At 39.8% G+C, this 72,089-nt stretch overlaps 2 protein-coding genes, 1 long non-coding RNA gene and 1 pseudogene across 4 annotated transcripts; 3 read left to right on the top strand and 1 right to left on the bottom strand.

Annotated features, from left to right (window-relative positions):
- Positions 1–18,791: 18,791 nt before the first annotated feature.
- LOC149023997 (thaumatin-like protein) lies at positions 18,792–19,513 on the top strand (annotated as a pseudogene).
- Positions 19,514–32,519: 13,006 nt separating this feature from the next.
- LOC149023996 (uncharacterized) lies at positions 32,520–50,314 on the top strand. Of its 2 annotated transcripts, XR_016171596.1 has the most exons (3): positions 32,520–32,749; positions 36,123–36,330; positions 47,746–50,314. It is a non-coding gene; the product is annotated as an uncharacterized LOC149023996 (long non-coding RNA). The 2 variants fall into 2 exon arrangements; XR_016171597.1 differs by lacking the exon at positions 36,123–36,330.
- Positions 50,315–53,679: 3,365 nt separating this feature from the next.
- LOC149023995 (uncharacterized) lies at positions 53,680–58,222 on the top strand. The gene is made up of 6 exons (XM_089143394.1): positions 53,680–54,321; positions 54,627–55,574; positions 55,686–56,709; positions 56,804–56,922; positions 57,024–57,356; positions 57,776–58,222. The coding sequence occupies exons 1-6, from the start codon at positions 53,680–53,682 to the stop codon at positions 58,220–58,222; spliced, it is 3,513 nt and encodes a 1,170-aa protein (XP_088999520.1).
- Positions 58,223–58,954: 732 nt separating this feature from the next.
- On the bottom strand, positions 58,955–61,096 carry LOC149023994 (neuronal PAS domain protein). Its single transcript, XM_089144407.1, has 2 exons — positions 60,217–61,096; positions 58,955–59,921 (listed from the first exon to the last, which is right to left on the bottom strand). Exons 1-2 carry the CDS (start codon positions 61,065–61,067, stop codon positions 59,288–59,290), a joined length of 1,485 nt encoding a protein of 494 aa, XP_089000533.1. The 5' UTR covers positions 61,068–61,096; the 3' UTR covers positions 58,955–59,287.
- Between the last annotated feature and the right edge of the window lie 10,993 nt (positions 61,097–72,089).

The following is a 72,089-nucleotide window of genomic DNA, read 5'->3' as shown; positions in this document are numbered from 1 at the left end:
CGCTTCGAGCGAGATCAGATCTGAACCGTCTATTTTGATCAACGGCAGATCTAGGGCGATGGAAGTAGATCCATAAATGTCATCTTGATGGTTCAATCTGGACCGTTAGATCGTGCGGCCGAACGATCCAACGGCTCAGATCTGAACGTTGGCATTTGTATCCCTACAGAGAGGTGCACCCATACGAACAGAGTCATGACTGCTGCGGAGAGGCACCTCAATGCCTATATATAGGTCTAGCTTCACAACAGCGAGAATAAGAGAAGAACCCGAAGTCTTCTCTGTTCTTAAGTTTTGCGAGTGCTCAGCAAAACTCAAGAGATTCAACTCGAAGTTGGGCTTCTTTGTATCCTGGGAGACGGTTCGCAATACCTCATAGCACCTTGGTGTGAGGGCGAATTACGTCTTAAGGAAAGCGACGGGGACACAAGAAAGGGGCGGGGGGGGGGGGGGCTAAAGGAGGTGGAGTGGGGAAAATCTACGAAGGATATTTACTTCCCCGCAAAGTCTTTACCTGAGGTAAAAGTGGGAAGCTCACCCTCTTCGGCATGGAGGAGAATTGTATCAACCCCCGTAATTCTAACCCGGGATCCATATTGCTAGTCTGAGTATCCAAAGATCCAGCCGAAATAAGTTGTTGACTATTCGGATTGAAGTCCATGATCCATACCTTGGGCCCATGGATCTAGATTCTGCTGATGAAGAACCCGCCATACTAGGAACCCAAAGGAGATCCAGTAGAAAACCTGATGGACTGGGAAAGTGTGTGTCTAGCTAGAGTCATGTTGAGATTGAAGATGTCCGAGATCAAGGTAAGAACACTCCCACATGTTGGCTAGGGTTAGGCTAGTGTTGGGGATCAATCGGATGAGCAAAGCACCCAAGTACTAAAAAGTACTAGGGGCATTTCAGTACTTGGGTGCGGTTGCTTAAGGCAGTTGATTGTCCCAACCAATCACCCCAAGCAACCAACCAGGTCTACTTATGAGAATTAAACCCTATTTTGCTCTAGCCCTATATAAATAACCAACCACGAGTTATTTTTGTATTATTATATTTGTGGAGGTTGTTGTAGACGGTTGGGAGGCAGAGAACACGTGTCCAAAGGTGAAGAACTCTTGGTTCGTGGAGAAGCTTTGATTCTTTATTCGTTTAACAAATTGGTTAGAAGTAAGATGATTTCACATTCTTTCTATGTACTTCTCCTCTTTAGTAGTGTGAATTCTTTCTTCCATAAATTTGTAGATGGTGAATTGTGATGGTTAATATCGTTCCATCAATGATCTCGATTAGATCCTACCAAAAAACGGATCCTCATATCTGAGTCAATGGTTGATTTAATTGAAGGAGATGATGTGATTATTAAACCTTTAGTCTTCATGGTTTTGATTTGTGATTGACTTTTAATCATGTTAAGAACGAAACTCAGATTTAGATCATCCCAAAATCAGATTGAAGATGGGTGATCAAAAGTCAGAATTTCGAACTTGAGAATTTGTCTGTAAGAGGGGCGGTCGCTCAGGGCAATTGATTGGCCCAACCAACTACCATAAGCGACCGGCTGGGTCACAGAAGCCCTGTTAGTCTAGGTTTTGCTCTATTTTGACTTATGTTCTTAATGTATCTTTATAATCCTATTATAAGTGATCTTTGAGGTTTTGTAGAATTGTTAGTTGTGAGGTTTGATTGCAATGTCTTTTACACTTCTATAGGTAAAGTTACATTCTTGCATATATGTATTGACATGATCTATGATGAGTTGTTGATAACTTTATATGCATTACTACTTTTATAACTTGTTGTAACAGTAGTTTATTTGATTCATTGATAGTTATATGCTATGAATGGTGATTAGATGTACTTCAATTAAGATGTTGAATGACTGGTTATGTGATAGTGAATGATGATGTGATGTAACTATGATTGAGGTATATATCCTTATTGGGTATCCATAGCTTGGGATATCAGGGACTGTGGTATGGGACATTATTCTCTGATGCCCCCAGCACTATTATGGTTTTTGGATGACATACCTAGGAGGTCTAGATTGCATGGCTAGGTACCCATGCATACTACTACCCTTTCGGCAGGGGTATTGAAGCCGAATGACCCGTGATAACTATGATATGACTTTGTTTCATCCTATGACGGTAGCCAGTCCGTGCATAGATTCAACGGTCCACTGTTGATCATGCATTGATAGGGTTGCATATGTTAGGGTTGGGCTCATGGGCATCTAAGGAGCGGCTGGGATTCGAGAGGGGACATGAGAGCATCTGCAGCAACAATATGTGGATGACCATAGGGTTAGGGAATGGAGTCCAATAGAGGTAGCTAGTCCATGAGGATTCCCATTCCTAAGTGGAGAAGGATACTAAATCAAGTTGGTTGGTGCCATAGGGGAAGTATCTGGACCACATGTAGTATGTCACTATATGACCTTGCATTGGATTAGAATCCCCGACATACGCCAATACTCATACCAATGGTCATGGTGAGAGAGTGTGGACCTAAACCCCAACCATGGCTGTTGACAAGAACTGTACCCCTTGCCCGAGATCCCAATAGAGGATAACCAGTCCGTGATGGATCAGAGTGACTAGACCTACTCAGAAGAGGGTGGTGTTATATCTTAAAGCATGTCTGCCATATTAGAGACTTGCATAGTTAGTTATGAGATGCATCCATCTTATGCATATCATCTTGTACATATGTTACTTATCTTGACATGATGTTGATATGTATATGATATATGTTTCCTGGCAGGAGTTCGCAGAACTCATTCCTTTTGTGGATTATTGTTAAACTAAGCAAATGGAGATTCGGGTCGGGAGAACTTCCGCAGGACTGGGATAATTCCTGTGAAGAAACTTTGGAAACGCCAGTGGGAGGTGGCGATGTATACCATGAAGCCACCTGCAGGAGCTTGGAGTGTGCTTACAGCTCCCATTGACGGCAGGAGGATTTAAGTGGTTCGCCATTTTGAAAAATCGATGAAGGAAGGTTGGATGACCCCTTTCATTGAGAAGCTAGAAGAAAAGACTACCGCCTATGAAAGAGAATAGAGAAACAACCAAACTTAATATTTATTTGCTTCCGCTAAAACTCCATTTTTGAACACAATTATTTTATTCTTTTCTTTTGATTATTCATTTTTGAAACATTGGACTTATGTAATTCCCTTTTATTTAATTATTTGGATTATTCTTGCTCTTGATTTGTTATTATGTATATTTATTGTCATTGATGGGTAAACCGTGGATCTTGTGACTGTAGATCGCACCCACAGGTTGTCAGGCGGGACCGATACAACCGGGTGGGGTCTAACAAGAATTCATGAAGGGAGTGAAGTATTGAAAAATGGATTAATGTGGCATATTGGTGATGGAAGCAAAATTTTAATATGGGGGGGGGGAACTATGGATAGCTTCGTTGAAGAGAAATAAACTTTTTAAAACATTACAGAAATTTAGAACATTACAGAGGGAGAAGAATGCAGAGATTTAGAACATTACAGAGGAAGAAGAAAAAGTAAGGGAAACATCACTCTAGGGTTGAAGAAGAAGAGAACTTTTGAAGCAACTTCTCTCCAAATTCGACCTCTATAGCAATGCTCCTCTCAAATTTGTCCCAAACAACCTTTTCCACCAAAAAAATGTTTTTGGCTAGAGTCTCTTCCCTTTTTATTAGCTAGTCTCTTAGATTGGTAGGTCTCTTTGACTCAATCTAATATATTCTAGAACTTTCCTAAACCATAATCAAATACAACTCACAAGCGTACTCACTTTCTAATTACAATCTGACAAAAAAAGGAACTAAAATCCTAAAGCCTTTAGATCTCCTCCTTTCTACATTTCTACTTGGGGAGTCTTCTTGAGAGTTTGAGTGTATCCCAACTTCATGCACAAACTTTCCTTTTTTGAGTGCAATATGATCTAGCCAAATTTTCATGATGCTCTTGCAAGATTTGTTTGGTGATTTCCTTCAAGCACAAGTAATAGATCTTAATTAAGATTTGCTAAGAAATACATAAATTACGAAAATTATAGAAATTAAAAAGCAAGGGAGCCAAATACTAATTTTCATACAATATTAGGGTAAATTGATATAAAACAATTGTAAACACAAACAAATGAAGACAATTAATTAACCAAAGTAATATGCGTAAAATGAACTTATCAAGAGGAAAGAATTTGGAAGGAAGAACTTATAAAAAGATACTTCTACGAACATAAAGTTGCTACCATATTAAAAATTCCTCTTGTTTTGTTCCCTAGGGAGGATGCAATGAAATGGGGAGAAGGTAATGGCAACTTTTTTGTTAAGGCAGCATATCAAATTTTGGAGGAGGAGGACGAAGAGAAAAACAAGGACAAACCTTCATCTTCATTAGATCATGGCTGGGAAGCCATTGAACCAACACAATGGAAGGATTTATGGAAATTAAATACTCTGCCCAAACTCAAATCATTTCGCTAGAGAGCAAGGAATAATTTATTAGCCACAGTAGAGTGTCTTCAAAGGACATGTGTGAATCTGGACAATAAGTGTGGAGCATGCAGAGAAGGAGAAGAATTGGTTATGCACATTCTCTTCCACTGCCAAATTGCAAGTGTTGCGTGGTTTGGTAGCCAGATATCATGGAGAGTTTCTTTATGCTCAAAATTGATTTTTGGAGATTGGTTCAAAGTCTAGAATGCAATGAGGGAACAAGGTTGGAAGGATGCAGAATGGCTACGAAGTTTTTCAACCTTCATTATGTGGACACTTTGGAAAGCCTGCAAAGATAGGATTAAAAGGAGAAAGGTTTGGCATATGGATTGAGGAAATAATTTCTCAAGCACAGATGTTGCATGAAGAATATTGGACGGATGGCCATCAATAGAACCCTAAAAAAATGGTGTCTTAGAGTAGAATCATGGCGGCTGAGGCAAAGAGTTGGTCACTTTCACCACCCCCCCCCCCCCTGTTCGCTTGAGCAAAGATGCGGCATGGTAGGTGAAGACGGGGAAGGGAGGACACTCTTGGCTACCAAAGATAGGGATGGGAAATCGTTGAAGGTTGTTTCAACCCCTCTGCAATTCACATCAATTTTAGAAGGACAAGCTTTGGCGGTGAGAACGGGTCTTCCGTACACCATAGGGGAAGGTTATGATTTCGTGAAGGCAGAGTCAGATAATATGCAATTAGTTCACACCATTAATGGTTTCATGGAGTCTTCATTTCAATCCTCCCCATTATACAGAACATCGAACTCAACTCCTCTAAATTTTTTCAGTTTTAAATGATGTATGTCCCTAGACGGTCTGATGTAATAGGAGATCGTTTAGCCAGGTTGGGCCGTTCCTTATCAAAAGTAAAGGATTGGTCGGTTACCACTGCATGACTATTAGTGCTTTGCTCAGCCTTGCCGTCTTCACTAGTTGAATGAACATGGTTATCACCTCCCCCCCCCCCCAAAAAAAAAAAAAATCATGTATGTAAGCTAATAATGCATATGAAACATCTAGATAGAGTACATCAGAATGAGGGAAAATTACTTGATTAGCCACAACTACCTTTATGCTGACAACAATAGCGACCCATTGTTTCATTTGACAAAATTAGTGAGTTATAGGTTTGAACTTACATAACTAGCCAAAACAATAACCATATATCATCCATTTCTTGCAGTTTCATCCCCTTCTCTTTTCTTCCCATGTTATGGCTCCTCGTCTTCCTTCGCCTGAAATAGGGGCTGAAATGCCTAACCCTCTTCATCTATTGCTAATCATTATACTTTTCACAGCGGTAATTTGTTTCGCATGAAGAAGGCGCCTTCGTGGGCGGCAAACATTGCGTTACCCGTATTGTATTTTTTTATGATCCTTCCGCCACTCTGCGAACCCCATTTCATTGCTCAAATTCTTCCAAATTCAGTCAAAGTCGAGGAAAATCAATTGGGAATTGGCCTGACCCTATTGGCTGATTCCCTAAAATGCTGATGATTTGGAAAATTATCAAATTTTGATGCCTAGATTTTGGATTGATATCCATTACTAGTCGGTGATTTTCATTTCAAGGTTTAGACTCTGATGAATGAGGCACCCAAAACTAAAGTTGAATGGGACAATGATGGTGTAGTACTGGAGTAAGTAGTTTATTCATTGGAATTCAAAGAAGACGAAAAGGTTCATCTACACCAACCACAGTTTTCTCATCGATTGCATCAGTATGTGGTTCCATTAATCTACCCAATCTACAAAACCCTGTTAGTTTTGAGATTCTGACGCCAGTTGAGATTCTGGTTGAGGTTGCTATGAGGGTGGATGAGTCTAAACCAACACCTAGTTTTGGTCTTTGTTTGTCATGCTACCATGACATAGATGAGTTAGGGTTGCAACGCCTGTTTCAACCAGGAAAAAGAGGAGCTAAACCATACGAAGAAAAGAGAAGGGGGCAAAACTGTCAAAAATGAATAATGGTTACTATTTTGGCTAGTTTTGTAAGAGTAAACCCAACACTTTCTATTTTTATTAATAGAACATGAATCCATTACATAAATTTGAAAAAAGGGTCTCTCCTGGAATTTTTATCAGTTATCCCTATGGGCAAAAAGATTATCACATCTTTGATCTTTTGTCCAAGAAGAAAATAATTAATCGTGGTGCTATTTTTCATGAAAATATTTTTTTTCTTATTCTTTCCTATCTTCCACATCTCCTGTTGGTTCCCCTGTATTACCCTTACCAATCTCAGACACTACATCAGAAACCAACAATATTGTCAACACTACACCAATGGCACCTATTCACCCCACACATCCTCCTTCCCCACCACCCATTGTTCCCATTGATTGTCCGAAGTGATCACAACGACCCCTAAGGTATTTACAAGATTAAGATTGTGCCTTACACCTATCCCAATCATTTTCATCTGATCCTGGTTTTGGTACACTGCACCCTTGGTTAATTGTTTAAATTATTTCCATTTTCCCCCACCTCATGTTGCATTTCTAACCTCACTTTCAGATGTTGTTGAACCTACAACATTGCTGAAGCAATGAAAAAGCAATGAAAAGCCAAGAATGGCGTGTGCTATGCAATTTGAAATTGTAGCCCTAACGAATAACAACACTTGGTCACTTGTTCCCTTACCACCTGGCAAAAAGCCCATTAGCTCAAATGAGTTTATTGCATTAGGTGGAATTCAAATGGGTCCATTGAGCGTTATAAAGCTTGTTTGGTGGTTAAAGGATACAATCAAATTGAAGGTGTGGATTATCATGTCACATTTGCCCATGTGGCAAAACTTGTAACTATACGTGTCATTCTTGGTCTTGCTACTGCACGTGGTTGTTGCATTTACAACAAATGGATGTTCACAATGTGTTCCACTAAAGAGATATCAATGGGGAAGTTTACATGGTTCCACCACCAGGTTATCATCGAAAGGGGGAGAACCTAGTGTGTCACCTACATAGGTCATTCTATGAGCTCAAATAGGCCTCTAAACAATGGTTTGCTAAGTTCTCCATTGCATTACATGAATGTGGATTATTTCACTCCCAAGCAGACCATTCTTTGCTCACACTAAGAGATTGAAAGGATATTGTGCATGTTCTCTTATATGTGGATGACATTGCTATCATTGGTTCTAGCAATATTTTAATTCAATCTGTCTAAGACATGCTTCACCAATGTTTTCACATTAAGGATCTTGGTATGCTCAAGTATTTTTTGGGTGTTGGTGTTACCGTTGTACCAAGGGCTATATTTTTGTCAACGAAAGTATGTCTGAGACATCTTATCTCATTGTGGGTTTACCAGCTCTCATCTTGCCAATACATCATTGGGGCAAAACCTTTGATTGACAAATTCAATGGGTGACATTCTCACTGACCCTAGCACTTATGGACACTTGGTTGTTCAATTAATATATCTAACTATTACTTGGCCTGACATTGTGTATGTCGTGAACATTCGCAGTTAGTTTATGCACCAGCCACATCAACCTCGTTTAGATGCTACTCATCGACTTCCACGTTATCATAAGGCTACCCACGGTCAAGGCTTGTTCTTTTCTACTGATTCACCACTTCACCCTCAAGCATATTGTGATTCAAATTGAGCCACTTGTCCAATGACTCATCAATCCACAATTGGCTATTGTATCTTCCTTAGATCGAGCCTTGTTTTGTGGAAGACAAAAAAGCAACATACAATATCATGTTCTTCGGCTGAGGATTAATATCAGGCAATGGTTGTCGCCATATGTGAACTCACTTGGTTGTCTCAACTATTACATGACATTAGATTGCCTATTATCCGTCCAATTCCTTTACTTTGTGACAATCAAGCAGATCTCCAAATCGCTACAAGCCCTATCTTCCATGAGCATACAAAGCACATCGAGATCTACTGTCATGTTGTATGAGAGAAGCTCCAACAGGGTCTTATTAAGCCGGTCAAAATTGCCACGACTAAATAAATCTCTTATATTTTTACTAAATCACTTGAGCGTGGACACTTTGATTAACTTATATTCAAGATGGGCGTTCAAAATCTCCACGCTCCAACTTGAGGGGAGTTTTAGCATGACAATTCACATCATTAATCTACTTTATTTGCGCCCTTCAATCTAGTTAGCTAATTTGTTGATAGTCAAAAGATCATTTATGTTAGCTAGCTAATTGATTGATTCTACATCTCTCTAAATTGATTGTAAATACCTTCTTTGTACATTTCATTTTTAAATAGACATGATCTGTTGTGTATCTTGTATGTATATCTCTTAAGATATTGCAATAAAGCATGCCAATTTACAACCCAATATGCACGTTTAACATCTATATAGATCATCCAAACAATAGTAGAGTAGGAGACAATTTTTTTAACCAGATCAACTTGACCCCTTTGTTCTACTACACAAGTCATCTAAAGAACATTTTTGGCCTCGGACTAGATCTGGAAGTAGAGGAATTGACCCATTTCCACTCTGACTCCTAAAAATTTACATTTAGGTTCAAAAATATTATGTGTATTTTATCAATAAAATTTTATTTACCAATAGTTAAAAAAGAAAAAAAAAATCTCACCCCTCTATGTGGGGCTGACCATGACCAAGAGGGTTAGGTGTCAAGATTAAAAAAGAATCTTTGTGAAGAGTCATCTTTATTACAGGAGGGCTGCTTAATTTGCTTTGGTCCAATCATAATTCCACAAAAGCCCATCTATTGAATGCTAAGTAAGTCCCATTTCAAATGAAGTTTCAAGAAAAATTCATTGTCTCACCCCCTTTCAGTTATTTATAGCGTTTTATGATCACCAATTTCAAAAAATAATAATAATAATAATAATAATAATAATAATAATAATAATAATAATAATAATAATAATAATAATAATAATAATAATAATAATAATAATAATAATAATAATAATAATAATATTATTATTATTATTATTATTATTATTATTATTATTATTATTATTATTATTATTATTATTATTATTATTATTATTATTATTATTATTATTATTATTCTTGGCTTTTTATAATAATAATAATAATAATAAATCATTTGTTGTGCACATCTCTTTGCTGTGCATAGTAGCACAATTTTATACCAAATAGAAGGTTGTAATTAAAAGTTTGATTTTAAACTAAAAAAATCTTCAACAATCTTTTAGTTCTTTTTTTTTGTTTTCTCAGCCAGTTATTTGGTATATTAGTGCATTGTGCACAACAGAGAGAGGTGCATATCAGAGAATGTTTTCGAACCCTTTTTCTGCTCTTCTACAATTCCACGGAAAAAGGGGAAGGGTAAGGAAACAATATCTCTTTCAATTTTTTTTTTTATTTTTTTAGGGGGGTGTAAAATGTGAATTAATACAAAAGACAAGAAAAGCTTAAAGCTGAGACAAAGTACCCAATAGGGAATGCAGCCAAGAAGTGGATATATAGGAGTCAAAGCATCATTCTTGTCAACAATAGTGCCCTCCAGGTTAGGGAGGCTTGCCCTTTGAACATATATAATAGGACACCTACCGAATTGTTGTTTTAATATACATTTATCAACCATCACATTCTGAATAAAAGGAGGGACAGGGATCTCACCAGCAGTTTAGTCTACTAAGGACCAATAATCAATTGCAAGATCACATTCCTGAGAGCCAATATTTTGGTGCCTTGCAATTCGGGCTTGAGAGCTATACATGCTTTTTAGGTTAAAGATCAGTTATATTATAAAAGGAGGGGGTAAAAAAAAATTCATAATGAGATAATCACAAAGGGCACCCACCCTTCATTAGGTGTTGGTTAATCCTACTCAAACCTAGATCTATATATAGCATCACTTTCCATTTGGTTTTTTTTTTTTTTTTTGGTAAACAGTACTTCATTCAGAGAACTAAAAAAAGTACAAACACAACTGCATGAGTACACAAAGTTCGAACCGAACCAATGAGCGGCAAATCACCAGACTGTCGTACATGCAATAGACAGGGCCAGCCAGGATAAGATGCATGTGACATCCAATTGTGTCAAATTCTAGAATAAAGAAATTTAAAAAGAACTAGGTCAATAGAGCTGGTATATATTGGATGAAACATCCTCACCCTAGATGTGAGTTATTATCCAAAAATAAGCTATAGAATCTCATTACCAACAAAAAAAAGTTGAGAAAATAAAAATTTAAGAACTCTAAACCGATAGCTATGTGTATGCAGCATGAAAATTGTTTCTTTTGGTGTTAAATATACAGAAGGTTGTTAAAGAATCTATAATAACCATTATACACAAATTGAGAGTCTCATATTTATACTTCGAAATATAAGCGATGAAACCCAACATTCTAATTGATTTCCTTTCAACTCTAAAGGATTTATGTAATGGTGTCGTTGAAGGGATCAATGCTCATAAACTTCAATGAAAACGATGAATAACCAGCAGCGTTTGGTGAGTTGATATCCATGGGAAGCATCAACTCGCCTGTAAAGAAGAAACTAATTTCAGCCATCGGCACCGTCCTTGAGACTAAGTTGTCCATTCCAAAGTCAAAATTCTTCCTTGAAGTCTTGGACGCAACAGCCACGCATTTTAACTCCAATATTTGAACTTCCACGCTTTCTTTTTCCTGCATGAGATCTATAAGTTCATATTTTTTTCATGTTTTTATTTTATCTTATTTTTTGAGTTTGAACTAGAGATCTGTCCCCGCCTACGCTTTCACTAGTAATTTTCGATATCAAAACCTAATCATCAACCCGAAATTTGGACTTTGGGTTGGTGTTTTCTTGGACAAACTAACCTAATGGCACTTTTATCAGTTTGGTTTTGTTTTTTAAATCGTATTTATATTTATGGGTCACTGTTCTCGGTGCCGTGGCCAAAAAAGAAGAAAAAAAAGAAAGAAAAAAATTTTCTGTCTGCTACAGACACATGAGGTTAACATTCAGGCCAGAGCATTGAGTATTTTCATTGAATCTGATCATATCAAATGAGATTTGAGTATTTAAATGAATTGATCTCCCGGGTGTGGGGATAATGTCTCACATATGTTATTTTGGGCGTCAGTCTGATGCGGAATCATATTTATGGGTAGAGTCAAGAATTAACATTGGAAGGGTATAAATATCGATATTTTACATAAAACATTATAAATTTTTTATTTATGATCTTTATTGTTAAAAAAAAAAAATCAATTGGGCGCCCAAGAATTGAAGTTTCAAACATGCAAAGAGGGTTAAAGGAGAAATTCCAAATTTCGAGAAAGCAATGAAAGAAATTTCAAAAACTTGAGAGATTGAGGCAAATACTGATATTTCACACATAAAAAGAGGAATATAAAGAAATTTTCAAAAAAATGGAAAAAAAAATCTAGGACAGTGCAAACAGATTTATTTTATACCAGTATTCTACTGGATATCAAATGATACAAGTTACAATATTAATTTGGTAGAATAATGGTGCAATATATTTCATTTGTATCATTTTGCCCATATCACTAACATTTGTCTTTTCTTTTTTTTTGGGTAAACAACATACTATTTTGTCAAACAATACAACTATGTCATATTGATACTGTATCATATGTATTAATATGATATGATTAACTCTACCAAAATATATATATATATAACTAACATATGAAGTGACTCCCTTATATATTACACACACTTGGGGGCCGGGGTGACACAAGGGGCAAAATAGTTATTTGAATATTCAAATGCCATATGAATTATGAAAGCCGGAGGTTGGTGGAATTTTTTTGGGAAATTACGAGATTAGCCAGTTTTGGCTTTAAATTTACGAAAATAGCCACCACAACTTTCATTCAACGAAAATGGTTGATATTGGGTTCCGTATTACCAAAATGGGCAAAACAATGTCATACCTCCGTCTTCGACAGTGTACATAGGCGTTCTTCCCAGATCGACCAAGAAAACACTGAAATCCTGGATTGAAGCTACATATCACACTATTTTTTTTTTTTTTTTTTTCTGAAATCGTGGATTGAGCTGCAAGCTTAAATCTTCCAATATTCTACCGAAATCACTAGAGAAGTGGCAGGAGAAGATGCTGGTGTTTTAACTTTGGTTGCCATAACAAGAAGCAATTTGGTCGATATTCAAGCATGGTGGATTGAGGTAAGCATTTTGGCTTTCTAGGTTTTTTTGTTTCGTTGGTTAACTTGTTCTAATCATTTCTTCGTTTCTCCTTTCTTGCTTCTTTGCTCTCACTCCATCCAAAACAAGAATAGTGCTGCAAATCAGGTATGTACCTGTTCCTTCGAACCCCTTATACATAACTGCTGCTGTCCACTCTTCTTCTTCCTATTTTTACATTTTCTACTTCACACAGCTATGGACTTCTCTTCTTCCCATTTAAATTTAGTGTATTGAACGTTACTTGTACGTACATTGTTAGATTGCCTTTGTTGTTCATTCTCCTCACAATCAACTCTTTTTGTTGTTGAATAATAATACAAAAATTAAATAGATACATTTGAATGTGATCTAATGTTGTTGGTTAGTAACTTGCAAAAGAGGTGTTTAACCCCTTGGGTATACTTGACTATTGCAAATTTCCAACTGCTGAACCCATCCTCATATGACAAACTTAAAAAATACAAGGGATTCTAACTATTGAAACTTCAGAAAAAGAAAAACTGTAATCTGAAATATTGTTTCTTGATCATTATTGAGAGGGATTTTTTTTCTAATCTAAATTTGAGATATCTTTCATTTTGTATTATAGTGGAATGGTTGGTCTTGATATAGTTTTATTGTCCTAATTTCTTATGTCCAAAGTAATTATGGATGTCTTACACAAAATAGTTGTGAGGAAATATTAATGTTTAAATGATTCTATAGGACTCCTATTTAGCATGAAAAAAAAATTATATTTATTTGTATTCCTAAATCTAGAAATTGAATGAAAATTTTGTTAGAAAATTCTATACATGACTTCTTTTATTTGAAAAACCAGGGGTATAATAGTTTGAGAACTATGATGAGCAATCTAGCCATTTGCAAAGATTCTTTAGAATGAGGATAATCAATATTTACAATACAATAGTTTAACTTTTGTTGTCAAAACTAATTTTTAATACGTAATAAGATAGAAATGAAAATTTTATAGCTAACTAAAGAAGTAGAAAGAAAACATTAGACAACAAAATATGGAAATGTTTTCTTGAGCAAGCAACATAGGATGTAACCAATGCAATGATGCAAAATTGTATACGTTCGATGCTAGCATAGTCCTTTAATGTGTGGAAATCCTATCATCTCAAGAACATTTTCCCACAAAATAAATATCTTTTATCTTGTTCAAGTTTAATATCTATATATGAAGTATCAGTCCATTCCTTATGATTTAATAAGATACAGTACAAAATTCGGTATTCATTTTATAGTTCAAGGTTTTTTTATAAAAAAAATTATGAATAAATTATCATTACCAAAAACCTTAAAAGGCATAGAAAGAAGGGTGATAGCATAATTAGTGAATAAAATTATAGTAATATACTAAAGAAGAGTTCTTGTGGATCTTGTACCTTTTTCTTAATAACATGTTTATGTTCTCTCTATTGTTTAAATTAAAGTTACAGTTAACTAATTTTGTTTGGTATGTTAAGTTCATAATGTCGGTGGATCCTCTACAATCGGATATTATATGAAGAATCTCAGAAAAAGGAACTACATCTAGTGGGACTCAATCACCTTCTAGGTCATGGACATATATGAATATGTTTGGAAATGAGGTACCTCACTATGAGTATACCGCGGTAGAGAAGATGTTGGTCGGGTAGATCTGTTTGGTAATGTTATGCATGATACAATATCGTTAGCTGGAACATGTATTGATAAAGACCCATCAAGTGCCGATATTGTTCTTTATGATCAATCTAATCACATTTCGGAGTTGATTTGGAAGGGTGAGGTAATACTTGATGTATAAAAGTGTGAAATAAGATGTTTGTTTTTGTTTTACAAGATATGCCCACTTATGTTTTGTTTTAAATTTCAGAAGAGACGTGTGCTACGGAGTAATGAACATAGTCGAACGTCCACCGAGTGGAAGCTTAGTAAAGAACAAAAGTGAATGGTGGAAATTGTTGGATTCAGGTATTTAGGTCATATAGGGCATTTCCAAATGGATCGGTGTCTATTGACTGCATTAGTAGATAGGTGGCATAGTGAAACCAATACATTTCACATGCCACGATTTGAAATGACCATAACTTTGGAAGATGTTGCATATATTTTGGGTCTTAGAGTAATTGGGAAGGCAGTTACTGAGAAATTGTACAAGGAGGCGGAGGATCTACTTGATACCTTCCTTGGACAACATCCGACAGATCCGACGAACACAAAGGCTTTACAGTGTGGTTGTGTGAAGCTAACATGGTTAAGAAACCAATTTTCCTAGCTGGGATGTAATGCCTCTAAAATGGATGTTATTTATGCTACTAGGGCATATCTGTTGCATCTTTTGGGAACTACCATATTTGCTAACACATCCTGAAACATGATTAATGTATCGTATCTTCTGTTGCTTGCTGATTTTGTTGAATGTGCTGAATATGCATGGGGCGCTGCTGCTCTTGCTTTCTTATATAGGTCATTGATGCGTGCCTCTAAGAAGAACACCGTTAATATTGGAGGTTCAATGGCCTTATTTATAGCAAGTCTATTCTTTTGATTTAGGTAGTGTATGCTTTGGTCCACAAATTTGAGGATGCAGTCTGTTATACTTCCTTCATTTGGCTGGTGTTTATTGGAATTTCATTCATGACATGTTTTCGTGGATTAAAATTTGACTTTTAGGTCTGGGCATATGAGCGCTCGGGTGTTGGTAGACCAGAAATTGTTCGCGAGTCTAAACCATTTTCTCGAGATATAAGGTGGAAATGTCGATGTAGAGCTGACAACATCCATAATTGTTATAGACCATACAGGCAAGAGCTCGATCAACTTAAGAACAATGAGGTTAGTAAAATATTATTTTAGTTATTACATATTTTGTTTTGGGTGGTATACATTTGGGGAGCACTAATTTTTATGAGGAAAACATAAAAATCAATATTAATGCTTCATGCACTACCATCAACTTATAGATTGTTGGCCAGCTGAGAAGTCAAAAAGAGACATTCATTAGTTAGAGATGTCTTAGGACTCTCCTTGCTTTCACGTAGAAGACTTCGTAGAGAACTCTCCGTATGGCTGCACTCTACCTATTTAGTACTCCATGTGGAAGAATGAAGATAGATTGGAGATAAGTAATCTTATTTGAATTATGAGCTATTGAAGCTACTACTTGTTTTCTTCTCTAAGAGAGTGAACATCGGGACTTTAACTCCATTGAAACCTTGTCTAGGACCTTTACACTCTTGGAGGTGTTCCATTTAGATGACTAAGCAAGTATTCCTTGGAGGGGTTTCCTAGCCTAGGCAAGAAACATAAAATCTTGGACCTTCTTCCCTTTTTCTAGTTTTATTTTTAGGTTTAGGATAATTATGTGCAAACTTCCAACTTTTCTGCAGATTTCCTACAAGCAAGATGTTTTTTGAGAGTTATCTTGGTAACCAGCATATTTGATTATTTTGTAGAAAATTGTCCTATCATGAATTCCTATAATAGAAATTTATTACCACCTCATTTATAGTCAACTATCCCAAATTTTATTTTATTTTTAATATCTTATGATTTCATTGTAGGTCAAATGGCAGCCATATGCAACACTTGCAAATGCCCATGTTGTTGCTCTTATAGGTTCATATGTGGGTTTGGCTCACACTTGGCTTATTCATTTCAATGTGGCTGAGATGCATCTACCAGATCGATGCCTCCGTCAATTTGGACTGGAGCAAAGTGTGCCTCAAACTATCTATAGATGACAGCATCAAACAGTGGCTAGATTGGGAGTAGATTATAATGATTTGTTTCATCAAGAGGTGAGTGAGTGGACAACCTTCAATGATGCATTTCAAATAGTTGATGCTACTCAAGAGTTGAACTCAAAAATTACACAATCATATTATCTTCAATGGTATTTACATGTGAGTCATGTTATGATTCATCCACCCCATGAAGTTGATGACCAACGCCCTAATGAGTATAGATTGAAAGGTTATGGAGATAGTGAAGCACTGGATTTGGTAAGTTCTCACTTTTGATCTATCATAAAACTTTTTGATTGCCTTTAATTCTTTTTTATAATGTTGAATTATCTCATCGAAATTTCCTTTGTTTATTTTACTATGTTAAGCGTCATCTCATCCATCGTGTTACTACGAAACTCCGACCTCTATTGGAGCCACTTTGGGTTGATAATTCTACTACGGAGGTTTGTGAATTATTCGAAACGTTAACAAGGGAAGGAAATGATGATTCTTGTGCTAGCACATATATAGAACGGAATGACAACTATCCTCTCACAATGATGGAAGGCATTGAAGCAACATATGAATGTGATGAATTAAATGGATCTAATAAATCACTCTCTAATAGTGACAGCAGTACAGATTATGTTAATAATCCTCAATCACATCAACCACTGATTCAAGAAAGTGTGGCAGCCTCTATTGGAAATGATTGTTACTTTGAAGATTCCATTATGCATCATACCGATATTGTCCCAATGCAAATTCCATTTGGTGAAATTTCTAGTTCTATGTTTGCTGATGCTTACAGGGACATTGAGTTGGGAAACATAGAATCAAGCAACAGTCAAAAGATTCCAATTGGTATGGTGCCTGGAAGTTTGCCCTTGTTGAACTCTACTATGGGATGTGAAAATACAACATAAGTTGCCCCTCCATTGGATCAACATATGTTGACTTCATTGCCTGTGACTTCAACAGCCAACAACCACTCAGTGGCACAAAATGTCTCTACAAAAGCCATGATGGATGTGGTTAAGCAATCAAAGAGCACGCAAGCTGTGGCAAAACGGATGGTTGTCCGTAAAAACCTTCCATGGCACTACTAGTTGAGTGAAAAAGGGTTAAGGCTTTATGGTCCTCACCTTTTATCTATCAATTGGTAAATGCTTAAAAAAAACATGGAAATATTTTTGAGAATATGTTATTAGTGAAATATTCATAACCTATTTCTAACATTTTTTTAGTGCTACTTCATGACTTTAACTTACCCTTGTATGTAATGCTTCATTTGTTTTTATGTGATGTGGGTACTTGGTAGTCATTTCTCTTTTGGGAATGTAAATGGTATGATCTGATTAAATTATGTATTTATTTCTTGGAGTTGTCAAGGGAATTGATACATAACTTGATCTGGACCTTTTAATGTAATTAATTAGCATATATTAATTATAGGATATGTAATTTGAAATTATCATGGTGCAAGATATGTACTTCAAAGTTATTTTGTCATTGGCTATAAAATTGTTTATGTTGGACATGTAGGTTGGACATGATAAGCCTAATATGGCTTTTATTTGTATGTGTTTAACAAGGTGGTTTTCATAATATGAACTTCTTTTGATTGGTCTAACATATGTTTTGTAGGTGAATCCTTAGCTCAAATGGAAGAGCACCTAGATTTTTTCTAGGGAATGATGGTTCAATCCCATCAGGATTCATTGCTAATAGTAATGTTGAATTCCGTGGAATACAGAGAGTTCCTTCTTGCCTTCATTTGTCTACTTCGGCTAAAATAATGAGGACATAGATTTAGTCCTTGGTTTTGTTTTCTGATTCTTCACTCATATTTTCGAGTATGGTTTTGAGGTTAGTAGCTTGTTTTCAGTTTTGTTTTGAACAGAGGTTAGTTGTTGAATGAATCAGTTAATGCGCTTTGCCTAACATTTGAATTAAGTAGTTTTGTTACTATTTTTTCCATATTCTGAGTTTGTAGTTCTTTGCTACAATTCCTATTTTTGTTGTATTTAGGAGGTTTTGAGTCTGTAGTTCTTGGCTACAACTCCTATATTTGCTGAATTTGGGAGGTTTGGGGTAAGACTAATAGGGATCTTATCATTTATAATTGGCTTTTTAAGTTGTTTCTTGGCCCGTAGGGGGCTTGTACCACGACTTCTACTGTCAGTTTTTATTTTCAGATTATTATTCATAAAAATTTATTAAATCATGTTCTGCAAACTTTATCTGTCATTCAATTAACACGGGCATGTGGCGTGTTATATTGGTATTGTTTGGGTGTGAAGTGGCCTTTGTGTCTGCTATTACATCTCCTGTACATATGACTTTGCCCCCATGAGATAATATATCCTCTCACTTTTATCACTCTAATTTGATCATCCCTGCTCAATAATCTTACGTGACCATGAGACCTCTTCTTTCTCTGTTCTTCCTTACTGCTTTCTTAGCTTACATTACAGGTAAGTACTGGGTACCCTCTTCCTCTCCCTTTAGCATGTTTACACATGCAAATGTGGCTAATGATAGTGTTTGTTTCAGTGTAGTTGAGGTCTCAACAACTACAATAGTTTGTTTACATCAAATGCTTGCACCCAGTGTGGCCAGGTATCCAACGTGGTACAGGCAAACCCATTCTTTATGCTTAAACCCAAATGAGCTTAATCCGTTAGAGTACCTGCAGGCTAGTCGGGCCACATCTGGGGTTCCTATGAGTGTTACTTTGATGCTTTAGGTTAAGTTCTCTATGCAATCGGTGACTGGGTTGGCTCCCTCTATTGCAATGGCCTTGATGGGTACAACTTGGGTATTGCCATCACCCCATTTAGAGGAAAGGGTAAACACAATCCTGCATGTTGTGTTGGTCTTATGAACCGGATGTGCCCAGTTGGATTGCAGGTGAGGTAACATAACAATCAGGTTGTGGCTTGTAAGAGTGCTTGCTTTGCTTTCAACTCCCCAAGGTATTGTTGCATTGTTCGGAACCCACAAACTTGCAAGCCTGCTGCATATTCTAGGATCTTCAAGGCAACATGTCCAAGAGCCTATTCTTATGCATACGATGATTCCACTACCATTGCTACTTGCAGTGGTAGAAACTACTTGGTCGCATTCTGTCCTCACCATTAAAAGAGAAGGGAAAAGTCAAAAGCCAACCTATAAGTTTGTTTTGGTTTATATAATAGAGCTACCCTCTTTTTATTTGTGCCTAAATGAGCGTTGAGCCTTAACTAGTTGTCACATCCACCCAGCCAATACCCCATTTGGAATACCCGGGAATGTGATCCACAATCCAAGGATCAAGATTCGTAGGTCAATGCCTCCCACATACACAATGACATAATCATGAACAAAGATAATCAAAGTAAAAACAATTAATACTAAGTATCATGAATAAGGTAAGATTAAATAAATCAGAGTGCGGAAGACAGATAATATCAAAGTGTGAACATAATTATAAAGGTGAGGGAAAGTATGATAACCACCCTCTCAGAGCAGCGGAAAAGAAGTGTGATAACGTTAATTACATGTCCAAGTATCTATAAGATAAATCCAACAAGTTAGTTACATGACCAAAGGTTCCATAAATACACCAGAGAAATGGGGCACTAAGCTAGGGTTTCCTCTACTCTAATAACAGCCTCCTCAATGGTACGGATGAAGTAAACCCAGCTTTGCCGCTCCCTCACAACCGTGGGGCTAACCTTGGTGCGGATAGTAATCCTCCTCGGCACCAACACTCGGATCTTCACAGATGCCATTACCCGAAGGGTAGTATGCGGAATCATAGTCTGTCTCGAAGGGGGTGCCATCGTAGTCTTCGGTACCTGTAGGATAATCTAAAAACATTTGTACAAAAGGAATAAGTTCGAAGAACTCAGCAAGGTAGTTATTCCATATTGAGAAATCATACACATACAGAACATACATAATGCAATGTGATATGGAACATATGATGCAGTATAATTCTAACTCTATGAATGCTAGTCTCTAGGGTAGACATGCTTTAAGTCATAGCACCATACTTCTTTGGGTGGTCAGTCACTCCCCCTCAATCATACAAGATATCTTGGGTTTGCCAGGGAAGTTCGATAAAGTCATCTCAAAAACCATAGTAAGGGAATAGGTCACCACCTCTCACATCACCATTTGGTATAAGTATTGGCGCATGTCACAGTAAAGCCTAGCCCAATGCAAGTCATCTACTCAGTCGGTCAAGTCAGATCCAGATATGTCCATTCCTCGCCCCCGGCGATCCTTTTTGGTATCCTTCACACTAGAGTCAGTGAAATCCCGGATTTCGGACTCATCAACCCTATTGGTCATCCACAAATAGTAAACGGGAAGCTCTCACGTCCTCTCACAGATTGGTTACCGGTCTTAAGCGCCCGTGAGCCCAAGTCTAGCCATTTGCAACCCTACCAATAAATGGCCCCTTTCGGGTATCCGTAGCATGGTTTATGTCCCCTACCGGATTGGTTATCGACCTAGAGCGCCCATCCAACCATACACTACCACGGGTTGTTTGGTCTCAATGCCCTTCCGATTTGGGTCTGACACGACAAGGATAAACCTAGCCAGCCAACTAGACAGTCCTATGTATGTCAATCAATAACCCAGGAAAGTGTCTATAGGCACCATCGGAGAACATCCCATACTATTCCCTCCGATGCCTAAGGACAGAAGTGTCAATAGAACACTCCCCAATCCCAAGTCATATGTAAGCAATCACATATTCAAGTTCATCATCTTTCATGCATCCAATGCATCTTATCATAAAATTTAAATCATGATATTGAAATGAATCATCATATACATAAGTAAACAAGAATAGTAAGGTAACATGACAAAAGTATGAAGATGTCAATACTACTGTTCTAACACATATATAACAGTCTTATAAAGATTTAAAAGTAATCAAAATGTTCTATTCATAAACAAGAACATAAATCATAAGTTGGTGATCTATATGTTTATGGAGATAACCATCCTTACCTTGGGTTGAATTGATGATGAAGTCAGAGTACCAAGAAATAGTCCAAAATAATTGTTAAGGCCCTAAGCAAACATCAATAATAAGTTAGAGAAGAAATTAGGAAGATTGGATATTAATTGGATCAAAACTGGCCAAGGTTGCTGTCAGCAACAACTTTGGTCGATGGTATCGACCAAAAGGATCGACCAAAATTTCCTTCAGGACAGAATGATGGATTTTGGGTGTTTTCATCCGAAATTGGTTTTCCGGTGTTCGGATCAATCTGAAACTTGAAGGAACACTTAACAACAGTAGTAGGACACTATAAGTCAAGAAATTTACCCAATCCAATGATCCAAACAAAAAGCCCCAAATTGAGCTAACAAGTTCAAGTGACAAACATCATGGCATGAGTTGGGATTGATTGCATTGTCATGGAAATGGCATGTAATAGTTAGGGGAACTAATAGAATTTCGATTGGAATCATATAGAAGTGATAAACATGAACATAGCATGTCCTACAACTCAGTTTGGTACAAAATGACATGATGTTAATAGAAAAATTGAGGAATACATATGCTAGGCATGAGGTGGAGGCATAGCATCAATGGATGGCTAAGAAAATCATAGGTTAATCATGTGTAGACACTTGGAGTGGTGGTTGCAAGGTTGCAGCACCATTTCCAATGTCTCACCAGCAAGAAAGGAATAGAAGAGAATAGAAAATTGTAGGATAGAGAGTGGAATGGTGATTCATACCTTGGTGTGGAAGATGTAGACAAGAATCAATAGTAAACAATGAGTTTTGATGAGGTGCCCTTCACATTAGCCAAGGAGATGCCTTGGGAAGCTCTCCCCACGATTTCAGGTGAGAAAATGATTGCACAAGGGCTCAAGGTTCGAGGTCATAATAAATAGAATAGGAATATTCCATGGAATCTTTAACTTGGCAGACTGGGAAACTTTGGTCGATGGTTTTGGTCGATGGCATCGACCAAAATGTTTCTCAGCAGAAAAACAGGTTTAGTTCAGCAACTTCAAGTAGGGATTTGAAAGGCTATACAAGGTCAATTAGAGTGAGGTTTTCTTCCACAATTCAATCAAGAAGTCTAGTTTTGGGGAATACCTTTGGATTGTGCACAGGAGGTCATTAGGTACATCAACTAGATTAATCTTCTCCGATGCGCAGACTTTCCTTAAACACTGATAATGCATTTAAGCAAGGGGTATCATCATCAATGTCCATATCTCCGAATCATGATCATCAATCAGAATGGTCCATAGGTCTCTTCTAACACCACTTCGGGTCTTCGGACCTAAATACAACAGTGGATCCGGGTTAGGGTCAGGGTTAGAATACGGCTGGATATTACACTAGTAGTTTTTTTTTTTTTTCCTTCAAGATTGATGTATTGTAGTTGTGATAGAAGTCAGTGTGGTTTCCTGTGCTTACAAATGACTCTAAGTGTGGGAATTTGGAGAAATAGACTAATTCTAAGAAATCAATGAACCCTAGTTCCCTCCTACTCAAAGGGTGAAAAGTGTTGTGCCACTCCGTGCTTACTACTACTCGAAGGATGAGAAATTGTTGGTTTGTGATTACATCTCAGATGGCAGATAGTATGCACTACTGCATGGTATGTCCTATTTGATCTTTAACAAACTTTTCAAGTTTTTCCCTTCCCTTGCTGATAACGTCATGCTATTATCTGACCATTTTTGTTCTCAATATGTTATTTCCATATACCACATTTCCTTCAACATAAAAGATGGTTTCTGCTTTTGGCTTTATGGAAACATTCAGGAAAAATGTTGGACCATTTCTAAAATAGGGATCAAGGAACTTGATTTATGGCATTAAGATTCTTAGACTATCATAACATGGCTGAAGTAGCAGCAAAGAAGTGTGTGTATATATATAGAGTGTGAGTCAGAAAATGAATCATACAGGAAAATGCAGTGAGATCTCACTATCTCTTGTTTATACTTAAATGTTTTATCACTCTTGTTGACCAAATCAACTCAGCTCTCCATCCACAAGAAAGGTGGTACTTGAAAAGAGGAAGGGGGGGGGGCTCTCCATACGTGAGGGGAAATTTTATTTGGTACCGCAACTTTTTCCTTTGTTCCAATACCTATCAAAAGGAATGACAGCAACCTCCCAATAAAGGAGCTTAGCATCCATCTTAGATAATGTTTGAAAGGGGTCTATTAACAAAAATGAAGGTTAAAAAAAGACAGATAGAAATACCTGCTTCTCAAGTAAGCTTGGTGCCTCTTGAATGAACCTCACTCTATGTGGGAAAAAATCCTAAAAACCACATATTTTCCAAACAATTCTTGGTTTGTTCCAACTAATCTAACTGTTGACCAACTTGCTGAGAAGATAAGTGCAATAGGGCTAAAGGGACAATTTCAAATAACCTTTGTCTTCCAATACCTACAAATGGCGCAAGTGATGTGTGGCATTGCATTTAGAAATTTGAGAAAGAAATCATTTTTTTAGTAGTTTCTAGATTGCATTACTCCTATGTAAATTTATTTAAACTTTATGTAGCTAAATACTGTAACTGGAAAAAATTGTTTGTAGTAACTTGTTACTGAGAAGCTTCAAACCTATTGAGCGACTGTAATCCCATTTAAGTTTATCATTTTGATATGTACTTCACTTTTATGCCTATCTAAAACTTTGTTATGTGAAAAACTGTACTGAACTTGGTTTTGTTGATTAACTCTAGTTGGTATATTACAGGTACTCAAGCTTTGTGCTAAAACAAGGGAAGCCATAAGCTCCTATTACCCCTATACCCCCATAGCAAGTCCTTCCAACAAACTAAATACTTGTACGTATCTAATCCCAAATTTGAGACTACTGTCTGAAAACACTCTTATGTTTGCAGGGAATTACTAGAGACAATGCAATACCAAGCAAATGAGGGTTATGATTCGTGAACAATGGTTAGGATGTCATTGTAAGGAGAGGGAACAAAACCTATAAGCAACAAGTGGATAATATTTACAGTTGCCCTTTACCGAGGGTTATAGACTACTAGACTTGGGAATTCCTAGTCCAATGCATTATCTCGGATTTCTTGTTCAGGGAAGAATTTAATATCAAGCAAACCAAATCTGGGCCAATTCACTTAGTTGCTCTATTACTATCTACTAACACAACGTTCAAACTAATGTTGGCTACCTGTCATTTTGCTCTAGTCTTCTTTATAGTGATTTTCTTATTTAAAATAAGACAACCTAAGATTACACTATTTTGTAAGTTTCTCCTTCAATTTAATGGATTTTTTCTTTCAACGAAAAAAATAATTTGCTTCTCTCCTATCATTCTCATTCAGCAGTTGGAAATTTGCAATAGTCAAGTATACCCAAGGGGTCGAGCACCTCTTTTGCAAGCTACTAACCAACAACACTAGATCACATTCAAATGTATCTATTTAATTTTTGTATTATTATTCAACAACAAAAAGAGTTGATTGTGAGGAGAATGAACAACAAAGGCAATCTAATAATGTACGTATAAGTAATGTTCAATACACTAAATTTAAATGGGAAGAAGAAGAGTCCATAGCTGTGTGAACTAGAAAAGATAAAAATAGGAAGAAGAAGAGTGGACAACAGCAGTTATGTGTAAGGGGTTCAAAGGAACAGGTACATACCCGATTTGCAGCACTATTCCAGTTCTGGATGGAGTGAGAGCAAAGAAGTAGGAAAGGAGAAAAGAAGAAAGGATTAGAACAAGATTAACCAACGAAACGAAAAACCTAGAAAGCCAAAATGCTTACCTCAATCCACCATACTTTAATATCGACCAGATTGCTTCTTGTTATGGAAACCAAAGTTAAAACACCAGTGTCTTCTCCCACCATTTATCCGGCGATTTCGGTAGAATATTAAACAATTTAAGCTTGCAATTCAATCCATGATTTTGGAAGAAAAAAAAATAGAGTGATCTGCAGCTTCAATCCACGATTTCGGTGTTTTCTTGGTCGATCTGGGAAGAACACCTATGTATATTGTCGAAGACGGAGGTATGACACTGTTTTGCCCATTTTGGTAATACGACACCCAGTATCAACCATTTTCGTTGAATGAAAGTTGTGGCTATTTTCGTAAATTTAAAAGCCAAAACTGGCTAATCTCGTAATTTTCCCTATTTTTTTTTCCTTCTTCTGGGGTAAAGGACATTTTGGTATTCAATGGGACATCAAATGTTAACTAAAAGATCCTTCATTGATGTCTATCATGTCATTTTCAGAGAAACGAATAAAGTCGAGAGTCTACCTAGGATGGCCTTGTCTGATACAAGTAGGATAGTTTGGCGATGCGTGACTTTTTGACATTTTTAATTAGATGTCTCATGCTCGTCTTGCTTTTCTTTTGACTAGGGGTATAAATGGATTGGATTCGAATTACATAATGGTAATATCATATCCACATCCTATTATATTCGGATAGATTTGGATTATATCCTATTGGTTTACGAACGGATTTAGTCTGATTCAGATGATAGTTAGATTGTTATTTTCTTAATTATATTATTCTAAATGGGTATGAATACAAATTGAGTACAAGTTTTCAACTATTTGTAGACATCTTTACCATTTAATTTACAAGGGTATGTTTAAATTTAAGAATTTAGCAACAAGAGTAGTTATTTTAGTAGAAAATCTAAAAAAATAGTCACATATCTCAAGTAAATAAATTTATAAAAATTAAAAAAATCCAAACAGTGTGGAAGTGGAAGTAGTAGTAGAGTAAGTGTGTTGAATCAAGAACAGACAGTAAGTGTCTTTTTTATGGACGCTTTATTCTGTCTCAGCTTATGAAAGGTCAAGCCGATACGATAGGCATCGCAATGCGAAGGGCTTTACTTGGAGAAATAGAAGGAACATGTATAACACGTGCAAAATCTGAGAAGATACCACATGAATATTCTACCATAGTAGGTATTGAAGAATCAGTACATGAAATTTTAATGAATTTAAAAGAAATCGTATTGAGAAGTAATCTGTATGGAACTCGCAACGGGTCTATTTGCGTCAGGGGTCCTGGATACATAACTTCTCAAGACATCATCTCACCGCCTTCTGTGGTTTCGATCCTGGGACCTGTGGGTTATGGGCCCACCACGCTTCCGCTGCGCCACTCTGATACCACTTCTGTCACACCCCACCCAGCTGGATCCGGTCATACCCGAATGCCCGTGGGGGTGATACACCACAAGATCTAGGTTCAGTGACAAATCCATACAAAACATGATATAGCATAATTAAACGGACAAGAATAAATCAAGTTCAAGTAATAAATTATCAAAATCGAAATAATGGTTGTACTTCAAAATAAAATGTATAACATCAGAGTTTTGAAAAGAAAAGAGGATAGTTTTATTTGCAGCGGAAAAATATACTAAACTAGTTCTCTAATGGAATTCACACTGACATTAAGCTCCAAGTGCGTCCACTTCTTCTTCAGTCACTCCTTCAAGAAGATGTGTCGGCAACGAATCCTCCATTTGGTAAAAGTCCTCATAACCTGCAGTATAATCTAATAGAAAAAGACATATAAAATAAATGAGTTCAACAAAACTCAGTGAGGTCAACTCAACATCATATCATGCATTCATTCACAAGATTCCATACCACACATACAACATGAATATCGATAATGTAATTAATGACAATGATATGATATATGAATGATTATGCTCCTAACTCTATCATGAAGTCTCTATGGTAGACACGCATTAAGTCATACACCAGTCTTCTTTGGGCTGTCTCATCACTCTTCCCTCACGGCACTAAAGCACGTCTGTTGGGTTCTCCGCGGTTGTTGGGTAAAGTCCTGTCAAGCCATGGTCGGGGATTAGGTCACCACTCTCTCACATCACCATTGGTATAAGATCTGGCGCGTGTCAAGGATAATCCTAGGCCCAATGCAAAGTCATACGGTCTCGTACTACATGTGGTATAGATACTTCCCCTATGGCACCAACCAACTCGGTTCAGTATCCAATATCTCCCCTCATGCCTAGTGCCCTATTGGTTCGATACTTTCCCACCTATGAATGGAATCCTCAACGGGAGGCATCTGTTGGATCCCATCCCTTAACCCAGTGGTCATCCACATATAATAGACAGGATGATCTCTATGTCCTCTCACGGGTCATTTCACCGGTCTTGAGTGCCCATGAGCCCTTATCTATTATATGCAACCCTACCTCTCTATGATGATAGTGGGTTTGCTTGACACACAAGACCCAGCCACTAACATCACGAGTTAACCGGCTTCAATACCCCTGCCGAAAGGGTAGTAGTACTCATGAGGTCACCTAACCAAACACTTCTAGACATGCCCTAAATATGTAAATCAGTAATCGGGAAAGAGCCAAGGACACCATAGGAATGCGTCCCATACCGCCTCTTCTGGTATCCTATGGCAGAAATGCCAAAAGGGCATTCCCCATTCCCAACCACAGTATAAGCAATCATATAGTGTCACTAGGGCAATGGGTGAACCCACAACACTAGTAGAAAATACACGGTAGATGAAATAATAATATTTCTCCTCTCATACAATCACATTCCATTTCATAACAACAATAATAGATTTCAAAGCAAGGAGCAACATCAGAAGTAATAATAAACATAAATTATAACAACTCATATTTAAAAAAAGACATAAAATAACCACAAGATAATACTAAAGCAATACAAGATATCAATAATGAAAAGTAACTAACATCATTACACATGTAATATAAAGTTAAGTATATTCCTCAACTTTTACTTTGTTCTTTTCTCCAATGATCAGTAATTCTTTCTCACAAATTAGTGACTAAAGATATATTAACCTATTCATGCAAAAGAAATAATTATCACAAATTAGAGCCAATTTGGGTTTCAAAAGATATCCTAAAATCTTCCCACGAAAACCCAAATCTGAAAAACTAGGTTAAAAAGGGTAGTTCTCAACCTCACTAGTGAATGGTCACTAATTTGCCACCAATTCAAAGTTTATAATGAAGCAAAACTTTGGGAAAGTCTAATTGGAAACAAAAGGATCCTACGGGTACCTTCAATTTTATTAAATCTGACTCATCTCAAAAAGCCCCAAATTTGGCTCTCATAAATCACTCGTGGGTGACCTAGAGAGTCAAAATGTGTAAACCTTAGCATGGAATCTTACCATTACTCCCATACTCAAGGGAAACATTAATATAAGAAAAGATAAGCATCTAGGGTACCTATCATTATTCCCTTTCATAGATCCCTCAAAAGAAGAGAAGAGAAATTACTCTCATAAACTAGGATGTGACATTCATACAAGAAGGGAAAGCATCCAAGATACCTAACAACCTTTCCTTTCAATATCTCCACCAAAGAAGAGAAGATAAACTCTCACCAAATAAGATTAAAGAGAAGGGTTAAAGAAAACTAACCTTTCATAGTGATTTTGAGAAGATTCCGATCACAGACACCTTTGGAAGAATGGAAATCGCTCTTCTCTTTTGTGTCTCCTTTTCTCCAAAGCCTCCGCCTCTTTCTAGCCTCCAAAAATGCGTTTACGGATGAGATAAACATAAATAGGGTTTAAAAATCCGAATTTCCAATTTTGCCCCTAAACAGAAAATGGGATGGGGGTTGGTTCACCCAAACGGCCCAAATTTTTGGTCCATGGTTGGACCCCCAAACGAACTCCAATTTTAATGATTTTTGGCTCATTGGAAAGATCTTTTGACGATCTTCGATTAGATACCTTACTCGTGTGAATCAGATTCTCCATCGTCGACCTATGGACAATTCAAGGTCACCCTTTTTACTCCATCGGGATTAATCTTCTCTCTTCACTTAAACTCTAAGAGAATTTTTGAGTCATTATAAGGGTCATCTACCAACATTTGGTTCAATTTTCAATCCTTTGGGCTTGACTTGAATGGTTCACGATTGTCGCCGAATCAAGGCCCAGGTTCTCGATCTTAAAACCATGGGTTAAAGGGGTAGAAATCTAGGGGATTTCACATTCCTCCCCCCTTAAAAGAAATTTCGTCCTCGAAATTGAGGTACCTGAGGTGCCAAAGAGGATAGGATACTTCACTTGCATTTCATCTTCTGTCTCCCACGAGGCTTCTTCTACTCTGTGATTCTTCCACCTACCCTTCACCAAAGGAATGGTTCGATTTCGGAAATGCTTGTCCTTTCGATCCAATATCTCAGCAACCTCTTCTTCATTAGATAAATCCACGCTCAATCCTTCTTATTCTTGTGGTAATGGTGTTCCGGGTTCTCTATACCTTGACAAAGCATAGAAACATGGAGTACATTAAGTACACCTGCCAAAGATGTCGGAAGTGCCAATGCATATCCAACCAGTCTCACTTTCTCTATAATTTCAAAAGGACCAACATAACTTGGGCTAAGCTTCCCCTTGATGTTGAACCTCATCACACCTCTCATGGCGAGACCTTCAGAAATGCCCTTTCACCTACCCAAAAATCAAAGTTTGTCCTTCTTTTATCTACACAAGACTTCTACCTAGACTAAGCTACCATGAGTCTTTCTCTAATCAAGTCAACCATAGCTCCAGTGGCTTCATAATATCCAGATGCAAATGGATGCATGACATGATCGACAAAACTACGCTCTGATACCACTTCTGTCACACCCCACCCAGCCGGATCAGGCCATACCCGAATACCCGTGGGGGTGATACACCGCAAAATCTAGGTTCAGGGACAATTCCATACAATACATGATAAAGTAAATTTAAATGGACCAAAGATAAATCAGTTCAAGTATTTAATAATCAAGAATGAAAAGAAAGGATTACAATATTCAAAACCCTTTCAAAACTAAACATCAGAGTTATACGAAAAGAAAGAATGCATAACGTTGCAGCGGAAATAATCTAAAGAATTCTAAGGAAAAGACTCTCCATAAGAGCAGTCTTGGCAGGAACAGGAAGCGTCATGTGCCTCCACTTCGTCTCCAATTTCACCGTCTTGATTACTACCTGATAAGGGATCCTCAACAAAAAAAGGGTCCTCATGACCTATAGAACAGTCTAAAGAAACAACAAAATAAAGGAATGAGTTCATAGAACTCAGTGAGGTAACACAATCACATCATATCTTCATACAATTTCCATGTCAACATTCATAAGACAAACATGTATTTAATAATATAAATAAACAAACGCAAAGTGATGATATGAGGTTCCTAACTCTATAATGTAGTCTCTAAAGTAGACACGCATTAAGTCATACACCAATCTTCTTTGGGCAGTCTCATCACTCTTCCCTCACGGCACTTAAGCACGTCTGTTGGGTTCTCCGCGACTGTTGGGTAAAGTCTCATCGAGCCATGGTTGGGGATTAAGTCACCACTCTCTCACATCACCATTGGCATAAGATCTGGCGCGTGTCAGGGACAAACTTAAGCCTAGTGCAGGGTCATACAGTCTCGTACTACAATGGTCCGGATATCTCCCCTCACGCCTAGTGCTCTGTTGGTTCAATACCTTCCCACCTATGAATGTAATCCTCAACGGGAGGCATCTGTTGGATTACATCCCTTAACCCAGTGGTCATCCACATATAATAGACAGGATGATCTCCATGTCCTCTCACGGGTCGTTTCACCGGTCTTGAGTGCCCATGAGCCCTTATCTATTATATGCAACCCTACCTCTCTATGATGATAGTGGGCCTGCTCGACACGAGGACCCGACCACTACCATCACGGGTTAACCGGCTTCAATACCCCTGCCAGAAGAGTAGTAGTACTCAAGAGGTCACCTAGCCCAACACTTCTAAACATGCCCTAAATATGTCAACCAGTAATTAGGGAAAGCGCCAAGGGCACCATAAAAATACGTCCCATACCGCCTCCTTTGGTATCCTATGGCAGAAATGCCAAAAGGGAGAAGGCATTCTCCATTCCCCAACCACAACTAAGCATTCACATAACTAGGGCGATGGGCGAACCCACAACCCAAGCAGATAATACAAGGTAGAAGAAATAATAATATTTATCTTCTCCCTTCACATACATTCACATTCCATATCATAACAACATTAATAGATTTCAAAGCAAGGAGCAACATCACAAGTAATAATGATAAACATAAATTATGGCAATTCATATTTAACAAAAGATATAAAATAACAACAATCAATTCAATGTAATGGGTTGGTTATTCCTCACCTTTTACTTTGATATTTTCTCCACAGATCAATACTCTCTTCCCACAAGGAAATAACCTTTGGGTAATTTACCCTAATCATGCAAAAGGATTAACAAAATAAAAATAGGAGTTACTTTGAGTTTAGTAAAATATCTAAAAATATTACCGTAACAACCCCAAATAGAACTCTAGGTTCTAACTCACCATTTTAACCTAAATTGGCTAAAAGTTATAATTTCGTCTTTAATTGAAGTCGAAAAGAACTAAAATTGTGGGGAAAATTAATTGGCAATAAAGAGATCACAAGGGTGTCCGCAATTTGATTAAATTTGACCTAAATCAAAATGCCCCAAATTGGCTCTCATAAATCACCCGTGGGTGGTGACCTAGAGAGTCAAAATGAATAACCCTTATCATGGGATTGCACCAATAACTCATATACTAGAAAGGGACATTAAAATGAAAATTGAGAAATAAGCCATCAACCAAACATGCTTCCCTCTCAAGATTTCTCAAAAGGAAAGAGAGAAAATACTCACAAAATTGTGAGTAAGAAAAGGATTAAAGAAAACTAACATTTCTTGAAGTTTTCTTGAAGATTCGAATTACAAGATGCCTTCCGGAAGAATGGAAATCACCCCCTCTTTCGTTTCTCCTCTTCCCACAGTCTCCAAGTCGTTCTTGTAAAATAAAATGCGGCTACGAATGAGTTAAAACATAAAATAGGGTTTAAAAATCCAAAATTCTGTTTTTGTCTTAAATAGAAAATAGGATGGGGGTTGGTTCACCCAACCGGCCCAACTTCCAACGGACTCGGAATTCTAGCTCGTTGGAAAGGTTTTTTAACATCTTCGATTTGATATATTATTTGGGTCAATCGGATTCTCCACCACTGATACAGATATTCTAAAATTACCCTTATTACACTATCAATCTTCTCTCTTCACTTCAACTCTATGAAGATGAATGCTCAAATATGAAACGCACTCCCAGAATGTGGAATGTAAGGGCAAGGTGGGTAGCTAGCAGAATGGGAAGAACTGCAGGATTTGCTGCGAACTACCACAGTGAGTAAATATCTATGCCGTGCCTGAACTTGTCGACAAATGTAGGGTTTGATGGGGTGAACACCTCTTCCATCCTATCCGAAGCTACCAAGAGCGTTGCTAGGATCATTGGGAAGCCAGAGGCTGTAAGTTTGTTTTCCTTCTCCTTCTGTTTATCCTTTCTTCTCTGTTCCTCTTTCGCTCTATCTCATTCTTTTGGGAATTTCATCTTCATATGCTCTAGTTCTGAAATTTGGTTCCTCGTCCAGTTTGATGCAATTCCCCTCCTCCAGGAAGACAAATTTTCTTTCTTTCTGGAAGTATGTTCATGTCAATATAGCCATTCTCTTCGGTTAATGGCAAATTTTTAATCTAAAAAGGCCGCATTGATTTAGATAAACTAGGTGTCATGCTTCTCCAATCCGGTAGTAGCTTTTATTCCTGTGGGTGAAGCACATACCTAGAGCCAATGCGCCTTTCAGTAAATCTTCCCGTCCGTAGTATTATTGTGCAGATTTAGATGCTTATGCAGGCCGAGAGGCAATTAACACAGTAGTTGGGCACAATCGTTGACCATCTGATTTTGCTCATTCATACCCCTGAAAAACTGCAGAAGAATAATTTATGTGAACTGGTTCTTGACTCAGAGCAGATTGATTCGAGTATTAAATACCTGATGAGGTTTTTTTGAACATAAATCAACCTTATTGCAGCTAATAGGAGAAAACTTTGAAGATACTAGATCAGATCCTTTCAAGAGTCACTGGGACTGATCATTCGAGAGTAAGAGGAATCACCTACCAAAACTAACAGACCCGAATCGTAAGGCACCCTCTTCAGCCATTTAAGTAACAAACTGTCAGAGTTAGCGGACCAAATGGGGTTCGATACCCGCTTCTGTTCGAAAAACACATTCCCAGGAGTTTTAAGACCCCTTGAGGAGTTGCACAGTAATTGATCTCCACATGGCTGCAAATTTCTCTGATGACATCTAAATGGACTGGGTTTTATTACTAAAAGTCCAATAATTTATTTCCCTCCAAATGTGTGATGTGGTGTTATAGAATGTAATCTTGTTGATTATTGATGACAACCAATATTGTCTCCTTCAAAGTTTCTGCCTATGCACAAAGCATCCATCTTTATGCACATCTCCCTGGACTCTTGGAAAGGAAATAGAGCTTAATAATGTTGCCCCACAATCTCATGAGAAGGGGAACTCAAAGAAGTTGTGTCTCTGTTCTCAAGACTTACTCAACAGAGGACCCAAAAGCCAAAGCTGGATGGTTTGCTTTGGAGCATGTCTTTTGTAGGGAGGTCCCTCAAACATCTCCAAGTTGTGAATGCTTAGCATGGGTTATGCATCAAAACCCAAATGCACAAGTCCCAAACCCCACGAGGATGGGGCTCCTTAGAATATCCCTAGTCGATCTAGAAATGAACTGCCCAGATAGTAGATGATCCACTTGATGGGTCTAGCATATATGGTCTGAGCCTTATAATGTTGTCTACTGGCTCCACATGATGAAAATCTTCCAATGACCATTAACAAGGATAGACTGACCCAAGCAAATCCGACTGATCCTGCATCATAACAAATATCATCTCCATATTTGAGCATGTGAATACTGTTTGAATCATAAGGATCCTATCACAATTTCATAGAGCACCCATCACCAATGCAATACTTTGTAAGTGCCTGTGTATGATTCCTAAGTTGGAGACCTTATCCCTTACTCGAGCAATTCTGAGAGGGCTTTACTCTTCAGGTAGACTCTACTTCGGGTACCTGGAGTTCATCCATTTTACCCATAGTCTTAATGGATGCAACCCACAAAGCTGCTTCAGGATGTAGCATTGTTCATATCCTTAATGTGCTTTCTTAATCCACCATCCTCCTTAGGCAACTAAGACATTTTTTCTCTCCGGAAAAGGGACTTACCAGAGAAATAGAAGATGGGACTTTGTTGTTACACTTCCAAGTAAAACAAAAAGCTCAGTCCAATAAACCTTTGAATCACCAACAGAATAGCTGGAGCCTAAAAACTATTGATGGAGGGCCAGTTAAGAGAAACAAAGTCTGGAAAGGAATCAGTGTTGCTAGGATGAGGAGGAAAAAGGGGGAGAATAGCTCACATAAGAAGCAAAGGGTTTGCTTCGGAGTTGGGGGGGGTTTGGGTCATGGGGTATGGGTAAGTGACACAATAGACACACAGGCTTCCAACCATTACTCATTTCTGTCTGCAATTATGGGGCATTATATCATATATAAAGAGGAATATTAGACTTCTAACTTTAGTTAGAAACTACAAACCTTGGAAATCCAAATATCCTTTCTAGTGAACTTCTAAAACAATCTAAAGACATCATCTCCCCAGATAGCATAAATAATTGAAATCCTAGCAGATCAGAACTCAAATGTGGGCTGGTTCATCTTTGTTTGGATACCCAGATGAGTTTGGTTTGGTCCAAGGCGATGCACCTGCATCCCCATATGACTGAAAGCTTGATTTTCCTCCTACCTATCATTTTCTATCAAGTATGATCAAGGGAGCACAGTCATCTGCCTTGCTTTTCTGAAATCATCGAGACTCCAAGGTATCTCACTGGAAGCTGCGCCAGAGAAACTAGACAATGCCCAGAGCATATCATGAACCTGAGGCTTTAACGAACCAATAATAAGAGATGACTTTCTTTGGATGAAATAAGAGATGACTTGACCTATTTCAAGGTGCTCTAGATAGAGATGAGAAAGAGTATAAAGCTCCCATAATTTCAGACATTAGGGGGTTTTGGCCTTCAAAAATATTGTATGATAATATGAAAAAAAATTCACTAAGATAACTTAAGTTGAGAGGCCTGCATCGAGGAATAGGCTTGACGCTTCGATTTTCAACTAGCTTGCTCAAAAGGGAAGTTAAAACTTTTCATGACATAAGTAAACAAATATGGATTTCATCCCCAAAAAAAAAAAAAAGTAAACAAATATGGGGCATGGGATCTACTTGTCTAATACCCTTTCTTCCAGCAAAGTAACCAGCCGAGCTGCAATTGATTAAGATAGAGAACATGCCAGATTGAAAGCAATGCTTTAGTCTTTACCCATCCAATGACCTCCCTGGGGATCTCATGCAGGATATGATTTTGAGATGATAATCCCAACTCAAAGAATCTTAGGCTTTATGAAAATCAATTTTTGTGTAGCGGTGGAGAGCCATGCTTTTTTTGTAATCCCTCTAACTACATCATGGCGTCCATAATAGTCCAACTTGGTTCTTTGACCATCCAAACCTAACAAATTAATATCATGAACTGAGGAGTTGATGTTGAAAATCTAGGTGCTTGAACTCTCAAGCCAACCTCTGAATCTCATACGGGGAAAAGATTAGGGATCAGAGTTGAAATATGTCCATGGAATTATTGGTTTGTATTTTATTTAATTGCTTCTATTCTGTTTTTACATTTCATCTTAATGTTCTATATGTTTAACTAAGAAGTTACATTGTTTTGTCATCGTAGATTTCAGTCTGTGATGATTGTCCTGAAGGGGTCAGTTCCAATGTCATTTGGTGGGCCCCAGCAACAAACAGCTTATGGTGAGCTGGCATCCATTGGTGGTCTCAACCCTGATGTCAACAAGAAGCTGAGTTCTGCAATTGCAACAATTCTTGAGACCAAGTTTTCTGTTCCTAAATCTCGATTCTTCCTCAAATTCTATGATTCAAAGGTAAGTGTTGCGTCTAGAACTTCTTCGAGAGCCGGATATTGAGATGACCACCTTAAGAGCTCTCCAACCAAGTTGGAATAACTGGGATGCCTGCACACACAAAGAAAGCAAGAACGGTCCGGCCTAGTTTTGGCCGGGGAACCGCCTCTGACGCTCAAGTCAGCCTAGGTAACAATAATGGTTCTTGAGAGAGTTCTCAAGAACGTAATGAGTAAGTACTCAGATGAAAGTTCTCGTACCTTTCTCCATGTAGGAGGTGTGTTTATATAGAGGTTACCTGGAGGCGGCGATTCCTTAAGTTTCGGATCGATAGTTGAGGAGTGAGTGGAGTAGTGGAATAACGGCTCCTTCTTTGTCGCACCTGATAGTGTCGTTATGCTCACTCACCTCCCCAATTCTCGGAATAGATATGCTGAGTGTTTATGCGTAACTAACTCTTCTTGACTTGGTCAAGAGAGTCTTCTGAGAAATGGTTAAGTTGGATATATACTCTTCCCGAGTAAGGCACTTGGGACCTTTCTCCAAAGAAGAGATGAGCCTGCCCAAGAGGGAGGTATCTCTTCCGAATGAGCCCCTCGGGACCTTCTTCAAGGATGAGGTGAGCCATCCCAAGAGGGAGGTATCTCTCCCGAATGAGGCCCTCGGGACCTTCTAAGAGGGAAGAGATGCACCCGCCCACGGGGGTGCCTCTCTCTCCCAAGATGGAGACTCGGGACTTTAGCTCCCCACAACAGAGCCCCCCATTCCGTGCGATTGACTTCTCGAACGTATGGAATGTTACTCCCAGACTTCTTAAAAAAAAAAAAAATTTCTTGGAGAAACTTTAAGACGTCGTCTTGAATAATAGCCATTATTCGAGGCCTTTGTTACTCCCAACCATTGTGATAATTAACATTTATTGCAGCTCCTGATATGCCAACGGTCACGTTATCTCAGCCGTTGAGATACTGGATCGTTAACCGTTCGATTGAGATCTTAAGCTTTCTCAATCTCAACCGTCGTGGCTTTTCATCTTCAGTCATTGGATCGCGACCTTTCATGTGCCAGATCTCAACCGTCGCCTTGCTTGATTCACAGCCGTTGAATGTGTGTCTTCATCTTCCTCCTCACTATAAATTGAGGTTCAATCCTCATTTTCAATTTTTTGCTTGCAAACTCCCTCTGAAGTCTCCTGACTGCGTTGCTTGCTTTCTCCAACTCACTATTCCAATCCTTAAACCAGTAAGTTTTCTCTAACTTTTCTTCATTTCTTTCCTTTGTCATTTCTGCATTATGGATAATTTAAGAAAAGGCAAGGAAATAGCCCGAGCCCCCTCCCGACTGGAGGTCTCGACTGTTGAGATCTCCAGTCCCGAGTTGTCTTCCCTAGCCCAATCCATGCATTATTCCAGTGAAGATGCTTTCTCAGATTCTTCTGACTCGTATTTTGAGAGCAACTGCTGACTTAGCCAGGGACGACCCTCTTGACCAAGAACCTCTATGCTCCGATTTAGGAACGGACTTAGTCAACCTTGGTCCTTCTGTGGATTCTTCGGATGAGCAGGAGGTTGATAGTATTAATCAATCTCCTGGTAAATTCCGAGTGAGTCAGAGGCATTATTCGCCTCGTCCACCCCTTTCTCGCCCTTAGGATTGCCGCAATCGCTGGCCACCTTTTATTCTTTCTGAGTTGCTTTCCGAAGAGGCAACTCTCGAAGAAAGGAACAAACCCAAGACGCCTTCTCACATTGACTATGATCTCAAGTCTTCGGGTCCAGAATTCTATCCCGGAGATCTCAACCCAAATCATCTCAAGCGCCTAAGGGATTTCTGCGAAATTCCAAAGAGTTATCCCTTCCAGCTCCAGTCTTCCTCTAGTCGAGTTGGAGAGCCCCCGAATGGGGCCTTCTCCCTTTATTATGATGCTTTCTTAGGAGGTCTTCGCCTTCCAGTTCAGAAAATTATTGAAGACCTTCTAGTTCATTACGGAATTTCTCCCTCCAACCTTATTCCAAATAGTTGGAGAAATGTTTCCTGCTTTGTTGGTTTCTGTCATAATGTTGGAGTCAAACCAACATTCCCCCTTCTTCAGCGTTTCTTTGAAGTTAAGAGTCAATCAAAAGGGGGTTGGCTCTCTCTTCTTCGTCGGGCAAACGACGCTGTGGATTGGTCGGGCAACATCATTTTGCCGGGGTCTATGCCTACCTCCACCAAGGGGTGGAGACATCACTTTTTCTTCTGCCAGCCCCTAGTTCCGCCGCCATTCCCAACTACTTTTGTGAAGAAATCTAAGTCTGATCTTAAAGAACTCAATAATCTCATTGAGTTATCCGCCACCGAAGAAGCGGCTTTAGAAAAGATCATCCAAGTTGGCGGAGATTCAGCCGCAGTTCACGGATATTTATCTGAGTATCCGTCTGCTCTTCAGTTGTGGGGCTTTTCTCCGGGTGAGCCCCTTCTTCATTAATATTCTTCAATTTTGTATATTTTTCTTATCTTCGCACTTTCTGACTTTCTTCGTTTGTTGTCGCAGTGTCTAGCAAATTGGACATCGACGCTCTTCGGGCACTTACCAGTGGGAATATCAAAGAGGCTTTCGCCCGAAAGCCAGTGAAGAAAGGTGGTGCCACAGAAACTGGTCCCGTCTTCCAGGCTCTCGGCGCTCCTGGCTCGTCCAAGCCTTCGGGCAAGAAGACTGCTAGGAAGAATTCCTCACTGGGGGGAGGGCCTCCCGAGATAGGTGTTCCCCAAGTGTCTCCATCCAGCCGCTCGGGCAGGCCTTCCAAGAGGCCTCGGGACAGTGAGAAGGCTGCAGAGGAGGACTCCCGAAAGTCCCCTGTTTTCGTTCCCGGATGGGATCTGACCTCATCCGACACAGTGTTGGGGGACTCTAATGCTGCCAGGTCTTGGCTTCTTGAGGGGATGATCCCTTCGGACCGTAAGCATCTGAAGGATCTTCCAGATGACAAATTCTATGCCAACGCCTACAGGTAATTCTCCGTCCTTAGTCCTTTATAGTTCTCCAAGTGATTTCTGTAACATGGTATTCCGTATTTTCTTCAGGTACTTCTCTGGAGGGGCGCATTACATGGGCGAGTGCATGATTCGCTCCGAGCATTTGACTAATCAGCTTCGAGAGCTGAAGGAAAATCAGGAACGAACCGTCGCAGACCTCTCTGAAGAGATGGGACGAAGAAAGGAGCTTGAAACTGAAGGAGATGTCCAGAAGCAAGGCAGCTCATAAGGAGGAGCTTTCTGAGGCCAAGGAAAATTTGGAAGAGGCCCTTCAAGAAAAGGAGAAGTTGAAGCGCAAGAAAGCTGAGATGGAGACTATTGCCATGCAGCTTTGCGAAGAAGTCCGAGCTGGTAAACTTCCTGTCAGTGTCGATGAGGTGCCCGAGGTTGTCTAGAAAGAGATCATCACTTCTTACCTTGGCACTTCTCAGTTCAAGAAACTCCAGGTGGCTCTCTCTGCTTCTACCTACCGCCTCGGGCTTAATGATGCTTTTACTGTTGTTCTCCGACGGGTAGATATTCCTAACCCGAAGGAATTAGCCGGAATGCTAGACGGTAGAGTTTATGAGACTCTTCAAAGAGCCGTATCCGAAGGGATTGAATGCAAAGAACCTTTCAGCCCTCCCGATCCTTTTCTCTATGTTGATGACGATCAAGAGGTGGGCTCTGGAGGGAGTCTTGAGAAAGAAACTCCTGGTGGCAACGGGCTTGGTGAGACAATCTTCTCGAATTTGGGAATCCTCCTGAGAATTGAAAGACTTCAACCTTTTCTTGCTTCAGTTTTTGAGGAACTTTGAAGATTTTGAATATTTGAACTTTTGCTCTTGCTTTTTGGAATTTTTTATAAACAGTGTTGAATTTTGCGCAACTTTGCACTTTCTGTAATATTGGTCCTTATGGCCAAATGTTTTGAATAGTAACTTGTAATTGTTTTTTTTTTCAAACTAAGGCATTAAGCTTCTTTGTTGACTGGTCCCGAGTGTCTTCCCGAGTCACTCCCCTAGCGTAATGCCTTAGGGTTGATGATGTTTTGATTTCTCCCGAGCCTTTATTCCAGATGGTCCCGAATATGGTCCCGAATGAAGGTCTTGGAGAGAAATGTATCTCATGTGTCGGAGAAATTCATAAGTGATGGAGAAATTCTCCCAAGTGGCTACCCGAGTGAAGTCCCAAGTGTGACGCCTTAGAAAAATTTTTATCTCGTGAGAGTCTCGCTTGGACTTTCACAAGAGGTGGGGAAATTCTCCCGAATGGCTACCCGAGTGAGGTCCCTAGTGTAACGTCATTGAATAATTCCATCTCATGAGAGTCTAACTTGGACTTTCATAAGAGGTGGGGAAATACTCCCGAGTGGCTACCCGAGCGAGGTCCCGAGTGTAACGCTTTAGAAAAAATTCCATCTCATGAGAGTCTCGCTTGGACTTTCACAAGAGGTGGGGAAATGCTCCCGAATGGCTACCCGAGCGAGGTCCCGAGTGTAACGCCATTGAATATTTCCATCTCATGAGAGTCTAACTTGGACTTTCATAAGAGGTGGGGAAATACTCCCGAGTGGCTACCCGAGTGAGGTCCCGAGTGTAACGCCTTTGAATAATTCCATCTTATGAAAGCCTTACTTGGTTTTCAGAAGAGGTGGGGGATTCCTCCCGAGTGGCTACCCGAGTGAGGTCCAGAGTGTAACGCCTTTGAATAATTCCATCTTATGAAAGCCTTTCTTGGTTTTCAGAAGAGGTGGGGGATTTCTCCCGAGTGGCTACCCGAGCGAGGTCCCGAGTGTAACGCCTTTGAATAATTCCATCTTATGAAAGCCTTTCTTGGTTTTCAGAAGAGGTGGGGGATTTCTCCCGAGTGGCTACCCGAGTGAGGTCCCGAGTGTAACGCCTTTGAATAATTCCATCTTATGAAAGCCTTTCTTGGTTTTCAGAAGAGGTGGGGGATTTCTCCCGAGTGGCTACCCGAGTGAGGTCCCGAGTGTAACGCCTTTGAACTATCTTGGGTTCTTTGTTGACTTGAAGAGCGCTCCTGGGTTCTTAAGCTTATCAAGAATTCTCCTGGGCTCTTCGTAAGAACGCTTTTGGGTTCTCGTGAAGAAATGCTCGTGTCTTCTTCGCTATAACTTTCTTTTCAAGAAAAAGGATGTCAAAAATGGAGACACAGACTTTATTGAGAATCAAATGGTCTTTTGACTTGGTTGCAAATGCTACATATTTGGACTAATTCTATTGATAGAATTTCTGAAGGTTCATGGAATTCCAAGTTCGATCTATTGTCTCGCCCGTGGCCAAGCTTTTTAGCTTGTAGGTCCCTGGTTTCGTCTCTTGTTCGACGAGATATGGCCCTTCCCATGTGGGTGAGAGCTTGCCTTGGTTTCTTGGGTCTGATGCCTCAACTTTGCGGAGCACTAAGTCACCCGCACGATGTCTTCTATTTTTTACCCGAGCATTGAAGTATCCAGCTACTCGGTTCTGATATCTGTGATTTCGGTATTCTGACATGCTCCGCACTTCGTCTATTAGATCAAGATTGCTCTTCAAGCCTTCTTCGTTTGCTTCTTCATTGAAGTCTGTATATCTCTTTGACTCTGCCAATACCTCCACCGGGACAAGTGCTTCTGTGCCGTAGGCTAGCCGAAAAGGTGTTTCTCCCATAGGAGTTCTGGCCGTGGTGCGATATGACCAAAGGACGCTTGGTAATTCTTCCACCCATTTGGTTCGACTTGTCTCCAAACGCTTCTTTATTCCATCTAAAAGCGTCCGATTGGTTATTTCAACTTGCCCATTGCTCTACAGATACGCCACGGATGATCTTCTGGGAGGATATCATTCTTCAAGTATGATATAATCGGGCTCATCCAACTAGGCTCTTCTTCAACATCCATTGCCTCGGCCTCCCGAATGCTAGGAATTTCTAACTGTTCAATATAAACGGCTGAGCCTAAGGTTGAATATTTGGATAAAGCCAATTTGGATAACTCATCTGCTACTTCATTTTCCTTTCTCGGAATTTGCTTTATCTCAAGATGATCGAAATAATGGCGACAATCATCAATTTTGGCTAAGTAATTTGCCATTCTTGTTTCCTTTGCCTCGTACACGCCACGAACTTTATTCACGATCAACTGAGAGTCGCTTCGGACTTCCAATTCTCGGACTCTTAGGGCTCGGGCAAGTCTTAGTCCTGCTAGTAGGGCTTCATACTCGGCCTCATTATTAGAGGCTTTGAAGTTGAATCTTAAAGCATAATGAATAGTGAATCCATCCGGGCTGATAAGCATTAGCCCTGCTCCACTCCCCGAAGAGTTGCTCGAGCCGTCAACATGCAACGTCCATAACTCCGGACCGGGTGAATTTTCTACACCCGAACTGGGCATGCTATTCTCAAGAATAAAGTCGGCCAGAACTTGTCCCTTTATGGCTGGACGAGTTCTGTACTCAATTTGATATTCGCTTAACTCAATAGCCCATGTGACCATTCTTCCAGCTAAGTCTGGTTTCTGTAGTATCTTCTTCAATGGGAAGTTGGTCAAGACTACAATTGGATGAGCTTGGAAGTATAGTCTGAGTTTCCGAGATGCGATTACAAGTGCTAAGGCTTGTTTGTTCACATCCGGATATCGTGTCTCGGCATCTATTAAAACATGACTTATGAAATAGATAGGGTTTTGTGAAGTACCTTCTTCTTTTACTAAGACCGCGCTTACTGCCACTGGAGAAATGGCTAAGTATGTGAATAGTTGCTCTCCCGTTGAAGGTCGGGCTAAGAGAGGTGGAGTCCTGAGCTTCTCCTTCAACTTCTCGAACGCTTTCTGACATTCATCGGTCCATAAGGTTTCCTTTGCCTTCCCGAGCTCTTTAAGAGCCTTGAAGAAAGGCAAACATTTCTCCCCCGATCGCGAGATAAATCTGTTTAAGGCTGCTACTCTTCCAGTTAGGCATTGGATGTCTCTAACCGTCCTTGGTGACTCCATCTCGAGCAAGGCTTTGATTTTCTCCGGGTTTGCCTCAATTCCTCTTTGGGATACCATAAACCCAAGGAATTTTCCGGAAGAAACTCCGAACGCACATTTCTCCGGATTTAGCCTCATCTGGTATGTTCTCAAAGTATCAAAGACTTCTTCAAGATCTTCCAGATGACTTCTTCGGATAATACTCTTTATGAGCATATCATCCACATATACTTCCATATTTCTTCCTATTTGGTCTTTGAAGACTTTTTTTACCATTCTCTGATAAGTGGCCCCAGCGTTCTTCAACTCGAAGGGCATTACTTTATAAAAGTAACTTTCTCGATCCGTCATGAAGGCCGTATCCCTCTCGTCCTTGGGATTCATCATAATCTGATTGTATCCCGAGTAAGCGTCCATGAAGCTCAATACTTCATGTCCTGCTGTGGCGTCGATCAAAAGGTCGATCCGGGGAAGTGGATAGCAATCCTTTGGGCATGCTTTATTCAAGTCTGTGTAATCTGTACACATTCTCCATTTGCCGTTGGCTTTCTTCACCATGACTACATTCGCCAACCAAGTTAGGCATTCTATGGGTTTTATAAAACCCGATTGCTCTAGTTTCTCCACTTTGGTTCTGATGGCAGCATGTTTCTCGAGCGAAAAATTCCTTCTTTTTTAGATCATTGGAATTGCATCGTCCCTGATCCATAAGCTGTGTTCTGCAACTCTTCGATCTATTCCGGGCATATCTTCGGCCGACCACGCGAATACATCTAGGTTGTTTTGGAGAAACTCGGTGAGTTCTTCCTTGAATTCTGTACGTTGTTCTGAACCGATCATAGTCCCTCTCTCGGGAAGATCCGGATGAAGTTGAATACGCTCAAGCTTTTCAACAAGTTCGGCTCTTTGCATAGCTTCTTCATCCCGGTCATCCCGAATTTCAATACTCATTGTATTGCCCGATCTCTCGGCTTTTTTGACTTTCTTAAGATAATTCACATAACATTGTCTGGAGAGTCGCTAATCAGAAGAGCACTCCCTGACTCCTGCTGTGGTTGGAAACTTCAACTTCATATGTGTTGGAGAAACCACCGCCCCTAAGGCGTTAAGAGTTGGCCTCCCTAGTAAGACGTTGTAAGCTGAAAGGTCCCGAACCACCATGAATGTTGCTTGGACGACTGCATCCCGAGGGGAGGTCCCGATCCTTAGATCCAATTGGATGGTCCCTTCGGATATGGCGGACGACCCGGCGAACCCATATAAGTGAGTCCCACATGGAGTCATCATCTCGTCCTCAAACTTCAATTTCTTAAATGCTTCATAAGATAGTAAGTCGGCGGAAGATCCCGTGTCTACAAGAACTTGGTGAACTTCTCGATTTGCCAATTTCACTTTGATAACTATAGCATCGTCGTGAGGAGAAGTGACGCCCTTGAGATCTTCGTCTGTGAAGGTTATTGGATCTGGGCATAAGTCATTTCTTTGTTTTCTTGGCAACTGCATCGATCCAACGAACCGTGCCTTTTGCTTTGCCTTCTTAATGGATTCTTCCGTCGGATTTCCCAAAACAATGTAAATGGGGGAAAATTCCCGAGTGTCGGGTTTCTTCTCGAGATTCTTATCTGCCCTCTCGGGACTTTTGGATCTGAGTCTTTTTGTTGATCTAGGTGGGGACTTCTCTCGATCTTGTCGGCTCATCTGAAGATATTTTTCAAGATGCCCTGCTTGGATGAGTTTCTCGATCTCGACCTTGAGATTTCTGCACTCATCCGTATGGTGGCCGTAGTCTTTGTGAAAGCGGCAATATTTCGTCATATTCCTATCTTCGGGTCGGGCTTTTATCTTACCAGGCCACTTCAAGTTTTCTTTATCTCTGATCTGTAACAGAATTTCTGACCTCTTAGTATTAAGAGGTGTAAAGTCCCCATTGGCGAGTCTTTCTTTCCAACCTCCTTTTTTATCATGTTTTGCCCGAGCATTTGAATTCTGACCTCTTTCTCCATAATTCTTCTTGTCCTTTACGCCTCTTGTGGACTCTTCTCGGGCTTCAATAACTTCTGTGACCGTTGCTTGCTTTTGGCATTTCTTAAGAAGTGCTCCATAAGTCCTCGGCTTATCTTGGAGCAATACCTCGAGCAAACGTCTTTGGGTTATTCCACTCCATAGCGCATTGTACGCTACTATGTCATCCAACTCTTCTACCTCAATAGCCACTTTATCGAATCTGAGAAGATAGTCTCGAACGGACTCATTCGGTTTCTGCCTAATGGCAAAAAGGCTATCTGCTGTCTTCTTACTCCCGATGCAACTTCGGAATCGGGCAATAAATTTTCTCCCGAGTTCTCGAAAGTTTGGATGGATCTTGGCGGCAGGCTAGAAAACCATTTTATCGCCGGGCCTTTGAGAGATGCCGGGAAGGTTCGGCACAATAGCTCATCTTCTCGGCCAATAACAGCCATGACAGATTTAAAATAACTAATATGTTCTCGAGGATTGGACTTACCTTCATAGGGAGTAAATGTCGGCATGATAAAGTTCGATGGAAGAGGTGCTCTCATAACTTCTTCTGAGAAGGGTTCTCTGTCAACCACATCATAGTCGTCATCCAGGTCCCGATCATCAAGCCGTCTCTCCATGGCATCTAATCTTTTCCAGAGACCATGTGCCTCTTGACGCTTTTGGGGAGACCGAACACTTCCGAGATCAGAATATTGGGAAGTTGGTCTATGAGAAGATCCATACTGACTAGCCGACCTTCTCGGGTCATTAGATCTAGAATGGCCTCTTTCGTGGCTTTCGCCTTCTTGTTCCCGAACTCCTTCATTTCTGCGCCCTTTTTTGGGTAAATCTTGAGTTTGCCTAAGCCCAGCCAAATGGTGGAACACACTTCCCCTCGACCGATCCTCTCGGGGACGTGGCTCTTCAATATGCACTCCTTGAGATCTTTCTCCAACTCGTTCGGCTGGTCACCTTGGTATTCTGGGATTTCTTCGTTCACCGGGCGTTGCTTATCCCGATTATGTCGAACAGCCTCCCGCCTTCGTCCTTTTTGGGAATTTCTAGGGGGTCCAGGTGGTACCCCAATTTGATGGACTAAGCCTCGAACAACTCCTTGGAGTTCCAACATTTGTTTTTGGACTTCTCTTTGCATATTTTGCAAATCGGCCACTGTCGCTGGAATTGGAGGTTGACTCGAACCGCCTTCTCCAAATGGAGTTGGAATAGTTAACGGGGGATTATCTGGAACCCCTTCTTGAACTTCCTCTGTAATAGGAATTTGTTGATCTAGAGAAGGGAGAGTTTGTTCTTCAACACGTCCGTTCTCTATCTCCCTCTCCCTCGCTCTAGTGAGAATTTGAGAACTTGTCACCTGAGGTGTGGTACGTCTTGTCATGACTTTCTGTGACGAATTCCCACAGACGGCGCCAATTTGTTGCGTCTAGAACTTCTTCGAGAGTCGGATATTGAGATGACCACCTTAAGAGCTCTCCAACCAAGTTGGAATAACTGGGATGCCTGCACACACAAAGAAAGCAAGAACGGTCCGGCCTAGTTTTGGCCGGGGAACCGCCTCCGATGCTCAAGTCAGCCTAGGTAACAATAATGGTTCTTGAGAGAGTTCTCAAGAACGTAATGAGTAAGTACTCAGATGAAAGTTCTCGTACCTTTCTCCATGTAGGAGGTGTGTTTATATAGAGGTTACCTGGAGGCGGCAATTCCTTAAGTTTCGGATCGATAGTTGAGGAGTGAGTGGAGTAGTGGAATAACGGCTCCTTCTTTGTCGCACCTGATAGTGTCGTTATGCTCACTCACCTCCCCAATTCTCGGAATAGATATGCTGAGTGTTTATGCGTAACTAACTCTTCTTGACTTGGTCAAGAGAGTCTTCTGAGAAATGCTTAAGTTGGATATATACTTCCCAAGTAAGGCACTCAGGACCTTTCTCGAAAGAAGAGATGAGCCTGCCCAAGAGGGAGGTATCTCTCCCGAATGAGGTCCTCGGGACCTTCTTCAAGGATGAGGTGAGCCATCCCAAGAGGGAGGTATCTCTCCCGAATGAGGCCCTCGGGACCTTCTAAGAGGGAAGAGATGCACCCGCCCACGGGGGTGCCTCTCTCTCCCGAGATGGGGACTCGGGACTTTAGCTCCCCACAACAGTAAGCTATCTCAATTTTCATGCTTTCTCCCACCAAAAGATCATAAATAGCCATCTGTTCTTCTCATTGCTTTTTCCCTGTTTGTTAGGGCCATCAAGGCCAAGATTATGCTTAGTGTTTGCATGCTTTGCATCACCACTAGATCATGTAAATAACCCTCTACTGATTTAAAACCATCTATGAAAATATGATTGGTTTGCATTTAGCTAAGGATTCTGTTATCTAGTTTTGTTCAATCTAAATGCTCCTGTTAATTGATATACTATTTTTTGGTGCTGCTGGCAAGGTATTGATATTCCATCTCCTTGTATATTACAGGGTTCTGATTTTGGATGGAATGGGGCAACCTTCTAAAATCTGTAGTACTTCGGGTGTGTTATCTTGAATCTCTCCAAACCAAATCCTATATGTTGGAGTAATGTCGTTATGTAGGTGCAAAAATAAGAACATTGTGTTATGCTATTTACATGTTTAATCGGAGCAATTTGGAGATGTTGAACACCTAATGACATTGCTAGTTTCAACCCTTACATGTGCCCTTTTGTTCTCTGAATTATTATAATTTGAATGTTGTGTCACATGGGAATTTCGAAATGGTGTTTGACTATGGTAAGTTGGTATATGAAGGATAAAATCAGGATGCCCTTTCCGATTAAGTTGTGGCATATACAGTATTCATTCAAGTTTTAATTGTTTGAATTATTGGTTTTAAATAACGTGTGTAGAACTGATATATCGTAAACCATTTGAACTATATAGAAGGAAAAACACAAGCAAATATTCAATACTTTTCCATAGGCTTCCAATTTCCTTTCGCATCCCTTGTCTCCTGTTTTGTCGGAGAAAGCATCAGTAGCAGCATTGGAGATTTGCCAGAGAAAGTTGCTAGTAGAAACCATTTTTCCCTTCAGTTGACTTCTTCACCTTCATCCATCACAGAGGTTCAAGATCTGCTTCTCCTCTGAAAAGTCTCAATGTTTGGTACTCTCTGATTTTAGGTTCATGCTAGGCAAAGTTTGGTGTTGCCCACTGTTGGAAGAGGAAATTACAGGAGTTAGGGGGAAATTCCAATTGAGTAGGCATTTAACTCGAAGAATCAACCTTGGGCAACCAATAAAACCCCTAAACTCCTTTGTCCCTGCCTCTGAACCTGAACCTTTGATAATTGGGATTCTACGGCTTTTTGCCATTTTCTTCTTAATCCACATACAGCCCAATTAAACTGGCCGTCAGTTTTTGCCATTCCTTTGCAGCCCCTATTGTTGCTACTGCATCGATGCCCTTCTTCTAGGAGTCTATGGCCTGCCTTTGAATACTTCGGTATCTTTAAAGAGTTAATGAAGTTTAAGAGCCTCATGCATAGCCAATAGACAAAGAACTGCTAAGGATTCTGCTTGAAACCTATAGTTCAGTGCCATCTCTCAACCTTACTGTATGAAGTTGAGAATAACCCATTTGCTTCAGCTTAACCAAGTCCACTTGCAAAGACAAGTAATGCCATCTCTCAAACTTGTTGTATGCAGATGAGAATAACCCATTTGCTTCAGCTTAACCAAGCCCACTTGCAGAGATGAGTGATGCAATCTCTCAACCTTGTTGTATGGAGTTGAGAATAACCCACTTGTTGCCAAGTCCACTTGCAGAGACGAGTGAGAGAAACCCAAGGATATGATCCATATCACAGAAGGATACTTAGAGAGCAAAGCATAAAATCTATGCTACAATGGAGCTTGTTTTGTTTTTATATTGAGTAGCCAATTAGCTAGTTAATTGGTTTCAGTTTGTTTTAAAAATGATTAACTGAAACCAGTTACGAACTGATTAACCTTTCAATTCTAAACATAGTTCAAAAACTGGCAGAAATTTCAGCTATTTTGTTCATTTTGGTCAGACCAAAATGGCCTATCGAAATGAAATTTTGAAGTACAATTTCAAAACCTTAACTGATTAATAAGCAGTCTGGCTCATGTTTCTTACTGATGTGCCTTGAGCTGTACTGAATTGAACTATTTAACCATAATCAAACCAGTTTTGTTTTTTTGGTGGAAAGATCTGTGATTTAATTCATAAAGCCGCGAGGAATACATGGGAACCTTAAAAGATTCATCCAACCATGGAGTGGATAATGGCCAACTTGTCACAGACGGCAATGATAAGGTCTCCTTTGCTAGGTAGTCAGCCACCATATTGGCTAGCCTAGGAACATAATCAAAATTACAATCAAGAATATTAGAGGAGAGGTAGAAGATATCAGAGATCAAGGTTGAGCCCTGTTATGGGTAACTGTCCACCCACCAGTTCAGACCAGGTCAGCTGGTAATCCAAGTAAGAACTGACACCAGACCAATGGTCAGACCATTGCTTAGATCTCAATCGTATAATTGGAATAAGGGATCTAATGCTCCACACAAAGCCAAGTCAGGAATCGTGAACTATAAATAGGGCAGATATGGAAAGAGAGGTAAGAGACTTTTGGTCAATAGAGTCCTATCTGCAATCTTTCCCGCCTTTTTACTCATTTGAGCTAGGGTTCTCAGAGGCTCCAGCCACTTTCTTTGTTGGTTGCTAGTGACTTGATCGTCGGACACGGATTGCCAATCAAGCTGATTGGTTCCATTTCTAACATTGTCTTCCAAAGTGATTGCAGATAGTTCAGTCATCTTCGGTGAAACTTCACTCACAGCAGATTGTTTTGGTTCATCTTGAATCGCTGGAGTTGGTTCAGCTTGATCTCCCTTAAAGGCAGATTTGACACCAACATTTGGCATTGTCTGTGGAAGCTGAGCAGGAAGTCATGGCTCAGCAACTGGAAGATCAAGATAATCTGCTGCTAATTGAGGCTCCAGAAATGAGCCAGAGAGATCCACATTCAAAAAAAAAAACAAAAGGAAGTTGAAGGAGCCAATGCCGACCTCCTTCGGCACCTTTGATGGCAACTCATCAAAGGCAGTGACTCCTAAAAGGATTGTCGCCACGAATTCCAGAAATTTAGGATCTGCAGGATGGTCATCCTCAAGAGATGATGGCAGAAACATCACAGCCAGTGTTCGATCCATAGCAAATTCTGCTACATATCACGAATATGCAGCACCAGATCCTCCATACTTAGGATCTTTTCAGAACTTACATCTGTCAAGCCGAGTCACTCCGCCAGTGGTAGTCTCTCCACAAGCACTACCGGTTGTTCGTTATGTCCCTCTTTCTCGAGTCAAAGTGATTTCGGATCAACTTCCTCGGAAGCAAGAGTCAAAAATGCACTACCGGGAATCAGATCTGAATCATGAAGGTCTGGGACAGAGCTTTGATCCAAATCAGCTCTCAATTTCGCCTCCAATAGATGGAGCAGACTAGATTTCAACTCAAAGAACTAGGAGAACAGTTGAGAACAGAAGCAGGTAAACGAAGACTCCAGGAAGCAGGAGAGAATGAAGAGAGAAAAGAGAAAATTCAAACAGCAACCAATCTAGTGTTTGTCATAGATCAGATATCAGTAGAAGGTTCCAGATCCTAAGTAACAAAATTGAAAGGCTGGCCAAGAAAGATAAAGAAGATGTCTATGAGTCGGTGAGTCAACATCCTTTCTCAAGAGAAATTATGGATACTCTGCTCCACAGGGTCCAAGCTTCCTACATTTGCTATGTATGACTGGAGTACTGATCCACTGGAACATCTCGGACATTTCAATTCTGTGATGATGTTAGTGGGGGAATCAGAAGCTCTGAAATGCAAATCGTGTCCAGCATCACTGAAGGGACTAGCAACAACCTAGTTCTTTAGTCTGAAACCAAATTCAATTTGGAACTTCAAGAAGCTGATGAAGGCATTTGTATCAAGGTTCTAGAGTAGTATGAAGAGTAAGAAGACTGCCACTAACCTGGTGGCGATTTGTCAAAAGTCAGGGGAATTAGTTCGAAGCTATATAAAAAGGTTTGATCAGGAATCGATCGAGGTCAAGGATCTGAATGAAAGAATTGAGCGGAGATTGGCTCTACTTTGATAGGTTTGGTGCTCAAGTGTTGTCATTGGTTGGAGTTGCTTTGATTGCAAGTACTAAAAGAGGTATAATGTAAAGCTATGATAAAGGATGACTGAGCCCCACCTAAACCCACAAATCAGAAAAATCAAAGTTTATGAACAAATCAGACTCTGGAGATTTGATCAGGCACTTTATTTGAAAGGACATTGCTGAATACATCAGCAACTCCAACATGGGCTTGGTTTGAACAGGAGAATAAGAGCAAAGGGATAGGTAGATTTAGCTTTCGACAGCAAGACTCCTTCAGCCCTAGGTATTTGACTCTCACAACAAGGCTGTAGCCCTTCTTATCACTCAAGCAAGAGACAAGAGAATAAACTCAAAATGAAGCATCACTACTCAATAAGAAGCAGCCTCGCTCAGTGCCTGCAGGTTTAGATGGAGAAAAGGAGATCTCAAAAAGTTGGGCAAAGGGAGATTGCTTTTGAAGAATTTGCAAGAATTGATCGACTCTTGTTGGAGAGAGAAAACAGTAGGATGAACAATCAAACTTAAAATGTTTTAGGATGATATTCTTTTGGAATATCAAGGGTGTGAGGTAGTAGGCAGGGATCGTGCTCTAAAAGTGTAATTTTTTACTTTTTTTTATATTTTTTATTCTTAATTTAATAAAATGATGTTTTAGCTAAAAAATAAATAATTCATTTGATGCCTATTGAGAATAGCTAATTACATATACATAGACAGAGAAAAGATGTGGTCACCCAAAAATAGAAACTGGACCTTGGCTAAGTTATTTAGTCAATACCTCAGCAATAACAAAATAGAAACAAACTTTTAGAAACTTAAGAAACGACTAAATAAAACCTAATAAAGTCTTCACTCTTCAGCCTTCCAAAGTTGCAAATGCAATGGGTCCCATCAAATCTTCTAATAATTTTCTCATTAAGATCCAAAGCTATTACACTGTTCGCGCTAGTCTTCATGTCAACAGCATTTTTATCCTTTGTTTGGCCCTTCTCATAGACCAGTTGGTCTGGTTTGACTTGGTCCAGTTGTCCCAAGTGAGGCTGGTTTGTATCTGTCTAGATTCTACCTTTAGGTAGGACTAAACCCTATTTGAGATGCTTGATTCAAATAAAGGATATGCCTTGAAATTTGATCTGTTGTATCGAGTTTGAAATTTTCAAATTGGTATGGCATCCACCAAAAGTTGATTTGACCATTTCTGGGAGAAGAGAGAATGAACATTCAGAATTTGGATATTTCTTCACAGGAGATTCAAAATCAACTTGTAGGAATGACCCTGAGTTTACTCATAGCTGTTCTTGGATTTCTCGTTGTCTAGGTTAGATATGGAAACAAGAATTTGGACCTTTGGCAGTCAGACAAGCCTGGAAGAATGTGGGGATTGATTAGGTTGATAAGGCATCAATTAGATTTGGTTACCAAAGTCGAACATATAGGCTATGTTTGGTAGCCAGGGAAAAGAAAATTTTGAATGAGACAAATAATTATGATGCAATGATTGTCTACTGTGTGTCTCTCTCTCCTCAAATTTCAAAATTTTTTAAAGTTTTCTTTTCTTTTTTCTTGACTACCAACCGCAGCCTTAGTTCTTGGGATCGGTTTCATATCAGTTAATACGCGGCAGTATTGTTGTAGACTTTTATACCAATATTTTGGTTGATTTTGTCCACCAAAAAATTGTTCATTTCTAAATTTATGTCCAATTCTGGCTGAATCCTGTTAGATCTTTGTCGGTGTTGGCCAAGAACCTGTGACTAATAATGACATTGAAACCTAAAACCATGCTTGGGTTTGAGTCGCTTCTGATCTCAGAATGCCCACCGGCGGATCTTAGAAACCTCAAACCGTTAAAAGAAAAAAGGGGGAAAAAAAGAAGAGGGGGGGGGGGGGAAGGATGAGGGAGCTGGCAGTGTCTGATACAACTCAGCGTATGGGAGTTGCCACATCAGCAATCACTCCATCAGGCCCTCCACGTCGAAGCACGAATGTAGCCAAACAGCCTGCGTTCTTCAGCAACTACACCATGTGACTACAGCATGTGAATTGTGATAACCGCTTCTAGCATATTCTATCCTGAGTAACCTAGTATATTCTATCTTGAGTAACACACAATATAAATGTATATGCATACCATACCGAAAGGAATGAAGTATTCTCCCAATCTTTCTTAATTCTTCTCTCTGTTTTCTTCTTCCTGGAACTCTTTCAACTGTTGGTCTGCAACATTGGTCCGACCTGCCGGATCGATGACGGAGAGGACAAGAATGGGACAACTCGATGAAACAATAAAACAAGTGAGTGCTACGACAGCAGAGCAAGGGGAGAAACTCACTGCGTTGCAGACGGTGGTGAACGCTCAACATGAAACTCTCACTGAACAGAGGATGACACTCTCTGAAGTAGTATTGCGTTTGACTGCAATCGATGGGAAGATTGAACAAGCACTACGAATACCATCCACGCCTGAATCACATAATCGATCAGGGACTTCTTCAAAAATATCATCACCACCGGCGCCTGGATCGATTCAAACTCGAACCATCCGACTGAATTTTCCTCGTTTCAATGGAATAGATCCCACCGGCTGGACGTTCAAGGCAGAGCAATTTTTCGATTATCACTTCACGCCTGATGAACAGCGATTACGAATCTCTTCCTTCCATATGGACGGTGACGCACTACAGTGGTACCAGTGGATGTATAAATCTGGTATGTTTTCATCATGGGAGGCGTTTAAAATGGCGATAGTTCGAAGATTCGATCCAACACCATTTGACGATCCTCGAGCAACACTGGCTAAACTCACTCAGATCACGACAGTAGCAGAATATCAATCACGATACAAAGCGCTTGCAAATCAGATCACCGGACTACCTACCGATTTTCTGGTAAGTTGCTTTGTCTCAGGCCTGAAAACTGATATTAGACATGAAGTTATGGCGGCCAGACCTGAGATATGGCAGAAACTGTGGGACTTGCTCGGTTGTATGAGCATAAGCTGCTGGAAGGGCGAAGGAATTATTCTCAAATACTTCCCATTTCCACAAAACCTCCTCTATTGCCCACTCCACCGGTGTTTCACAAGGCGCTTCCATCTACCAATGCTCTACCAATCAAAAGACTCACGCCGGCAAAGATGCAAGCTAGAAGAGAAAAAGGACTCTGTTACAACTGTGATGAGCCTTTTACTCAGGGACACCGATGCAAATCACGACATCTCTATTTATTAGAATTTGAAGAAGATGAAGAACTAGAGGAGACCGCTGTGGTGACTTCCGATCCAGTTTATGTAGCTGATCCAGATGAGGAACCAGTTCATGAATTATTTTCAATGATGGGCGTCCATTCACCAACCACATTACGGATGACCGGCACAATTTTGGGACGCTCCGTTCAAGTCCTCGTTGACGGTGGGAGCACCCATAATTTCATCAGAAGTGAGATGGCTCGAAACCTAAATCTGACGGTTGAGGTTTCTCGTAACATATCCGTAGTGGTGGGAGATGGAAACCGCATGTCATGCGAAGGCATTATTCGCAATATCAATCTTACCCTTCAGGGTTATGCATCGCTCCTTGAAGCCCACGTGTTGCCCATCTATGGTGCTGATCTCATCTTAGGGGTACAGTGGATGGCTGAACGGGGACCCATTACTTTTGATTATCAACGCATGACAATGCAATTTCAACAAGATGATCGAAGAGTGATGTTGACAAGGGCTACTGAAGACGTTCCAATGCAACTACAGTTTCATGGGCTTCGAAAACTCATTGCAGCCCATGAGTATGAAGCCTTATACAAACTTGAATTGGAGGGTTATGCATCTAGGCCCACACGTGATTCACCCCACGGGCTTCAACCCTTATTAGATCAATATTTTGAAATTTTTCAAGAACCTCTTGGGCTGCCACCAGTTCGGGCTCACGAACATATTATTCATCTTCAACCTGGAGTTCACCCTGTTAAAGTCAAACCCTATCGGTACCCTCACTTCCAGAAGAGCGAGATCGAGAAACAGGTCACAGCGATGCTGAGCACAGGTATCATCCGCTCCAGCATAAGTCCTTATTCCTCACCAGTTCTTCTCGTCAAGAAACACGACGGTACCTGGCGCTTCTGCGTGGATTACAGAGCCCTCAACGCAATAACCATCAAAGATCGATTTCCCATTCCCACAGCGGACGAACTCTTTGACGAGCTTCATGGATCAAAATTCTTCTCAAAACTCAACTTATGATCTGGCTATCATCAGATCCGCGTCAATGTTGCCGACATCGAGAAAACAGCTTTTCGCACACATGAAGGGCACTACGAATTTCTTGTCATGCCGTTCGGCCTCACCAACGCTCCGTCAACTTTTCAGGCCACCATGAATCACCTATTCCGGCCGTATCTTCGACAATTTATCCTAATTTTCTTTGATGATTTACTCATCTACAGTACAAGTTGGACGGACCATCTCAGTCATCTTCAAATTATCCATGAAATTCTCAAACAGAACCAACTATTTGCCAAACAGAGCAAGTGTGTATTCGGAACTGAGGAAGTTGAATATCTCGGCCACATCATCTCCCGACGAGGGCTTGCCGTTGATCCACGCAAGATTGAGGCAATTGTATCCTGGCCACTTCCGACGAATATCAAAAAGGTACGGGGATTTTTAGGCTTAACAGGTTATTATCGCAGGTTTATTCAGAGCTATGCAAGTTTAGCTGCACCACTAACCACTCTTCTACGCAAAGGCGAATATATCTGGACTTCTGTTGCAACAGAGGCTTTCCACACCTTGCAGTCTAAATTGGTAACAGCACCTGTATTGGCCTTACCAAATTTTCAAGAACCGTTTATGCTGGAAACAGATGCCTCTGGTTCTGGAATTGGTGCCATCCTCTCCCAACAGGGGCGCCCTATTGCTTTCTACAGTCGCAAATTATCTCCAAAGATGCAGGCTTCCTCAACTTATGCACGTGAAATGTATGCTATCACACAGGCAGTAGCGAAGTGGCGACAATATCTTTTGGGAAGTCATTTTGTTATTCGCACTGATCAGAGAAGCTTGAAGGAATTGACTACCCAAATTATTCAGACCCCTGATCAACATTTTTGGCTAACTAAACTCCTTGGGTTTGACTTTGACATTCAATACCGTCCTGGCCGAGAGAACCAAGGTGCAGATGCCCTCTCTAGACATCCAGAGTCTACTCTTTATACTCTGATCACCGTAACTCCTCACTCAGAATTGTTGCAGCAACTTAGTGAAGAGACTAAGACCTCTGGTGAGCTTCAACAGATCATCCACAACCTACACAACCAAGGCAACACTGATTCTAAATTTCTATTTCGTAACGGATTTTTGCTGAGAAACAACAGGTTGGTCTTACCATCCAATTCATCCTTATGCAAAAATTTCTCCACGAAAACCATGCCTCAACGGTCGGAGGTCACGCTGGATATGTCCGTACATTGAAGAGACTCTCGGCGAACGTCTGGTGGTTGGGAATGGCCAAAGATACCCGTCAATTTGTAGCTCATTGTCAAGTTTGTCAGCAACACAAAACTCCCCCAACTTTCCCAACCGGACTTTCTCCAGCCACTGCCAATTCCAGAAAAGGTTTGGGAGGAAATCTCCATGGATTTCATCATTGGGTTGCCACCTTCTCAGGGCAAAACAGCGATCATGGTAGTGGTAGATCGTTTGACAAAGTCGGCCCATTTCAGCCCCCTCGCCACTGATTTCACTAGCTACATCATTGCAGAGACATTCATGACCGAAGTTGTTCGTCACCATGGAATTCCACAATCCATTGTGAGTGATCGCAACCCTCTGTTTCTCAATGGTTTCTGGAAGGAGTTGCATCGTCTCCATGGCACAACTTTAGCCCTCAGCACCGCCTACCATCCCCAGACCGATGGCCAAACCGAGGTAGTCAACCGGACCTTGGAGATGTATCTTCGCTGCTTCGTTTCGATTATCCTCATCGCTGGGCAAGGTTTCTCAGTTGGGCAGAGTATTCTTACAATACAGCTTATCACTCTGCTATCCAGACTTCACCTTTTCAAGCACTCTACGGCCGTGAACCTCCCACTGTGACACGTTACCTTCCATGCTCTTCCTCAAATGCTACGGTCGACGACGAGTTGCAGAACCGTGACTCATTGATCTACGGCACAATCTGTTGAAAGCCCAGGAACGCATGAAACTGCAGGCCAATAAACACCGTCGGGATCATGCTTTCGCTGTAGGCGACTGGCTCTATGTCCGGCTTCGTCCCTATCGCCAGCAGACAGTTGCTTGCCGTCTGAATCACAAGACTGGGAAAGCGTTACTATGGACCCTTTCAGGTTACCGAGCGTGTGGGTAAAGTCGCCTATCTTCTCGCTCTTCCCCTTGATTCTCAGATCCATCCAGTTTTTCACGCCTCTGTGCTCAATCCCTGCGTTGGCATTCCTCCCCTGACTTCTGTGCCACCGACCCTCCCTCCACAAGAGTTAACACCAACTGCAGTTATCCAGAAACGTCGAATTCTGCGTCAAGGTAGTGCCGTATGCCAGATTTTAATTCAATGGACTGGTCTTCCACTTGAAGACGCAACCTGGCTGGACTTATCCGACTTTGAGAGGTCTTTTCCCACATTTAACCTTGAGGACAAGGTTCTGTCAGATGGAGAAGGGAATGATACAACTCAGCGTATGGGAGTTGCCACATCAGCAATCACTCCATCAGGCCCTCCACGTCGAAGCACGCGTGTAGCCAAACAGCCTGCCTTCTTCAGCGACTACACCATGTGACTACAGCATGTGAATTGTGATAACCGCTTCTAGCATATTCTATCCTGAGTAACCTAGTATATTCTATCTTGAGTAACACACAATATAAATGTATATGCATACCATACCGAAAGGAATGAAGTATTCTCCCAATCTTTCTTAATTCTTCTCTCTGTTTTCTTCTTCCTGGAACTCTTTCAACTGTTGGTCTGCAACAGTGTCCCCTGGGCCCTCTCATTTGGGGTAGTGAATGATAATCCAATCCCATCCAATCCCCTTGGATGTCTGTGTGCATGTTTCCATTGGCCCTGTGCTGGTCATAGTTGTGAAGACAACAAGGCATGCAAGTGGGCGGAGAAAACCAAGGTGACACCTGGACATCCAGGCGATGCCTTGACAACTATGGTGCTTTCCCCGCCTGGCAGCAAATCCTTTCCAAAATAATTAGTCTCCAAAGATTGCTTATACTAGTTCAGTTCAAATATCAAATTTGATTTTGATACTCCTTTAGATTCGAACAAATGAGAATGTGTTGGATGGTATGTATTGTGTCTCTGAACCCTGTCCTTTACTATTGAGCTCTTGATTACACATTCACTACGGTATTTCTTTCTTTTGATAATTAATACAACGAGAATGTGTTGGATGGTATGGATTGTGTCTCTGAACTCTATCCTTTACTATTGAGATCTTGATTACGCATTCACTTCGGTATTTCTTTCTTTTGATAATTAATTGCTTTGTATTAGAAAGAAAGAAGACACAAAGGAGGTGATCTCCTAGAACCCTGATAAGGGGAGGAGATTCCTACAAAGGAGGCCATTCCCTCCTAACCAAGAAGCCAAACAAGAAAAAACACCCAATTCAATTTATAACACACATGAGCTCCTGCATACTTCTGAACAAGCTCCTCTAGGCCTCCTGGAAACTCCGAAGCCTCCCACTCAACCTGGTCGTGTCCCAGCTAAATACCTGCCATTCACTGCAGTTGTGATGGTAACAATACTTCTATTCTATAACACAGATATTTAGACTGATGTAGAGATCACCAAAGCAACCAAGGGAATCTAGAGTTCTCATATCAAACTATAACTGAAGATTGAGGATCTCTCTAAATTCTGATCTCCTGGTTTCATTATATGATGTTCTATATTTATTTGGCCAGTATGTTAACCATATCTGCCCTTTAATCTCCCACTCCATAGTCTTCCCAGTCACTCCTTTATCCAACTTCCACCACACACTATCTCCATACTCATCTCCTGCAAAAATAACCCCACCATCCTTGGTGAAAGGCCTGTCAGCTTTGGAGTATCGGTTCTTGAACCAGGCCCTTGGTTGAGCCAATGCAAACTTTGAGGGCTTTGAAGAGAAGACTTCTCTTCCATCTGCACTGTCGTGTAGGAACCAATTCAAATTTGCAGTGTCTCCAATTACAGACTGTTCGAATTTCCATGGCTTCAAGGTCACAGCCGTACTCTCTGCAACTGATATGTTGAGTCCAAAATTGGTAGGAGCATCAAATTGGCCTTCTATTGTCTTTTCTATGCCAAACTCATGTGTGGGATTTTGTGATGATTTGCCCACTGATACAGATAGCACACTGCTCTGGAAAGTTGGAGTGAGCTTCAAAGATATCCGTGAAGGGAAGTGCTTCTCTGCTGCTCCAGCTCCTCTCTCAGCCATTAGTGTTTCAGACACCAATCGGAACACATCAAACCTATTCAGTGAAATGAATGTAAAATATTACAGCTATATGCCCAAAAGTAAAAAGCATGAAAATAGTGTGTGAACCCAGCAATATGTCAGCACATGCTTGTCACATCTGAACAATTATCATTCTGGAAAGCATAGAGATAATGTAGAACTGAACCAAGATGTGTATCTGTTACTGAACTTGCCACATAATGTGAATGAAAAACTATTAATTTATTGCATCAGTTGAGAACCAACTTGGAAAAGTATATAAAAGAGATGTGAAACCAAATTCAAGGAAAGTAAAAAAGAACACCAACCTTATGTTATCTGTGTTGACCATTACATCAACACAATTGCGTTGAACCACGACTTTGTGAGCAAATTGGATTACACCCTCCAGATGGTGGTACTTCAGTGAGAAGTTCACCCGTTCGTCACTCAACGCATTGCTTGAATTTTCAAGTTTCATGGCTATGAGTGGGCAATATAATTGAACTTTCCACATCCCAGATGTTGACATTGCATAAGAAAACAGGGGAGATGGTGTGACTAGGAAGTTGTTGGACTCTCGGAGCTCTAAGACCCAGTTGGTGATTGCAAGGTTTAAAGATCTCATCCATTGCTCTTCTATGTTAGAGCCAAGGAGTCTCATAAGTAGCTTTGAAGCTTCTCTGGAATGACTTGCTAAATGATTCTTAAGAGTGCTTAAGCATCCTGATCGGACTTCATGGGGAGCTTCATAGATGCAAATGAGCAGAGTGAGAGTGAGGAATGAAAGATTGAATATGTCTTTGAAATTGTCAATGGTACTTATGGCAGGAATTCTGAGAAAGGCAGTATTATGGCAGGGACCATATTTAAGGATATCAGTAACAAAATTACGGAAGAGACCGGAAATGATGCCTTCATCTACTACATCTGAGGCCCTAGTATTGAGCTCAAATGCTCTGGAGCTCCAGAGGGTAACTGGAAGCTTGAAATCGGCGAAGATGGTAAAAGATATTAATGAGCGTGGAAGGTTGCTATTGATTACAGAGAAATTGAGGGATGGCTGTATTGATCCTGAGGTACATAAGCATATGGACATAGATTTTTTTGGCCACTGAGCAGTTGGTGGGAGGTTATGAATCCATGCCCATATGTCTGGGAAACAACATGAAGAAGCCATGAAAACAGATTTACACAGTAAAGACTCTCTTAATTCAATTTCTTATCTCTCATGTTTAAGCTGAACCAAGACATTTATAGGCTTGAGAAGTAGTAGAAAAGGGATTAGATTCTACTGAAAGAAAGTCAAAAAGATGAAGAATATATATCTGCTCAGTTGCCTACAAGAAATGCTCTTTTAAACAAGACTTGTTAGATGGGTTAGTTGAAATTCCACATTAAAGGTATGAGAGGAAACTGAGTGATACAATGGAAATTGAAACCTAAGGGAATAAAGACCTTATGATTTACTTCTTTCTGTGAACCAGAATCTCAGAATTTCTATAGATGGTTGGTTTTCTGATGACTTGAACAGAAAAAGAAGTAATCCGAATGGGGTTGTTAATGATTGTTCCGTTTGGGTGGAAGGAAGTTGTTTGATCCATGTTGAAAACGGGAAGATTTATTTTCCATGCACTCATAATGTAATGCCTGAACAAACACTACTTTCCCTGAAAAAGAATTAGCTGGGGCTTCTTTGAACTTATCCAAGACTCAGTTTCTGTAACTAGCAGTGAAGTATTTTTAATTTCTTGTTTCATTGTTAGTATTTTTCCATGAATTGACGAAGGTATTTAGTATTATAAGATGTTATTTGTAAAATTATTAGATATATATTTATGATGCTCATATTGAAATTGAAATTTCCATGTCTCCATCATAGCTAAGGGTGTCAATCTCTTACCAAAACCCAGAAAAATAAAGACCACAATATGGTTAAAATAACGGTTTTGAATTTGGCATAGTAAGGTTGTGGTTTAGGATTGTCCCTTCTTATATTAGCTGGTTAATGTTATTTGAGCTTTTTTCTCTAGGTTGTAATCATGGTTTTTCTCTTTAATAAAGTCTTCTGTTTGCAAAAAAAAAAAAAAAATTAAGACAGTGCTCCGAATTTTCGAAACTGTACTGAATTGTTATATCGATATTTTTTCCATGTCATATGATGGTCATATATATCGTACTATTTTCATACGGAAATTATATCATATCATATCATTTTTCTATACTAATTTTGTACTGATACCTTACTAAGGCTCTTTTTGATATCAATTATCATTGTCATTTATGAGAAATTTTCATTATTTTAAATTGTTTGGCATCTATTATGAATTTTATTTTTATTTAAAATAATAGAAAAACCTCCAAAATTCATAATGAACTTTTTGTCCATTATGGATTATGATGAGAATTTCATTATCTTCATTTGTGTAAGTTTACTTAAAGTTCTATAAGTAAGATGAGGGTAAAATAGTCAATACACATTCTTTTATAACAACCATACTTTTTCCTTCTTTTCTCACTTGTTTACTATCATTTTTAACAATTTTTTATCTTGACATCAAACTTATTTTTCATTTCATAATTTATTTTCGATAAAATTCACCAAACCATTTTTCATTCTTGACCAAAAATGAATTCTTGTACTTATTTATTTTAAATAGGCATAATAGAGAATGAGAATTGATACCAAAAAGAGCCTAAGTTATCAATTAATCTCATTATTTTTCCAACTTAACCTAGTCTACATGATTCTGTTGACCAAAATTTTTGAAACTTTGACTCTACTTGAGGAATTTATCAGATGTATTTTATGTACACATATACTTAACTATTAAGTTTTCATAAATAAATAAATAAAATAAAATAGATAGAGATCCTTAACCATTAAGTAGCCTCTTTTTTGGGTAAATACTAAATACAAGTAACCTTAAAGCCTATAAACGCGAATATATGCTTTTAGGTTAAGCTTCTAATAACGTGGGTGGAAGAGTTTTACACTTCCACTCAATACTATGTTTATCTATGAAATTAATTCCATTCGGCATGCTTACGTGTCTTAGTTTACAACTCAAAATTATTCCACGTGCTTTAATGTATAGATAAGCGATACTTTCTATATTCCGGAATAAAGTCTTCTCATAATTCAACGAAGGACAGAATATAGAAACTAGTTATTGCTATTTTTCCTTCAAGAATGGCTTGCACGTTGCTGCCATGTATGGAAGCATTTATTTGAAAGGCGTGGAGGTTGGTTTTGTGATTCACTGAAATTTGGATTTGATTGAATCACACAATGACACAATTGTCTTTGCCATTTTCTTTTTTTAAGTAAAAATTGTTATATTTTATAAGAAATATTTTTGTCCGGTTATGAACCCACGACCTCTCCACTGATAAGTCAAATTTCCAACCATCCTACTAACCCTCCATTAGTAAAAAGTTTTGCTTAAGGAGTGTTGTCGGCGTCACCAAGTCACTGACATTACCAAAAACTTCCGCTAAGGGAGCGTGACTTTCGTCTAAGCTAGGAGTTCTTTAGAATCTGGATCATCACCCCGTCAGGGAAGCACTTTGTGTTCTATTATGATTTTACCATCACAAATCCTGTGGGACCCATAGGTAAAAAATAATAAAATATTAAAAAAAAAATCCCATCACCCAACCCCTGGGTCCCCCTGTATTTATGGTGGTAAAGCCATCAGGGAGCACATAGTGCACTCCCGACGGGTAGCTGATCCGAACTCCTATTTACTTGGGTGCTGCATGCACAGTATAGCTTACTATCTAGATTGAAACTTATGGTCCAGCAGCTGCGGATGCAATGCGTCAGATCGAAACTTGAACCGGTTAGTGTAACTGCAGCAGCAACCACACGTGAGGGAACGGTTACTGGAACACGTGACTTATCTGGGAATGCAATGCGGTTCTTCTATACCTGAAGCATCAAAGGCTGACATGCATTCTGGTCCTCCTAACCAGATAACACGTTACAACTTACGTGAACACCCAACTACTCCTGCCCTTTCCATAGCTAACCAAGTTTCTCAGCATTTGCATTCGGGCACACTACTACACCATCGCTTTTGCCACATGGCAAACCCATGTCTCTTCCACCGGCTTGGCGTTTGCCTATAATCCACACTACTGATCTGCATGATGGACTCTACTGATGGCACTTTCCCAGTATTGCGTGATGCTAATATGGTGTCAGCTTCTTCGCCCGTGCAATTTATTCGTCAAGAAGCACACAAAGAACGAACTCGTATTACTGTTGATGTCATGGAGGAAGATTCTGATTTTCAAACAGTGGGCTCTGACTCTCAAGTCTGAAGCCCACAGGACGCCATGAAAAGTGAAAACCCTAAGCTGGAATTGTCGTGAGTTCGGAAGACCCATGACAATTCTTATGTTTTAGACTCTCTAGATTTAATTCCGTAGGTAGTTCGGATGGATTGGATTTTCTATGGAAAAGTAATGTGCATGTTCAGCCTAATTTCTCAATGATAGAGTATGTTTTGGTCTCTGGAAAAACTGTCTTATTTAAGATGTGTGTGTATATGGGATCTGGTTCGATCTAAACGATCAGGGGTGGAGTCAAAGATTCAACATTGGGGGCCGCATAATGAGAGTTTTAGATCATTTCTCCATCAAAAGGGAGCACTAATATTTTTTCACCACATATTGTATTGGACGATGTGAGACCCAATAAAAATCACACCTTTAAATTATATTTTCATGTTTAGACATGACCCTTACATATTAAAAATATAGGCAATCATTATAATGAAATTTTTACCCTTACAAAAATGTAAGTAAATTATTTATAAATAAATAAATAAAACAAAAGGATAACTAACAAATAAATATCTTATAAAATATTTTTAGTTTTATTTAATATTTTTTATTAAAAAAATCTTACAAAATCAACATTAAAGAGGGAGAAGAAAAAAAAGATGATTTCAATAGTAGAAGGCTAAATGCAAACCAAATGAATCATGGTAGTTAATTGGTTACTTTACAAATGCTAAATATTCAATTCACAATATAAAAATCAAATAAAAAAATAGCAAAAAAATAATAAAAAAGGAGAGATCATAATTTCAATTAAAAAAAAAAACAGAGAGAGAATAAAAAATGGAGAAAGAATAAGAGAATAATTGATTGTCCCTCAAACAGTCTCTCTCTCTCTCTCTTTTTCTTTTTTCAAATGTAATGATTACTTCAAAAGTAATATTCACACAAAAAAGTAGCCCAATCGACGAGAAGTCTAGTTCTTTTATGTAAACTGCCGAATCTAGGATTTTGTACTTGGCTGTGGAGAGTCATGATAGTTTGTTGGCTTCTTCATTTCAGGGTATTTGTTTAAAAATTACCCGATTAAATGCCTTCTGATGTTGCCCGACCATCGCAAGGTATTTTGCCGTCCGATCATCCTTTGCATTATATTCCCCTTTGATTTAATTTACAACCAATTGTGAATCGCTTCTGATTTCCAAGTCTCGTGCTCTTAGTGCCAGAGCCACTCCTAAGCCGGCTAGTACATCTTCGTATTCGGCCTCATTGTTAGAGGCTGTGAAGTTGAACCTTAGTGCATAGCTGATTGTAAAACCACCGGGCTTTAAAGAGTTAGACCTTGCCCCCGATCCCGAACTACTGCTTAAGCCATCCACATGTAGTAACCATAGGTCTTCGGTATCAGTAGGTAGATCGGATCAAAATTTATTGTCTGAGGGACACTGTTTTCCACGATGAAGTCTACTAGGACCTAAGTTTTGATGGTAGTCCTTGGCTTGAACTCAATTTTGATATTCACTAAGTTCGACTGTCCAACCGACCATCCTTCCAGCTACGTCTGGTCTGTGCAAGATATTTTTCTGCGGGAAGTTGGTCAGGACAGTAATCTGGTGTGCCTGAAAATACGGCATTAGCTTACACGAGGCTACCAATAGGGCTAAGGCTTGCTTGTCGACGTCCGGGTATCTAGTCTCTGCATCAATGAGCACATGGCTCACATAGTAGACCGGATTTTGGGTCGTCTCTCCCTTGACCAGTACTGCGCTTACCGCGGTTGGTGATACAGCTAGATAGAGGGTAAGATTCTCCCCGGTAACTGGCCGAGCTAAGACGGCAGTAGTCCCGAGTGACTTCTTGAGGTCTTCAAAAGCTTGCTAGCACTCCTTAGTCCACATGTTTTGAGTCAATGTGGCTTTGAGTGCTTTGAAAAAAGAGTTACATTTTTCCCCCGCTCAAGAAATGAATCGATTTAGAGCGGCCACTCTCCCGGTCAAACATTGGATATTCTTTATAGTTCTACGAGGTTGCATGTCTATCAAAGCTTGTATTTTTTTGGGATTTGTCTCGATCCCCCTTTGAGATACCATGAAACCGAGAAACTTTCCTGATGAGACTCCGAACGCACACTTGTCCGGGTTCAGATGCATTTGGTAGGTTCGTAGCACATCGAACGCTTCCTCCAAATTTGTCAAATGATTGGCCCGAGCCAAGCTTTTCACGAGCATATCATCAACGTATACCTCCATGTTTCTCCTGATCTGTTCTTTGAAAATTTTGTTTATGGCCCTCTGGTAGGTTACCCCGGCGTTCTTTAAACCGAATGGCATCACTCAGTAAAAGTAACTCTCCCGGTCGGTCATGAACGAGGTATGTCTTTCGTCATCCCGGCTCATAAAAATTTGGTTGTACCCAGAATATGCATCCATGAAACTGAGAACTTCGTGGACAGCCATTGCATCAATGAGTAAATCAATTCTTGGTAATGGGTAGCAGTCTTTCAAGCAAGCTTTGTTAAGGTCTATGTAATCGGTGCACATCATCCACTTCCCGTTTGCTTTTTTGACCATGACTATGTTTGCTAGCCATGTCGGGCACTCGATCGGTTCTATGAAGCCTGATTTCTCCAGCCCTTTCCTAACCCTGACCCTGGCCCGGATCCGTTGGTGTTTGTAGGTCTGAAGACCTGGAGTAGTGGAAGAAGAGACTTGTGGGCCCTCATAGTTGAAGATTCGGTGTATGACTCAGAGCCTATGGATATTGACAGTGATGCCCCTTACTTGGATACACTGTCTGTCACATCCCGCCCTAAATCCACCCAGGGGGTACCCTATCTGGGTTACTCGGGAGTGATCCACAACCCAACAGATCCAGTTTAGGAACGATCATATCCATTTAGCACAATAATATAATCAAAAGCAAGAACAATTTATGGTATTCAAGTAATCTAATAATAAAAGTTAAAAAAAAATGATCACAAAAGGATCACAAAGAACATCAGAGTGCGGAATAACAAGTACCAAATCAAAAGACAATTATAGAGTATAGCGGAAATATAATCTACAAACGTGTGCGGAAGGTAGATCAAAAAAGGGTAAAGGTTACAACCAGATCTCCAAAGAAGGGAAATAAAAAGGTAAGCAACTAGTTACAGTTCCTTCTAACTTATACAATGTCTTCTCAATAACATAATCATAAGAAACTAAGCCAGGCCGGATCTACTCCTGACAAATATGAGTCTTGAACTGATAGCCTTCACAGATGTAGTCACCGTAGCCAAAGTGGTATGAGTCACCAACTTAGTCCTCAAAGTGTTGACCGTCACAGTCAACAGTAGTAGTACCTGCAGAAAAGTCTAACAAAATATGTTGCAAAAAGGAGTGAGTTCAAAAAAACTCAGCAAGGAAAGTTATTCCATAATAACATAAATCATATGATGCACAGCATAGCATGATACAATATGATATGAGACATATGATGCAAACATGAATCTAACTCTAAGTATGCTGGTCATCTAGGGTAGACATGCTTTAAGTCGTAGCACCATACTTCTTTAGGTAGTCTCAGTCACTCATCACCGGGGGGAATTGGGTCATGCATCCCTCTCGGACAAATCCATGGTTGGGGGTTTCAGTCACCACTCTCTCACATCACCATTTGGTCTAAGTATTGGCGCATGTCAAGGTAAAGCCTAGCCCAATGCAAGTCATCTACTTAGTCATATCATGTCAATTCTAGATATGTCCATTCCTCCCCTCTCGGGATCCTTTCCGGTATCCTTCACACTAGAGTCACGGATATTACCCACCGGACTCATTAACCCTATTGGTCATCCACAAATAGTAGACGAGAAGCTCTCACGTCCCCTCACGAATCATTTCATCGGTCTTGAGTGCCCGTGAGCCCAAGTCTAGCCATTTGCAACCCTACCAATAAATGGCCCCTTTCGGGTATCCACAATGCGATTTATGTCCTCTCACGGGATGGTTACCGGTCTTGAGCGCCCACAAATCCACACTCCTACCACGGGTCGTTCGGTCTCAATGCCCTTTCGATTCGGGTCTGATACGACAGGGACATCCTAGCCATACATCTAGACAAGTCCTATGTATGTCATCCAATGATCCAGGAAAGCGTCAATGGGCATCTTCGGAGAACATCCCATACTATTCCCTTCGATGTCCAAGGACAGAAGTACCAGTAGGGCACTCCCCAATCCCAAATCATACCTAAGCAATCACATGCTTATTTCCATCCATTACATATCAACAATACATTAACTATAGAAAACATGTCATAACATCTCATAATACAATGTATAAATAAATGACAAGAATAAGTAAACATGATAAACCAAGTAATTAAGCATGGTGCTACTGTCATAAGGTAACTACAGTAGTCATATGATGTCTAAAATCAACTAATAAGTTAAGTCTACTAAGTTACCAACAACAGTGTAAAAGTCATACAGTCTATGTTATATGGCAATAACCGTCCTTACCTCAAATTGTGAAGAAGATGATCCGAAGTCACAAGAGAATGGTCCAATTATAATATTAAAGCCCTAAACAAACATACATGAAGGATTATAGATGAAATCAAAACAATCAGAGATCGAATGGATCAAAACTGGGCAAAATTTTCTGACAGCAACCTTGTTGGTCGATACCTTGGGTCGATGGTATCGACCCACTGTATCAACCCAAAGGGTCTCGGACAGCAAGTTGGGTTTTTGGCTCAAAGTTGGTCTTCCGGGTCTCAGATCGATACGAAACTTGGGGAACAGTTCAAACACAATATAGAGACACTAATTATCAAGGAATTAACATGATCCAATGGTCAATTTAGAAAACCCCAAATTGACATATCAAGTTCAAGAGTTGGAATTCATGGTCTTGAATGGAATCAATTGCAAATGCAAGAGAGCTTAGGAATTTAATCAATAGAATGATGAGCAGCAGAATATAGACAATTACTAACATATAATCAGACCTCATTGCTAAAGAAAATCAGATTAAGAAAATGAACTCATGTTGCCATGAAGAGGAATCAAAGTAAGAGAGTAAGAACATCAAGTTTCATAATGAAATCAATGCAATTGCAAGGGAGATCGGGGATTCAATCAAGAGAATGATAAGCAATGGATTAGGAATGATTATTAACATATAATCAGACTTAGCATACTATAGGAATCAGTTTAGGAGATGAAATCATGTTGCTATGGAGGAATTTCATAATAAAGACAAGGTTAAGAATCGATATGAGATACATAGCATTGATAGAATGAATGGGGGTTTATAGGAATCATAAGAGACATTAGAAGAGGTGGTTGCAAGGTTGCAACACCTCCTTCATAGCCCCAACAACAAGAATAAGGTGAGGTAGAAGTAGATTAGAGAGAGAGTGAGAGATTACATACCTTGTAGAAGAGATTAGAGAAGAGAGACAAAGGATTCTTGAAGAAGATCAACACCCAAGCCAAGGAGGAGGATTAGAGGAGCTTTCCCACGTTCTCAGATGTTGAAATGAGTGAAATAATATTTTAGGTTCGAGGTTTCACTTAAAAGGAGGAAGGAATATCCAAAAAGCACCTTTTTATTCGAATATGGGCTTGTTGGGTCGATACATTGGGTTGATGGTATCGACCAACAGTATCGACCCAAAGTAGTTTCAACAGAATTTTCAGGAATAATTCAGCAACTTCGGATGTGGATTCAGAGGGCTATACAAGGTCAAATTGAGTGCAGTTTTCTCCTACAAGTCAATAAAGAAGTCTAGTTTCAAGAAATACCTTCGGATCAAACATGGAAGTTCATTAGGTCCACCAACTAAACTCCCCTTCTTCGATGCGCAAGCAGGATTTGCCAGACATAGTTCAGCAACTTCAGATAGGGATTTGGAGGGCTATATGGGGTCAAATTGAGTGGGGGTTTCTTCTACAAGTCCATCAAGAAGTCTAGTTTTGGGAAATACTTTCAGATTGAACATAGGAGTTCATTAGGTATTTCAACTGATTCACCCCTCTTCGGTGCGCAGATTCAAAATTAACACTGACAATACTCTCAAGTGAGGGGCATCATTGTCAATGTCCATGGGCTTGGGTTTCGACACCAAATCATCAAACAAAAGGGTCCACAAGTCTCTTTTTCCCCCACTGGTCTTTGGACCTACAAACATAACAGATTCCACGCCGGGTCAAGGTTAGGATAAGGTCGGACATGACCTCCTAAGGCTTTCAAGGATAACAACATTGAAATCAAGGTCCGACTTCAAGGTCTAACATTAAACAAGTATTTCTTTATCCCAAAACAAATAGGGTGTCCTGGTTAGGTTTGGGCTGGATTTTACACTATCAATGTTCACTGAGAAACTGCACCTAGAAGGGGGGAAGCGTTGTTGAAGTACGTGATGCACTTCCGATCTCGTTCCGAAGGTATTTATCTAATCTAGACTTGTTGATTGACTTGTAGGAGAAAACCCAACTCAATTTGGATTAGTCTAGCCTTCCAATTCCCTGTCTGAAGTTGCTGTTTAGGCTTGGTCGACTGACCAGTCGACCAATCAGTCAACCAGCAGATTAATAAATCCGAAAATCACAAAATTCTCTATTATTTTAACCCTACTTTATGGGGACTCGTGAATAGAAGCCTAACCTAATCATTGGCACTCCAAAGCATGAGGAGTGAGCTTCCCTAGGGCATTCCTTGAAGTTGGTGAAGGATCTTGGTCTCAATCATTGCCTCCCATCTCCATTGCTTCCTCACTGTATGATTTCTCTCTCTCATTCTCTATTCTACTCTTTCCTCTACTCTTTCTTGCTATTGAGACCATGACTAAAGTGCTGCAACCTTGCAAACACTTGGTCATGTGTTTCCCCTTTCATTTTCATTGTTTTTCTTTCATTCTTGCTATGCTATGCTTCCAATACAATCAATAGCATTGCATTTCTATGATTCTTGTCATTCCAACTTGTCTTATTGATCTAAACTGATGTGTAGATGTATGCTAGGTCTGATTTACTGTTGGTTTATGATTCTCATATAATTCTTATCACTTCCTTAGCTGATTCCCCATCATTCCTTGCCATTGCAACAAATTTCATTTCAATTCTTGATGTTTAACATATAGAACATAGGGTTTCAATTTGGGTATTCCTAATTGGACCGTTGGATCATGATAATTTTTGTTGTGTAGTGTTCTTATACTTCTATAATCAATCCCTCCAAGTTTCAAATCGATCCAAGACCCGGAAGATCAGTTTCGGGCCAAATTCTCATTTCAGCCCGTTACTGTTCATCTTGGTCGACTGCTTGGTCGATTGAGTCAGTTGACCAGTCAGTCGACCAAAGGAAGACAGCAACTCAACACTTGCTCGTTTCGCTCTGTTTGATCTCCAATTTGATTGTTTCCTTCTCTAATGTTGCATATATGTTGTCTAGGGTTCAAGCACTAAGTTGGGGACCACTCTAAGTGGTATTTGCTATATTTCCCGATTCGATTAAGGTAAGGACGGTTATACCCATATGACATGGACTATGTGTTTATTCAATGATGATTGACAACTTGATATGCTTAGCTTATCAATTTTATTTAGACATCATATGACTACTGTAGTTGTCTTTTAACAGTGGTAACATGTTTAATTACTCTTGTATATCATGTCTATTTAATTATTATTATTTACATATACACTTGAATCATGCGATGTTATGATATGACTTTCAATATGATGTATCATGTATATGTGATATGATGAATTGAGAATGTGATTGGATAAGTATAATTTGGGATTGAGGAATGTCCTACTGACATTTCTGTCCTTGGACATCGGAGGGAATAGTATGGGATGTTCTCCGAAGGTGTCCATCAACGCTTTCCCGAATTATTGGATGACATACATAGGACTTGTCTA

Source organism: Hakea prostrata, chromosome 2, assembly GCF_041222555.1.
Source record: "Hakea prostrata isolate BN-2017 chromosome 2, UWA_Hpros_2, whole genome shotgun sequence".
NCBI lineage: Eukaryota > Viridiplantae > Streptophyta > Magnoliopsida > Proteales > Proteaceae > Hakea > Hakea prostrata.
This window is presented reverse-complemented; position numbering and strand designations above follow the sequence as displayed.

Bases quoted from the DNA above. Each gene is read 5' to 3' on its own strand.
- LOC149023994 (XM_089144407.1), bottom strand. From the start codon at position 61,067: ATGGCTTCTTCATGTTGTTTCCCAGACATATGGGCATGGATTCATAAC. The intron at 59,922-60,216 runs GTTGGTGTTCTT...TTCACTGAATAG, and splicing joins GTCAACACAGATAACATAAG to GTTTGATGTGTTCCGATTGG.
- LOC149023995 (XM_089143394.1), top strand. From the start codon at position 53,680: ATGACGGAGAGGACAAGAATGGGACAACTCGATGAAACAATAAAACAA. The intron at 55,575-55,685 runs GCAATAACCATC...GGCTATCATCAG, and splicing joins TGGATTACAGAGCCCTCAAC to ATCCGCGTCAATGTTGCCGA. The intron at 56,923-57,023 runs GTGGTTGGGAAT...GACTTTCTCCAG, and splicing joins AGACTCTCGGCGAACGTCTG to CCACTGCCAATTCCAGAAAA.